Source organism: Neovison vison, chromosome 8 (genome assembly GCF_020171115.1).
Source record: "Neovison vison isolate M4711 chromosome 8, ASM_NN_V1, whole genome shotgun sequence".
In the NCBI taxonomy this organism is placed as follows: Eukaryota; Metazoa; Chordata; class Mammalia; order Carnivora; family Mustelidae; genus Neogale; species Neogale vison.
Genome location: NC_058098.1, coordinates 5,283,539 through 5,353,033, shown reverse-complemented (window position 1 = coordinate 5,353,033; position 69,495 = coordinate 5,283,539). Strand labels below are relative to the sequence as shown.

General features: G+C 49.9%; 3 protein-coding genes across 4 annotated transcripts in view; all 3 read left to right on the top strand.

Moving 5' to 3' along the window:
- Positions 1 to 11,095: 11,095 nt before the first annotated feature.
- Positions 11,096 to 23,206, top strand: SPO11 (SPO11 initiator of meiotic double stranded breaks). Of its 2 annotated transcripts, XM_044262287.1 has the most exons (13): positions 11,096 to 11,226; positions 13,207 to 13,320; positions 14,581 to 14,669; positions 15,087 to 15,153; positions 15,369 to 15,477; positions 15,966 to 16,052; positions 16,721 to 16,757; positions 17,078 to 17,187; positions 18,552 to 18,651; positions 18,949 to 18,986; positions 19,916 to 19,992; positions 22,477 to 22,588; positions 23,087 to 23,206. In XM_044262287.1, the coding sequence occupies exons 1-13, from the start codon at positions 11,096 to 11,098 to the stop codon at positions 23,204 to 23,206; spliced, it is 1,191 nt and encodes a 396-aa protein (XP_044118222.1). The 2 variants fall into 2 exon arrangements, with proteins under 2 accessions (XP_044118222.1, XP_044118223.1); XM_044262288.1 differs by lacking the exon at positions 13,207 to 13,320.
- A 6,952-nt stretch (positions 23,207 to 30,158) lies between these two features.
- On the top strand, positions 30,159 to 50,085 carry RAE1 (ribonucleic acid export 1). The gene is made up of 12 exons (XM_044262778.1): positions 30,159 to 30,351; positions 32,887 to 32,983; positions 33,543 to 33,647; positions 35,924 to 36,016; positions 40,609 to 40,695; positions 41,597 to 41,683; positions 41,807 to 41,878; positions 42,719 to 42,826; positions 45,889 to 45,995; positions 46,078 to 46,153; positions 46,693 to 46,887; positions 49,631 to 50,085. The coding sequence occupies exons 2-12, from the start codon at positions 32,894 to 32,896 to the stop codon at positions 49,715 to 49,717; spliced, it is 1,107 nt and encodes a 368-aa protein (XP_044118713.1). The 5' UTR covers positions 30,159 to 30,351; positions 32,887 to 32,893; the 3' UTR covers positions 49,718 to 50,085.
- A 12,537-nt stretch (positions 50,086 to 62,622) lies between these two features.
- The window catches only part of RBM38 (RNA binding motif protein 38), a 15,208-nt gene continuing 8,335 nt past the window's right edge, over positions 62,623 to 69,495 (top strand). The window contains exons 1-3 of the mRNA XM_044262777.1: positions 62,623 to 63,001; positions 63,808 to 63,931; positions 64,422 to 64,476. Of these exons, the coding sequence (XP_044118712.1) occupies positions 62,765 to 63,001; positions 63,808 to 63,931; positions 64,422 to 64,476 (416 nt within the window). The 5' untranslated portion in view covers positions 62,623 to 62,764. The remainder of the gene's footprint in view (positions 63,002 to 63,807; positions 63,932 to 64,421; positions 64,477 to 69,495) is intronic.

Below are 69,495 nucleotides of genomic sequence, written 5' to 3'. Positions count from 1 at the left end.
TAGGTACCAGATCTGAGTGCAAGTGCAGAATCACTGTGTGCCTTGCCATGGTCCCTTCCCACTGCCACTGGGACCGAGAAAATCCAAGGAGAGGATCCTGCCTGGGTCCGCCTGGGCCTCTGAGCAGCCATCAGAACCCCCCAGACCATGCCATGACATGCCATGACATGGCAATGCAGTGAGTGTGAGAGTGGAACCTTCCTGGTGCCGAGATACAGAGAGTTTAGGGTTGCTGATTGCAGCATCACGAAGCCTGATCCAAAGTCCCATGTCTTAAGGGGGCAGAAGCTTAAAGAGAGGGAGGCAGCAAGCCACAGGGCACTATGTGGGAAGAGTGTTGTGGGGGGGGGCAGCAGGTGCAAGGGCCCTGAGGCAAAAGATTGCACCGGTGCCTTCCAGGTACAGCAAGGAGGCCTTGAGGCTGAAGTAGCTCCAGCAGTAGGACGGAGCTAGAGGGGCAGAGGGGAACCCATTGCATCCTTGTGGGCCAATGTAAGGCCAAGCACAAGGCTTACTGGTGTCTGGGGAGGGGAGGGTCTCCAAACCAACCAGCACATCTGTCCTCCTGAGCTGTTTCCAACACCACATTTAAAAAGTAACAGGGAGAAAATGCCGCTGTTGGTGCCCCCCAACACACACACACACGCATGTGCACACGCACGCACACACACACAGGCGGTGGGCTGGGGCATCCCGCTGGGCCGGCCCCACCCCAGGGCTCCCCTCCAGCTGGGACCTTCCAGCCGGCCTCACACTTGGCTGCAGGCCCTCATTCGTTTGGGGCTGGCACAGACTTTCCAAGCTGCTCTCTCGGCATCTGTCTATGACGATGACTGTTACAGAGCCTCCCAGGGTTGCTCCAGGGGTCCAAGCATCTGTTCTGCTAAATTTCTTTATTTCTCCAGTAAACAACCAGGGCAAAGGCAGGGTTGTGTGGTGTTTCCACAGCTCCCGCCGCCTGTGCCAAGCTCTAATAGGATGCAGAGATAACGAGGGGAGGAATGAAGGCCCCACGATGGGAGTTGAACAGGGGGTAAGGCTCTGGGATCTCCATGCAGAAGCTGTATCGCCCATGGTGCCCCTGGCTCTCACGGCACCCACAGCACCCACGACACCCAGAGATGTGGGCAGAGCTGGCTCCTAGTGGATCTGCTGACTTTACCCCCCACAGTATTGCTTCCCTCCTCCGCTGTTCACAGCCTCCCAGTGACCTCCTTAAGGACCCCAAGGGACCAACCCTCCCCTTTTCAGTCTAGGAGGTTTCAAGGTAGGCCTGAAGCCCCCTTGCTCCCCATCCCCTGAGCCCCACATCTAGGAACAGGTCCATGGCTGAGGCCTCCCCCCAGGATTTCTCCTTCCCCGACCCTTTGCGACTGGTTCTGTAGTAGTCACGTGACCCAAGCTGGGATTTTTTTAGGGGAGCCATGTAGGAAGGTGAGGGGGTCTCTCTGATTGGGTTGTGAAGAGGACAGGATGTGACTCACAACTTCTGGTGACCGTCTCAACCACCACGTGGGGGAAGGCCTGCCTGAGAATGAGAGCAAAAGGCAGAAACAAGCAAAGTGGAGGGACGGAAAGACCCAGATTTCTGGAAGTAACACTTGAGCTCCTGGATCCAGCTACTCCTATAGCCCCTGGGTTTGAGGGCTAAGTAATTTGTGTGGTTTCCTGTCACTCACAGTCAACAGGGTCCCAGCCAATTCGCACACACACGTCAGTAGACAGACAGAAGCAGGGTGTGGGGATGGGACAAACGCAGGACAGGATGGGAAGTGAGAAAAGCCAGGACGGTGAGGAGGTCTGAGAGTTACTCAACTGTGGTCGTTTCCTGTGTCCTTGGCACAAAGGCACAGCCTGGCAGAATCTGACCTGTTACTCTTGGGCTTCACCCTCTCTGTCTCCCACTTGCGTCCTCTGTCTAGCTACACCACCCCCACATCCGTCTTCTATGCTACGTCATGAATGACCCCAATTTAGCAGCTTGAAACAACAGCTTTTTATTAGCTCACGGTTGTGTAGGTTGGAAGGACATCACAGCGTCGCGGTTCTCCGCTCAGGCTGCAGTCAAGGTGTTAGCCAGCTGTGCTCTCTCCAGGAGCTGAAGGTTCTCGTCCAAGCTCATTCCTGTAATTGGCAGGATTCCATTCCTCGTGGTTGCAGAACTGTAGCCCCATTTCCATGGTGGCTTTTGGCCCGGGACAGCTCTTAGGTCCCAGAGGGCCACCATGTCCTGTGGTTCCCGACCAGCAATGGCACAGCAGATCCTCTCGGCTTCCAGTCCCTCTGACCTTTCCTGTGCCCCCCCAGCCACACAGGACTCACTTTCCACGCTCCAAGGGCTCCGCCAATGAGGTTCGATGCCCCCGGCTTACCTCAGCATCTTGAGGTCAACGGACTCGGGGCTCTAATCACAATTGCAAAGTCCCTGCCCAGCAGCACGTAGCTTCGAGTCTGGATGAATAAGCAGAGGGTGGGAATCTTGGGGGAGCCAACTTGAGGCTCCTCCAGCTTCCTTGTTCCTCAAACATCCCATCTGTGCTCTCCCTTGAAGCCTGTATGTGCTGTTTGTACCTCCAAAGAGCTCATCTGGAAAGTGCCCACAGGGCTCACCACTCACCTCCTCGTGATTGGGATGGTGATAGAGACGGCACCTCCTTGGGAAGATGCCCCCGCCGTCCCTGCAGAAACATCACCCCTCTCACTCCCCAGCCCCTTAACCTGCTTTGTTCCTCTTCATGGAGTTTATGGGGTATTACAGATGTATTCTGTCTCCCTGCCCCCCTGGACGGCAAGCCCTGGGACAGGGACTTTCACTGTGTGTTTGCAGAACCTGGCACAGAGTAATTGCTCAGTAAGTATATGTTGACTGGAAGGATGGACATGTTTCTTAGATTTTCTTAATGGTCTTAAATAGTCACCATGAGGTCTCTCTTGTGTTTAGCTGCCAGTCCTGGGCTCCGTGGGAGGCACAGTAAAGCCGAGGCAGAGAGCCCAGGGATCAGAGCCAGATGGCCCGTGTTCCAAACATATGGGCCAGCCCTGCACCACAAAGAGCAAGGTTCTTCCTCTGCGACACAACGCAACACTAGCACCTACCTCAAAGCGTGTCCATAGAAGCAAAATAGCCCAGGTGAAGCAGCAGGCACCCAAAGCCAAACCGTAAAGGGATACCATTTCCCACCCTTGGAAAAGCGGGGTTGTCACAGATCGACAAAGATGGGTGTGATGGGCCTTTGAGGGGAAATGTCTCTCGAGGCGGCCACTTCAGAGATTTACTTCGCAAACACTAGCCGACGTGAGGATGTGCACATCCTGTGTCCTGCCCAGAGACAAGCCCCGGAATCTGTCCACACCATCTGCCAAGATACACTGCTTGTATCAGTAAGATCTCACAGGACACATTCAGAGATGCTACCAGCTTCTGCTGAAGGACTGGCAGACACCGGAACAAGTGCTTTCCACAAACAACCTCCCTGCATCTTATTCCCACTTTACAGATTGGAAAATCGAGGCTCAGGGAGGCGTACAGTGCTTGCTCAAGATCATGCAGCTGGGAAGTGGCAAAGTTCTGGCCTGCACCCTGGATGGTGGAGAGAGGAAGGGGTTGGGGGCAGGGGAGGAAAATGGCAGAGTGGACACAATGGCAGCATCAATGTGTCTCAGAGAGCGCCCTCTTCTGCTAAAACGCTGGCCCGGCTGTTTCATTGAGGTCTGGACGCAAGAGCAATGAAAACACACGTCCACACAAAAATCTGTACGAGAACGTTCGTAGCAGCATTTTTCATAAAAGCAGGAACAACCCAAGCACCCATCAACTAATGAATGGGTAAACAAAACTGTGTTCTTCCACCCAGTGGGAGACTGACTTGGCCATACAAAGGAATGAAGCACAGATAAACCTTGAGAACATGCTGATTGAATGAACCAGTCAAAAAGGTCTCATATTGGGAGACCGCGTTTATATGGATTTCCAGAACAGACAAATGTATGAAGACAGAAGGTTGCCAGGGGGCTGCAGGAAGGCAGAATGAGAAGGGACTAAGAGGTACTGGGGGGTTTTTCCAGGGCAGGGAGAGGGAAGAACACAAAAATCTTCTGAAAGTGGATCGCGGTGGCGGTTGCACAGTTCTGCGAATTTACTTGGAAGTAGGACTCTAAAAGAGTGCATTTTGTGATCAGTGAATTATATCTCAGGGTAGCTGTTTTTCAAGTGTGTTCTAAGGACTTCCAGTTTTCTGAGTGTCAATGAGGAAAAGTCATGAAAAAGTAAGTCTGGTAAATGTGGGTTAAACAGGTTCATGAGGTTTTTACGCAGAGCCTTCAATTTGTAGAGACGCCTGCTGACGCCCCACGTGGGCCTTGCTCTAATAAAGGGCAATGTTTGCTGAGTGCCCGCCCCATGCCAGGCATATATGAATTCACGTACATGTATTAGCAGCTTAACTCTCCGCACTGAGCCTGTGAGGTGGGTACTCTTGTTGTCCTTACTTTAGAAATGAAGAAACTGAGGCACAGAGAGATTGCGAGTCTCACCCAAGATCACACAGCTGGCAAGCGGCAAAGCCAAGGTTTGAACCTATCGAGTCTTGCTCTGGGATTCATGCTAGACTGCTGTCTTGATGGAGGATCCAGCATTTCCAAAACACGTGTGACCCTCTCTGACTTTGATACCACGCATCCCCAACCCGTGCCTTTTCTCCTTCCTGGAGGACAGCACCTGGTCCGGGAGCACTGCTCACCTGCGGGGGGCGGGGGAGGGGGCAGCTCTTCTGCCGAGGCTTGCTGCCTTCACCCTCCCTCCCTTGCGCTCCATTCTCTTATTTCAGCTTGTGTCAGTCTCTCACTCTGAACCCTCTGATGACCTCCCCTGCCTTGGGACCAGGCTCTTTCAGCCTTGGCACTATTAACATTTGGTATCGACACATTCTCTTCTGCGAGGATGGCCCTGGGCGCTTGGGAATGTTTAACAGCATCCCTGACCTTGTACTACTATATGCCAGGAGCATCCGCCCCTCCCCTCAACCTCCTGCAAGCTGTGGCAGCCCAAAATATGTCCCCCCACCACCAGATATCCTGTGGAGGCAAAATTGCTCCAGTTAGAATCATTGCCTTCTAGCAAAGTCCCAGTTCCTCCCGCTGGCTGATAGGCCCCTGATGGCCTGGCCATTGCCCACCCTCTTGCCACCACCTTCCCATCCTTCACACCATCCATGAACACGGCTGGCTCTCCAATCCCATCTTGCCTCAGGCCCTTTGTATGTGCCATTCCTTCCAGCCTGTGGCAGGCCCTTCTTCATGATCCCGTTTTTTTCTGGTCGCTTCTTTACTCTTTCCTGTCCTCATACCATGATGTGTGTTCCCAGCAACACAACCTTATTGCATTTATGTTGTAGATTTTTTTGTTGTCTTTATAATCTGTCTTCTCCACTGAAGTACCAGCCATGTGGGTACGGCACTTGGCGATCTCGCTCTTTGTTGAGTCTTGATGCCAAGGAGAGCCCTGGGTGCCAGGCAAGCACTGGTCTCTGCCAGATGATTCATGTCATGATGGAAACCGGGGAGGCCTTCTGGTGTGGACCTGTGCACAGGAGAGAAGGAGAAGTGAAGAGGGAATCACCCGAGGAGCGTGTTATCACCTCGGGTTTGGCCACTAAAGATGCCTTCTGGTCTTTTGTAAAAGGTCTCTTCCTGTCCAAGCCTGTTGCCAGGAAGTCTTTAGAATGGAAGATAAACAAAAAAAAAGACGACAAAGAACTGGCAGAAAAAGAGGACGAGAACTACTTAAAAGTTTTAAAGCCTCCTTTAAATCAAAGCAAGTCGCTGTTTAGTGTCAACTGATTTTCCAAATAAAGCCAAGACTGGCTGTTGGAGCAGGGCTGGAAAACCGGGGTGGTAGGGTGTCTCTAGGCCAGGATTCTGACACACGGGGTGGGTGGAGGGGAGCGATGAGTAGCCCAGCTGGGGTGTGAGGAAGAAATAAAAAGCAGAGGGATGAGTCAGGTTGGGCCATGGCAAGAAGACTCTGCCTACTAGCCAGCCAAGAGGCAGCCAGGTGGAGAAAGCTTCCCCGCAAATCCACAGGCTGGCATCTGCGGCTGAGGGAAGTCGTGGCTCGAAGAGCTCTCCCTGGATTTCCTCCTCTGGGTTGGTCTTCCATGAAGGGATTCAGGATTTTGCTGAGCGTGACTTCACCTCCTGGGGTGAGCTTCTCCTTCTGTTCATGAGAGGCTCAGGCTGGCTCTGAGCTTCTCTACCTGGAAAACCCAGCCACAGAGGTCCTCGAAGGTTCCAGGAGAGATCCTACCCAGTTCAAACCACCTAGGATATATTTTTTGCCAAAGGAAGAAAGGAAGGAAGGGAAGGAGGGTGGATGATCAAAACAGGACCAGTCAAGCCCCTGGATCTAACCTCCTTCCTTACAGGAAATACCAGGGACAGAAAAACATGTCAAGTGACACCACAGGGGTGCAGTCCACAAGCTATTAATTGCAGGAAACTCTCTGGGATAAATGACTCAGTGCCTTCAACAAATAAAGGCAAGGAAGGAAAAGAGGGGAACCTTTGGAGCTAAGGACATTTCAGAGACCTATCAACCAACAGCCATGAATGGATGGACCTTATCTGCAACTTGACAAGAACAACCTATAAAAACGTTTCATGGGATAATGGGGAACATTAAGCAGTGATGGAGTATTGGGGGATATTCAAGGATGATTGTGAATGGAAGTTCTGCTATGAAAATGGAATTGTGGTGGTGGTGTGTTTTTTTTTTTAAAGAGTCCTTGTGTTTTAGGGATACCTGTTTAAATACTTAAGATGAAATAATATGATGCCAGGAATTTGCTTCCAAATAGTCTGGAAGGAAGGTTGGGAAGGGGGTGGATGTAGGTGAAAAAGTTTGGCTGGGCTGGACAGTCATGGAAGCTGGTGTTGTGTCCATGCGACTCTCTCTCTCCCTCTAAAACAAACAACCATGCGTGCCTGGGTGGCTCAGTAAGTTAAGTAAGTTATGCCTTTGGCTCAGGTCATGATCCCAGGGTCCTTGGATCAGGTTCCTTGCACAGTAGGGAGTCTGCTTCTTCCTTGTCTGCTCTGCCTGCCACTCCTCCTGCCTGTGCACGCTTGTTCTCTCTCTCTCTGACAAATAAATAAATAAAATCTTAAGGGGGAAAAAAAAACCCACCATGCCCGCATCAGTAAGATGACCCACATGCTCCCAAATGTTTTGCTGATCTTATTAAAATTTGATTTATCTTCCTTTCACTGATCTACTCCATACCACACATCCTGTTGTATAATCACTGGTTATGAAAAATGGGCAAATTAATTCATCAGTACGAAATTACCTTGACTTTGAGGCAACCTGGTATAGCAGCTGACAGCTGAGATTCTATTCCTGTCAGAGTTTTCTCATATGCCTCTCTAAGAAACCCAGAAGGTTTATTTATACTTCTTTAAGCCTCAACTTTCTCCCTCACACAGTGGGAAGGAGTAAATGAGATTTTGTGTGTGGAGCATTTGGCTCAGTGTCTGACCGTCAGCAAACTGCGGTTATGATTATGACCAGTGGCAGCAATCCCAGAAGAAGGTTGAGTAGCATCTTATTCATATAAAAAGTGATGCTTATTTGGGCATGTGCAGAGAGATGTCGGAGCTGAAATACTACAAGTAGATAATGGACATAATCCCACAAGGGGTCATTCGTTCATTCAACAAACATGACCGAGTGCCTTCTATGTGCCAGGCACTGTGCAACTGTGGGGTACTAAGAGCTCACCCCTGTGGGGGTGACAGGGTAGAGAAATGCAGGTATATTGAGACAAGGGGAAAACAGGGGTCAAGACTTGGGGTGGTCCAGGGGGATGTCCAGCTGAGATCTGAAGGATACAGGAGGATCAGCAAAGCTGGATTTGGGGGGAGGGAGGGCAAGGAGTAGGAGAGAAAAAGGACAAAACATCCCAGACTATTAAAGGATGAGCAAGTGCAAAGGCCCTGGGGCAAAAAGGAGCAATTCCAGTGTTCAGAGGATGACAGAGTCCCAGGAGGACAAATGAAGGTGGTAGGTGAGTAGCTGCAAGGGGAGGGGGGTTCACTCTTACGCTGCACCTTCTGAACTACGTAAATATTTTATGAAAAGCATATATCAGGGACGCCTGGGTGGCTCAGTTGGTTGGACGACTGCCTTCGGCTCAGGGCGTGATCCTGGAGTCCCGGGATCGAGTCCCGCATCAGGCTCCCAGCTCCATGGGGAGTCTGCTTCGCTCTCTGACCTTCTCCTCGCTCGTGCTCTCTCTCACTGTCTCTCTCTCTCAAATAAATAAATAAAATCTTTAAAAAAAAAAAAGAAAAGCATATATCATTCTTACATTTTTTAAAGACCTAAAAAACCCCACAGATACAAAAGATAAACAACTGCTAAAGCCTCCAGACACAAATTATTGTAGCATTTACTTTTTTTTTTTCCTCAAGAATCTATAATATGTTAAAATCCATTCACATTTGCTAAAGACACCACCTTGCTTAAAGGTAACAAGTGTGGCATCATGTCCTGTCTGGTTCGCCAGAAGGGTCTCCCCATCCTTCCCTATGATAATCATGCCTAATTTAAATAACATTCCTTGCCAACCTGCACGGGGGCTCTGATTCCCAGACAAATTTCCGGATGTCAGGTGGGGGTTGGATGAAAGGCCCAGCCCACTAGTGGGGTTTGGGGAAAATGTTTCCATTTTCCCAAAAGCAGCTTGAGCACAGCTTTGAGACCCTTCTCTGTCCCTGTGCCGAGCGTCAGGAGCCAGCAGGAAGAAAGGACCCACTAGGGAGACTACGCTGCAGAGTGGCTTCCCGGTTTCATCTGCAACTTGTGGCTGGAGGCGCGGAATCTGTTTTTCTGGTTTCGGGACCTGGGGCTGGGATGGTGGACTTTGATGTGAAGGTGGCAGCTTACCTGAGTGCAGCTAACGCCTCCTGCTTTGGTCTCCTGCGGCTGGAACACGGCGACGCCTTTCAAGTCAGCCCCTTTTGGTGTCTCCCTGCAAGGATGTCACGTTGATTAGGGGTTGTTCTTTTCTCCGTGTCGATCTCCTCCCTAGGCCCCTGTCCTGCTTAGGACTTTTCATTTGATGTCAAAGATCCCGGGAGGCTGCTGGCTCCCGGCTGAGTGTAGCACTACGTGAGAGGGAACAGCCTGTCCTCAAGAGCGGCAGAGACAACCAGACAGATGGTTCTAGTCCTTGGAGAGAGGCATCTCCCAGCAGACCAGCCCAGTTGGTGTCACTAACTTCCTCTCTCCCTTCAAAGTCCTGTTGTTTGTTCCACATTGAGGATGATAAATGAGAGCCCACCTGTGGCACCACCCTCATCTCATCATGAGGGAAACTGAGACCAGAGGGGTAATTCCACCACCAGAGAAGCCTCTGCAATATTGCTGCCCCTTTCCAAGCCAGGCCCGCCATGGGGCCTCCTATCCCCGTGGTAGCAGCTTGAAGGTGGAGACAAGATTTACATCTCAGCTCTATCACATACCAACGTGCAATCTTGCACAAATTGCTTAACATCTCCAAGCCTCAGTTTCTTCATCTGTGAAATGGGGATAATAATTTTTACCTCCTAGGGTTGCCAATTTAAATGTGCTTCTTGCCCTGCCAGCTTCATGTTTTAAATGTTCGCTTATTTACCCTCTTCTTAGATGGTGAGCAACCAAAGGGCAAGGACTCTGTCTGCCATATTCACAGCAGTGTCCTCAGTTACCAATGCTTCCTAACTCAGGGTAGGCAGAGACAAAGTATTTGTGACAATAATAACCAAGGCCTTTAGCTCAGTGCCTGGCACAGGCAGCCATCATTATGAACGGGGTTGGGGGGGGCCTCATTGTTACTTCTGATGGTAAAGCAGTTTTCATTTCAAAACTATCAAATAACCAGGAAGTGAGACAATAAAATAGTTCTCTGAACGGGGCCTGTTGTCAGGTGGCTCTTCTGAGGCAAAGCCCTTGGCCTCCCATTCCTGTAGGACCAAGCCCCCCACAGGCCCAGGACCTTACCCTGCTTTATAATCTCTCCCCATTTTTCCTCTCTCTCAAGGACGTCATTCCCCAGAGGCAAGAGTCCTTCCCTGAGGCTTCAGAAGTCCTAGCTTCAGCTCAAGGGGGATAGGAGGTGGGGTGGGACACGGTCACAGACATGGACATGGACAGGGACAGCTCACCAAGTCTGCCAGGCAAGGATGTGGTTCAATGTCAGGATTGCTAGATGAAAACTGGATGTCCAGTTCAATTCTAATTTCAGATACACAACAAAACGTTTTCCAGTAACAGTATGTCTCAAAGTTGCATGAGACCTAGTCATCCTTAAAAAAACAACCACCACCAAGTATCTGTTGTTTATCTGAAACTGAAATTTAACTGAGTGTCCTGTATTTTAATTTGCTAAATCTGGAGATCCTTCAAAGTGATCAAACTGGGAGGCTGTTACCCCAGCCTGAATCTGCTGTGGACCTCACTTTCTTCCTCTCCTGCGAAATCACCAGGACCACATCAGCAACCTCCTGGGATGGTTTTGAGACTTAAGAGAGTGGCTACTATAAAAATATCAGTAAGGCAGGAATTTTGTTTGCCTTGATCACAGCTGAACCCAGCGCCTAGGGCTGCGTCAAGCACACGGGGCAGGGAATCACCAGAACTATTTCTTTCCATGAAAAAATCGCTGGTACTATTTTTGCCTCAATACGGCCTCTTATCCCCTTAAAAACAAACAAGGAAACAAATAAAACCACCATAAATCCATTTCAAGGAAAACTGGATCCAATATCCCAAACACGTCATTCCGGTACCCCTTGGGCCCATCACTTTGACCCTCAGGTGGGAGAGGACCTGGTTGAACTCCGTGCGTTGCACCTGCGCACTCCACTCAACGTTATGCGCATGCGGGGGAGGGGGCAAAGTGTGCGCATGCCCAGATAGAAAGTTAGAAAGTGCTGGGAAAAGAGACCAACATCGCCAGAGAGGCTGTCAGGGAGGGTTCGTTGCAGCACCCGGCAGGGCCGTCGTGGTCGCCTGTGGGCCTCCTGCCCTTGGAGCTTTCCGTTGCTGTCAGCCCTCATGGCCTTTGCGCCCATGGGGCCTGAGGCCTCGTTCTTCGAGGTTTTGGACCAGCACAGGGCTTCCCTGCTGGCCGCCCTGAGGAGAGGCGGTGGGGAGCCTGCGGGCAGGAGGACGCGCCTGGCCTCGAGGTAGAAGGGGTCTCTCTGGGACACGGTGCTCAGGAGTTAGAGAGGAGCTGGGTCCCCAGCCGGGATGGGGTGGGGGCTTGAGGCGCTCTGAAGGGACATGGCTGGCGGCCCTTGCCTTCTCCCCAGTCTCCGGCTGAGGCGGCCCCAGGAGCGACCCCCTTGGCTTCGCGGGTCACGCGGGAGCTCTGAGAAAGCCTTTCCTCAGAGCTCCCTCTCTCGTCCGCGCTGAGCTCTCCTTTTGGACTCAAAAAGCCCCGCGGGCAGACCCCGCCCCTCCTGTCTTCTAGAATGTTCCCCTTCTAGAATGTTCCAGGAGCAGCCCCACAGCGAGGCTCGCAGGTCTCCTGAGAGTCACAGAGGTCAGGGAGTTGAGGGCACAGCTTGGCTTTGTGTTTGTTTAAAACAGTGTCTTGTTAGGTTCCATTTGAGCTTAAAAAGCTTTCAGGGGTGGGGTGTGTGTGTGTGTGTGTGTGTGTGTGTGTGTGTGTAGCTGAGTGTTGGGCGTTGTGTGTGTGTGTAGCTCAGTGTTGGGCGTTCTCTCTCCATCGGGTTTTATCAAAATGAACGTGGAAGCGGTTTATAATGAGAGAACGATTTACACACGCTTTAAGTGATTTATTTAAAATCGGTTAAAGCAGTGGGCGGCTGGCGAGGTTGGTCAGAGCCAGGTGCTGAGGAGCCCGGTTACTGCGATTCTCCAGCTGCCCGGCTCGGAATTAGCTACAGAGAATGTATGTTATTGACCATTTTTACTTAAGATGCTGTTTCCCCCCCACACACACACCCCGGATCTGCTATTCTGGTTTATCAGCGAAGTTTTTCAGCCTAAACAAATTATTGTCTTTGAGAAGACTAAGCCAACTACCAAAACAAAACAGAACACACGCACACAAAGTGGAAAACATATAAGCAAACGGATTTTTATAAAAGTATTAGGAAGAGAGCTTGCGAGGATGAGGAAAGGAGGCACTGGAAGTCCCCTGTTTGAATTTCAGATGCAAATTAACCTAATTGTATTTTCAAGGTTGTCACAGTGTTCCTTGCAATTTTTTTTTTTTCTCCAAACTGGAAAAATGAGATCTTTCCTTGAGTTGGTTTTTATCTCTCCCTGTTAGAAAATACTGATTGTTTTAAGATTTGCTTTCTGATAATGTGTATTTTCTCTTTCTCCCTTCCTTCCTTTTTGATGAAGGTGCGTTTTCAAAGCAAGCTCTGAAGTTTCTGGCGGAATTAGAACATTCTACATTGGCGCATTTTCTAGATTTAATTTGATTTCCCTTCTTAGGCAATACACTAATGGTATTTATAACCGAACAACATTTTTTGAAGCTGATGGCTTGTGAAATTAAAAGTCAGCTCATAGAAAACTGGGCTAGGTCTTCTTATTTTGCTGTAAAGTGGGGTAATGGTTGCCAAGTCTTTCCATGGTAGTGATGAAAGTTTTTTCTCTTTGTATCACTAAATTTCAAAGGGCAGATTTAAGGCATGAGATCAATCAGGGTGATGTGTTACAATAAGAAGTTATTTCTTTTGGAATATTTTTTGCATTGCATTTTTGGGAAAGAAATTAAATTCAAAGCCAATATTACATCATTTTTAATTGAAACATTTATCAGTAGTATTTCAAGCCAACAAGTTTGAATTTAAGTAGGTTAATACGAAGAGATTAAAATATATTTATAAATCACTGTCTAGTTATTGATATTGTCTAAAAGGGAAAGATTACTTCAATTGGTAATTGTTAGAGAAGTAAAACTACAAGCAAATGAGATTTCTCTGCAAATAACCACCATAAAGACGGTTTAGTGCAATGCCGATGCCAAAATTTAATAGGAGAGATTTGTATGGAGGTGAATTACCAAGTCTTAAAAAACAACCAATGAAACAAAACCTACTTTTATGTTGATCTGGGGAAATTTACATATTGTAAAAGTCTAATTTAAAATTAAGATTGAATCATAGTGTGTTTATTTTTTTCAGTTCTGAGGTTCTTGGATCTATAGAAAGTGTTATCCAGGGCATCATCACAAGCGTGGCAAGGAATGAGGCACCTGCATTCACCATAGACAACAGATCAAGCTGGGAAAATATAAAGTGGGCATCTTGCATTTTTAATTTTTGAATACAATACCTATGTCATTATTTGAATTTATTTGAGTTTGAGTTCTAATCTGATTTCTTTCTTTTTACTGCTTTTACCCTGCCTACAAGGATTTAAGGAAGTTTACAAAATACATACCTCATAGGCAGGTAACATAAACTAGAAGTGGGTGTGAAAGATAAGGCAAAGGGAAAACAATGCTAGGAACAACAAATGAAACACCCAAAGAGGTTAGAATTCAAAATGCGTATGATAAATTCTTACAGTTCTGCTAAAAACAGGCTTCAAAGTGGGATCTAAGCTTTCTAGCACTCAAAGTGGGGTAATATGACCAGTGGAATTCTGCAGAAATACTGCAAAAGCAAAGTACTTGCTCTGGGGAGCTATAAGCAATCCTGATACTGGGAGGAAAATAAATGTGTGCGGAACACAGGCTCTTTCTCCTGGTAGATTCCCCCTGCTGAGTCATGTGTCCCAAGAAAGTAAAATCAGCAAACAGCTTTGTCAGAGCCCTCCAACCTGCTCATATCTTTTGTGTTTTTTAGATGCTCAGCCTGTAGAGTCTAGATAATGAAAAACACTACAGTAGTCCTCAATAAGTTACAGACACAGAATAAAAGTAATCTTGAGTTTCCAGTCACTAAGTATTCTTTTATGGTCAGTATAATTAATACAAACTAAACTTTTGAATCCTACTTTGCATAATTTTGCAGAATGGATTTCATCAAGCCGATGAGGCCCCTGACATTAGCCTATTTGCCTGGTGCCTTCTGCCACCTTTAGGACAGGCTTGGCAGTTCAATTTAACAACCTTATAACAAATTGCTATTTCATTTAATGTCATTTAGGAAGTAAATCAGAAATATAGTTCAAAACTTGTTAAATTGAGCAAAATTAATGATTAAATATTAAAATGAGCAAAATGCTAATAAACTTGTGAAAATAGTTCGTGTACACTAAATGTCACAGATTATACACTAAATACACACACACGTACACATTACACTCAAAAGTATTTAATTCACTTATTTTAAACTCTTTATTGTAGTGCTTCTGTATGTCACAAAGTAATTAGCTTATTACTACTTGGAATTATCTAAGATTGTAAATGAAGTTGTCCTAAAGCTTCAGTGCCTCTGTTGAGAAGAAATATGGATTTAGATGATGTGCAGAAGAGTGTATTAAGTGTATATTGTTTGCTGTTCAGAAGGTAATTCTTTTTTTTATCTTATTGCCTTTCAACAAAATGACAGGTTTGAAGATTCTGTGGGTCTTCAGATGGCATCTCATTGTACCACAAGAAAAATCAAAAGCGATTCACTAAAATCAGTTAAAAAATTTGGTAAATTAATATTTCTTAGCTTTTAGTAATAAGTAAGTTTGGCTACTTCCTGGGTTTAGTTGTTCCTAGTTGAATAATTTTAGTTGTTCTTTAATAGACCACCCTTATACCTAAAATAAAGTTACAGAATTTTTCATTGTCAGTAACCATGGAAACAGATTATAATTCCAAAATAAATTTTCAAGGTACATGATTCAGTAGAAAAGTTTTCTCTCAATTTTGTTGTTTAGAAAACAATTAATTTTATTTGATCCTTTGGGAAATTATTATCCTGTACTCAGTTCTTCTATTTTGGAAAGATACTTTTTTAAAATGTTATGGAAAGTAACTGGGGGTAGTCGAAATCCTTGATAGTGGTGTGTTTTGAATTAATTAGAGAAATGATGAGTAACTTATTCATTGTATCTTATTTTCCAGCCCTAATTCTTAAAATATTGTCAGTGATTTATAAATTAGTACAGAGCAACACTTATGCGACCAAAAGGTAAATACTTGTTTTGGTAAATCATTCCTTTAAGACCGTTTAGGTTAACTCCCATTATGTTTTGAAGTGGTACATAAGACTAGACTATGGGTAATAAATTACTTTCCTTGTATGTTGTGTTTCATCCAGTTAAAGCCTCCTACAAATAATACTCCAATACTTGTCATAGTTGAAGAGAATATAGCTAATTAAAAATATATATTTAACTTTCATAGAGACATATATTATACTGACAGCCAACTCTTCGGTAACCAGACTGTCGTGGACAATATTATCAATGACATTTCTTGTATGTTAAAAATGCCAAGGATAAGTCTACATATCGTAAGTAGCATTTAATACAAAACATCTTATTTTAAGACGAAAGATTTGTGTGAAATCATAATAGAAAAACAAATGTAACCTGTGCCTTGTTTTTGTAGTATTTGATACTCCATGTCTCTCATTATGAATTTAAGTAATCTGCTCTCAGTATATTCCCTTGGATGAATGGACTACAACAAGTGAATTACTAAGTATTCTTTAATTCCTTAATATCCTTACATATTTTCTCTTTTGCTTCTTAAATTCCGATCTGAGCTAAAATACATGTAGTGCGGCAGGTGAACGTGAGGACTGACTCAGCCATGTAGAATGTTAGTGAGGGGCTCCTAGCTGGCTCAGTCGATGGAGCATGTGGTTCTTGCTCTTGGGGTCATGAGTTCGAGCCCCACATTATGTGTAGAGATTGCTTAAATAAATAAACTTAAATAAATAAACTTTAAAAAATATGTCAGTGAAACAGTGTTCAAAAACAGCTATTATTTTTTCAGTTATCTACATCAAAAGGTTTAATTGCTGGCAACTTAAGGTATCTGGAGGAAGACGGCACCAGAGTGCACTGTACCTGTGGTTCCACAGTAAGCATATTCATGCACCTGCTTTAACTCCCTTTCAGATCCTTTGTTCTTGAAATGTATTTTATTTCCTGCTTTCTTAACGTAGTTTGGAGCGTAAGATGTTCAAATAAAACTAAAGGGTGAGTAAGCGTATGCTTTACGGGGTCGTCTGTTATGCAGTTTTAAAATACCCCAGTTGTCAAATGTCATATTAAAATAAAGATATGCCTTCCTTACAAAAATGTACTGTAGTCTTCAGGTAGAATGGAGCTTGGCTATGTTAGCATGGTTATTTACATAATCTTGATACAGTTTCCTGGTTTGGAAATTGATCTGTTTAATTCTGAGCTATTTGCTGGGCTTTGGCACCTGGAAAGGCCACAGCACTAACCTGAACAGCAGTCTGGAAATGAGCAGGAGACACCTGTGCCCTCTAGGGTAAGGAGGGCTTTAACTCAACCTTTCTGCGACTTAAGCAACGTAGCCACAAAGTTTCCGAGGGACTATCACCTGCCAGGAAGTAGTATGGGTGGCACATCTGTCTTCTTAGTGAGGAGTAAATCTGAGGAGTAAATCTCTGATAACTGGTATATTCAGAGAAAAATGAAATAGGGTTTGGGGATACACTTTAGATGTGGTTAAACTTGCTTTTTATTTAAAATAAAAACTCTCTTGTTTTGTTAACTTAGGCTGTTGCTGTGCCATCTAATATTCAAGGAATTCGAAGTATCCTTTGAGTGGGAAAACTATTTAAGCTTGTAGAATGTGCGTTCATCCATTATTTTGATAAACCAAGCCTTCATAGTGTATAACCATCATGCTAGACCCTATAGTGGTCAAGACGAACACACATGGTTTCTGCTTGAGGGGCTCTCTGTCTAGTAGGTGAGACAGGTATGGAAATATGTGAATAGATGTCTAATATTTGAAGGTAAAAAGGAATATACTATACAGCTGTTTGAAAATTGATTTCTACAGCATCACTATTTAGCTGGTGATTAAATGGAAATATTCTTGGCTTCAAATTATCAGCCTTAACGTCACAGATTTAATTACAGATGCAAAATTTCTATTAATTGTAGAAAAAGATGCGACATTTCAGCGACTCCTGGATGACAGCTTTTGCAACAGAATGTCCCCATGCATCATGGTTACGGTATTATATTGTTGCCCTTTACTACAATCCAAGACTAACATACTATGTTGGTGATTGGCAAGAGGGGTTTATAACATTATGTCTGCAGCTCACACAACATTCTGTTATCCACATGGCACATCCTTTGGGGTGATAGAGTAAGAATTTCCAAGGGGGTTATTTAAAATCCTCAAATCTGATTAAAATCAAAGTGGTGGTTCCAATTCTTTTTTTTTCTTTTTTTAAAGATTTTATTAGGGAGAGAGAAGGGCGCCTGGGTGGCTCAATGGGTTGAGCCTCTGCCTTCGGCTCAGGTCATGATCTCGGAGTCCTGGGATCAAGCCCTGCATCGGGCTCTCTGCTTGACAGGAACCTGCTTCTCCCTCTCTCCGCCTGCCTCTCTGTCTACTTGTGATCTCTCTCTCTGTCAAATATATAAAATCTTAAAAATCAAAAAAAAACCACAAGATTTTATTAGGGAGAGAGAAAGAGACAGGACAGGATCCAGGTGGAGGGGCAAAGGGAGAAGGAGAAGCAGACTCCCCGCTGAGCAGAGAGCCCAGTGCAGGGCTCGATCCCAGGACCCAGAGATCATGACATGAGCCGAAGGCGACTGAGCCACACGAGTGCCCCTGGTGGTTCCAATTCTTAAACAGCCGTGGTTTTCTAATACCACAGTGAGTCTGCACAGGCTCTCAGAGTCACCTACAGGCCATTCCCCCACGGCGGCTTGTCTCAACTGTAATGTGGTAACACTGGAGCTGCTCTGTGTTCTGCCTCCCGCAGGTTTGTACATCAGGTAATTACGTGAATGCCATCAAAGAGAGTCTGCTTTTCTATACATACATGCATACATACATATATACATACACAGAAACAGATACAGATACAGATACATATGTATGTGCCAAGAACGGCAGAGAACCCAGAAGCATACACTGAGATGCCACAGAGGCAGCCACAGGCATTAGTGAGCAAAGGGTAGTAAGCTTCCCGCACTGCGTCGCGAGGGAGGAGTTGATAACCCTGGAGTAATCAGGGACACCTGCTGGACGAGGGCCGAATGACAAATGACATGTGTGATGCTGCCTCTCCATGTCCCTGTTGGTAGATGTGACCGATTTTTATTATTTCTGTTTGTGCTGAAGTGTTTCCTTGGGATCATTTCCCAGGACCGGGGTAGTTGGGTCACAGTGACAGACGGAGGTGGGCGTCTTCACTCTGCTGTGTAGACTGGACATTTTTCACAGTCCACACGAGTCTTCCACCTGAAATTTGAGGTGCTCTAACTTTTCTAACTTTTAAATTGTTGATAAGATAAGGAAAAGGTTTTGTCAGTTGCGTTCTGCTGGAATTAAAATGCGTAATTTCAATTTTGCTTTTAGGGAAAGGGGGTACCTGACCTGAACACAAGACTTTTGGTCAAGAAGCTGTGGGATACATTTCATATTCCTGTTTTCGCTCTTGTCGACGCCGATCCACACGGTGATTTGTCGTTGGACTGTTTGAAGCAGTTGTCCTAACTAAATCCTCTCCATCACACTTATAGATGTACTTTTCTGCTCTTAGAACACTTCCATAAGTTATTTTAAAAGAAGATGGTTATTAGATTAAAATTACTGACTGTAGTCATCTGAGGCAATTTATTGTTATTTTGCCCCAGTGAACCGAACAGTAAGTTTTTTTATTGGTGCTGTCTATGAAAAGAAAAGTTGAGTGTACACACGATCCAACCTGTTACCTGCAAGGAGACGGGCTGTAAAGGTGACTTTCTTTTTACAGGCATAGAAATAATGTGCATCTACAAGTATGGATCTATGGTAAGTACAGAAGAGTATTTTTTCTTTTCCAACGTTGAGGTAGTTCATTTTCATCAGGGTGATTGCTGCATTCATTTACCATGAGGACCCCCAAAGTGTGCCAGGGAGCTACTCTCCTAGTCCACGGCCAGTCTGTGTTAGTGGCTGTGATTCCAGCTTCCAGCGTGACCAGTGTGACCACAGATGACAGAGTGGGATTAGCTGTGGGCAAGAGGCAATATAATCCTCCACTCTCTCAGCCTGCTGAAGTAACTGGGACCTCAGGGTAACAGCAAGGTCTGATTGCCAAATAAACTCTGAAAATTATATATAACCTTGAATTCTGACATTGCCGATTCCCTTTACACCCACTGTAAGGGAAAATGAAAACCTCACCAAATTTCACCACTAGCGTCTGAACTACCATACATCAGTCGTTCTCAGAGTATGGTCCAAGACAACCAGTGCTGGCATTACCGGGGAACTTGCTAGAAATGTACAGCTCCGTCCCCATCCAGGCCTCCTGAACTGGAATCTCTAGGCTTGGACCCCAAGTGACTCAGATGCATGATCAAGTTTGGGCACCACCGGTTTACACCATGGGCGTCCCTGACAGATGCATTTATATGACGTATGTATTGAGGTGTAAGGGATGGTGAAGTGAGATGTTAAAACACAGAATCATGAACAACAATAAATGAAGGTCAGAGAGGTTCATTTTTAGTTTTAACGTCTATAAAAGCAATACAGAAATCCTAGAGCTGTTTTAAAACTTTCCCTGAAAGCCAGGGTTAGCAAAAGTCTTGGTGATTTTTAGTTCTGTGGGTTCAGGGAGTATGTAGTCTTTCGTATTTATCCTTCTTAATACGTGAAACATGGGGCTGCAGAAATAGGTCTGCCGGTTTTCTGCAGATTAGCCTCACCTAATGTGCATTTGCTCTTTATTTTAGGCGATGTCTTTTGAGGCCCATAATCTCACAGTTCCAGCTATTAGATGGCTTGGTCTCCTCCCTTCTGATATTAAACGGTGAGATTAATTTTAGTCTTAGTAAAACTAAGATATTTAAAATGATGACTCATCATAATATGTAACAATGAGCTGAAAAAGTGACTGCACAGGAAAGCTATTAATGTTTTTTATGTTGTCACAATGACACAGGATTATAGAATTATGAATTAAATGCATTGATGTTTGTTTCAATTACAAAAATCCTTGAATGAATTTGGTTAACTGAACTTTCAGCTAGAAAATATTTTTTGTTTTACCTTATGGTTAAAAGATTTTGTAATATTTAATTTTATTTTTTAATTTTTTAAAAAAGATTTTGTAATATTTTTATAGTCATAAAGTATAAGACATTGGCTCTAGTGAAATGGTAATTGTCGACAACATCATTTGCTATATGAGTCAATTTTACTGTAGATTTAAAATTTTAATTTCATTTAAAAAATCTCATTTTAAGATTACTTAACATTTGGGAACCTAAATTTTGGCAAGTTTAGCATATATGTTCATTATAGAAAAAAAATCATTATGTAACAAGATAAAAATCCCCTACTGATGAACACCTTTACCCATGCAAATTATTATTACTCTCTGCCTGTAGCCTTAACTTGTTCACAAAAATGGAATCATGCTTTGTTACTTTGTAGTCTGCTTCTCTCACACAACACAATGAAATCACTTTTCCGTATCCATGACCTCATTCTAGTGTCTTCTGTTACTGAGTTTTAATTCTGGATGTACCAGTGTTTATTCAGCCAGTGCCTAGTAGTCAGACATTTGGGTGGTTTCCAGACCTCTGATAAATAGTGCTTTGATGGGCCCCTCCTGTAACTAAATCTGTGCCTGCATCTTTAATTAGTCCCTTAGTCCCGAAGGCTGAATTCCCAGAATTGTTGGGTCAAAGGGTAGGCACATTTTTAAGATTTTGACTGCCCTCCAGATAGGTTAATTATTTTTTTTCTCCTGGAGAGTGAGAGCCCACCTGTCCCTCAGCACAGGATATGATCCCTTTTATTCATCTCTGCTAATGTGATACTTTAAAATATTTCATTGTTTTAATTGGCCAGTGTGAATGAACTTAAACGTGTTTATTGGATTTCTTTAAGCAATGAGCAAACCTTGCTACCTGGTCCTTGTTGCCTAAATTTGGGAACGTGAACAGGTTTTGGGTGATTGCCACTTCTTACAAAATGAGGGCATAAGAGAAAACATTTAGTTTTTGGTTTTTGAATATTTGCACTCTTTTGGATCGAAGTTTTGTTCCATTTGGTATATGTGTCCTGGTCAAAATCCCTTAGGGGTGATCTGTTTGTATGAAAAGCTTTCCTAACACAAAGTCAGGACAAATGATCTGATAATTATTAAGGTGGAGGGCTTGGAGAAACTCTAGCTGCATCTCACGAATTCTACCAGTGCCCTCGAAGCTGCTCCAAGTAAACAGACAATGAAATTTTTACAGAGTGTGATGGCTCCACAAGCTATGTCTGTGGAAAATCCTCTAGGCCTTACCTTAGGCCTAGGTATGGGAAATCCTCTAGGCCTTACCCCCAATTTTAATCAAATTGTCACACTGTCTGGTAGCTGCCACTGGTAAATTATCATAATTGTGGGGACACATTGAAAAAGACTATTTGAAACTAGAGTTCTCCTGGGAAATCCAGGATTTGTGACTTCAAAAAGTAGTCTGTATCATAAATCCTGGACCTCTGCTGTTCTATTTGTAAAACACACACCAAGAAAAAATTACAATCCACCTTTTTTTTAAAAAAATGTAAAACTAGATAGGGGTGTGTATATTTGTGTGTGTACACACATGCACTTAAGTGAAGTAAATTAGTAATAGACTAACTTCCTTGACCCAGAAAGTTCTCATGAACTACAAAGAATGAAGTGCTCCATGGAGCCTGCGATCCCCCCGTGACTCTCACTGCTGGCCACGCATTTTCTCTAGGCCACTGCTTCGAGGCTGAGAGCACGGGGTGTCCACTCACTTGGTGGCAGTGCCGTTGGCTTTGTGTTTATCACCAGTGTCTGTGGTGTTCTTGTCATTGTCCTGTGCGTCTGGAAGGAAAACAAAAATTTACAATGGTTGTCCACTATGAATTTGAATCCTTGCTGGTCTAGGACATGTCAGGTCCCCCACATTCTGGCTTTTTTTTTTTTTTAAAGATTTTATTTACTTATTTGTCAGACAGAGATCAGAAGTAGGCAGAGAAGCAGGCAGAGAGAGAGAGAGGAGGAAGGAAGCTCCCCGCTGAGCAGAGAGCCCGATGTGGGGCTTGATCCCAGGACCCTGGGATCATGACCTGAGCTGAAGGCAGAGGCTTTAACCCACTGAGCCACCCAGGCGCCCCCAAATTCTGGCTTTTAAAGGAAGGACCTGTAATAATTTGCTTATCTGTTATGTCTGAGTTTCTTGAAATGGTATAATAAATTAAAATACATATATGACCTTTAAGTTATAAGAACACTGTTTTTACCGATTTTTTAAAATTCTTTTTCTAGGTTAAATATACCTAGAGATACTTTAATTCCGCTGACAAAACAGGACCAGATGAAACTTGAAAGTGTCCTGAAAAGACCTTATGTTACTTGCCAACCATTTTGGAGAAAAGAAGTATGTTTCTTTCTAAAATTCAAATGTCATATGTTTTATTGCCTTTAACTTTCATAGTGGTTATTCACATAATATTTTGAAAGTATCCTCTCTGAAATTTTATATAACCAACAACTAATGTGAGTGGTGTTTGGCAGTAAATGGTTGTTGAAAGACTGAAATGCCAATGCTAACAGATAAGATCAGATAGACAGAGCTGACCTATTTTTATCCTCATCATAGTTCTATACCCATCGTCTATGGCTGTATCATAGTTTATGCGGGGAGGAAAGAAAAGAGAGAAATCACATAAAGACACCAGAGCATTCCTAGTTATCAAGACATCCATACTGGGTATTCTTCTGACATTTTTTTCTAGAACACCTCTGGAATGTTCTGGCCAAGCTAAAACCTATTGCCCATGGCTTTGGGAATGGGGCAAGTCTAGATTTCCTAGTTTGAGTCGATGGAGCTGCGGCGCAGTACTTGGTCACAGCTGTGCTTTACTTCTATTGACAGATGGAGATAATGGCAGACTCTAAACTGAAGGCAGAAATTCAAGTTTTGACCTTCCTATCATCAGATTATCTCTCCAGAGTGTACCTACCCAACAAATTAAAATTTGGAGGATGGATATAAAAATATATCAGAAAATGAAAGAAGATGGAATTGGGAGGGAGACAAACTATAAAAGACTCAATCTCAAAAAACAGACTGAGGATTGCTGGGGGGGGGGACGGGAGAGGGTGGTGGGCTTATGGACATTGGGGAGAGTATGTGCTATGGTGAGTGCTGTGAAATGTGCAAACCTGGTGATTCACAGACCTGTACCCCTGGGGATAAAAATACATTATATGTTTATTAAAATAAATAAATAAATAATTTTTTAAAAAAATTACCAGAAAAATATATCAGAATATATCTTGTGATTGTAGGAGGTTTTTCATTAGTTTTATTTTTGGTAGTAGATACCATCTTGGAAAGAATATATATTCTTAATCCTGTAGAGGTAAAATAATTTTCCACTAGTTATATTTTTTGTCAAAACAATTTTATTTGGAAGACTTTATCCTTCTCTGTAGAACCTGAGTTCTATCCTGTACTCTAAAGTAACTTATAAAAGAGTACATATTATTTTGACTTCTAAATTTTATTTGAAAAAATACTGTACAAATACCATCACAGTCTACAGAAATATTTAATTCCTGCAATATAATTAATGTTAAGGCATGAAGCATCTTTTTAGTACCAAAACTAATAATAACCTAAATTTGAGAAGTTGAAAATGAATTTAGAGTATCTAACATTTCTTTTTTTGCCTTCATGGTGTAGGAGTCACCCCCCATTCGTCCACTCATGAAAGTAGTAAAATTTATCATGAATAAATATTTGGGTGGATGCAGTCTGAAGCGCTAAATTTTGTTTCTGAGTATGCTTTTTATTTTTACTAATTTATCTGAAAATTTCCCCAGGGTTTTATCCATTCTCACGCCAAATCAAGTCCCTTGACTTCCCCTCTAGTCCATGTTTATAAAACATGTTCAAGATTTACAGAAGCCTCAACTTTTAATAAGGTCCTTCTGTAAGAGTAAGGAATTGATCAACTCCCCTCAAAACCCTATCTGAATGTTTCCAGAGTTAAAAATAAAGTTTAATGACTTTATTCTATACTTTCAGCAAACGTTTAACTGCATTGAGGTTACCTGTAATTGTAAGCAAGAATATGTATTTAGAGGAGAACAGAATTGTTGGTGAGTTATTTTAGTAAGATAGATGCTACGAATAGTGGGTCCCATTTCTAAGAACTTACCTGTGCTAGTCACGGCTTACACACTCTCTTAACTTTCACAAGGGCCCTGGCAGGTCTGTAACTACATCTGTAGTTTACAGGTGAGAACACAGACGATGTTGCATGTCCAAAGCCGCGTAGCAGGAACGGGGCAGAGTGTGGACAGTAACGGAGCGGGACCAGCTACTGAATATGTGGGGCCAGGGCAAAATGTAAGTGTAGGGTCCTCCTTCAAAAGTTATTAAGAATCTCAAGACATGAGCAGAGAAGTAAAGCACACACTGGGGGCTCTTCTTAACATGAGGCCTGGCGTGACTGCATCCATGAAGCTGGCCCTACTCCAGAGGTTCTGGGAAACATTAAATAAGGTCATATAATAAAAAAAGAAAATACTTGTAGAACACATATTACATGCCATGTATTTTTCTGGGTGCTTTTGATTATCAACTAGTTTCATCTTAACAGAAACTCCGTGAGCTAGGTACCTTTCTTATCATCCCCACGTCACAGATACGACAACAAAGGTACAGAGCTGCTCAGAAACTTTCCCCAAGGTCACATAAGTACTAGGCAGTGGAGCTGGGACTCACCCCCAGAGCCTGGCTCCATGCCTTGTGCTTTAGCCACGACACTGGTACTTGAGAAGTGTGTTACATGTGGCCAAGGCAGCACACTGCTCCAGAAAGGTCTACAGATCTTACTGTTGGCTAGCAGTCAAATCAGGTCCTCCAGATGCCAAGCCTGCAACGTCAACAGTGCTGGTACTTCCTCTGGTCACGTCAAAACCAAGTATTTCATTTTGAGAATATTCTGTGAGACTCTCAAATTGACTTGTGAGACTATCCCAAATTGTAAAGACATTTTTATACATCACAAGTGTTTCTTTTTTTTTTTTTAAAGATTTTATTTATTTATTTGACAGAGAGAGATCACAAGTAGGCAGAGAGGCAGGCAGAGAGAGAGAGGAGGAAGCAGGCTCCCTGCTGAGCAGAGAGCCCGATGTGGGACTCGATCCTAGGACCCTGAGATCATGACCTGAGCCGAAGGCAGCGGCTTAACCCACTGAGCCACCCAGGCGCCCCACAAGTGTTTCTTTTTTTTTAAATTTTTTAAAAAGATTTTTATTTATTTATTTATTTGACAGAGATCACAAGTAGGCAGAGAGGCAGGCAGAGAGAGAGGAGGAAGCAGGCTCCCTGCTGAGCAGAGAGCCTGATGCTGGGCTTGATCCCAGGACCCTGGGATCATGACCTGAGCCAAAGACAGAGGCTTAACCCACTAAGCCACCCAGGTGCCCCCCACAAGTGTTTCTTTAAATTTATACCTTCCTTCCTTAACATCTAATATCACTAAACTTTGACAAGTGAAGGAAAATATCACTAACCCAGAAATACATGGCCCAGCTGCAAGGTGTCTGGATGAGGACATCCTGTCAAAATGGAAAGCAATGAAAAATCTACAGTAGTCACTAAGTTTTGAAAATAAATCAAAAATTTTTTGAAAGAAAATTTGAAAGGGGCTTGCAGATACATTCAATTTAGATAATTACATTCATTTCAAGTTTATGATGGAAACTTCCTTAAAATGATTTTCATTTATTTGGGAAAAAAATCAGAGAGCAAAATGTACTGTGTTTTGGCCTTGCTGCCTATCTTTGATGCAGATGAAAACCTAACATTAGTAGCTATTGGGAACCATATAGAATTCTAATTCTCAAGAGTTCTTTCTAAAAAGGATTACTGTAAAATAGATGGCCATTTAACATGGTAACTGACAACAGATAGCCCCTCTGCCATCATCTACTGTGTTTATTTTTCATATTTTCAATTAAGCAAGAACATTGGTATTGGAATTTGGAATTTTATAATGAAAGTGAATAAAAACTAGTACAACAAAAAGATGGTCAGAGAATCTTATTTTTTCCTTAAGAGCTCGTTATCACCCTCATAAAAGAAAGGCTCTTGTAGTATCCCCAGGTTTCTGTCATCACTGATGGTGCTAAGTGACTTGAGACGTCATCATTTCATGGGGGGAAAAAAAAACATTGCAGTTTCTACAAAAAAAGGCAAAAACATCCCAGGCTCGCCATCTATGACTTCTTTAACTGGAGCATCTCGGTTGAACTGTTTGACGGAGGTACCTGTTTATTGATACTCAAAAGAATGGATGGATGCTAAGATAGACTCTGTCAAAGCTAAACCACACGCACATGTGCACGAAAAAATATTGGCAGCAGAGTGTTTTTGTAGCAAAGTGTTGAGAAGCATTACTTCTGTTTGGACTTGGGTTTACCCTTATAAAAGTCTATAACCCAAGGAAACAAATCTTGTAAACGCGAGCCAAAGGCGCCCTCTGCTGGCAAAAGCTCTATTGGTCTCCCACATCTTCCCACTATTGGGCAGGATTTCTCTCTCTCTCTCTCTCTCTCTCTCTCAAGATTTATTTATTTATTTATTTATTTACATATTTATTTGTAGGGCAGGGGTAGGGGCAGAAGGAGAGAGGGAGCCCTGAAGCAGACTCCCTGCTGAGCGTGGAGCTGGACTCCCTGCTCTTGATCCCAGAGCCCCCAGGTCACGACCTGAGCAGAAATCAAGAGTCGGACACTTAACTGATTGAGCCACCAAGGTCCCTGGGTGGATAGTTCTTTAAAATATTTTCAAGTCATTTATTTTAGGAATGGGGTAGAAGAGTCTGAGATACAGAAAAAGTAGTTGGGTAAAACCATGAGGATTCCTGCGTGGGGCTGAGTATTACTTCTGGACAAAAATCCATTCCGTATCATCAGCTTTGGATTCACCCAAGCCCTCATAAAGCTGCACTTCGTGTATGCTTCTTGGCAACCAAGCTCTTTACAAAACCTTAACATATTAGGACTTTTTAATTAAAACTTCAAAATTAAAAATCACTTTAAATGAAGTGATGTATACTAAGCTTACAAGCGTATTTAGTTTCTATTCACCTAGAAATGGAATATAAATATTGCAGAAGTGTTTGCCAATGTGAATGATAGACATATCCGAATTTTAGTTATTTTTTATTTTATATTTTTTAAGATTTTATTTGAGAGAGCACAAGCAAGAGACCAGAAGCAGAAGGAGAGGGAGAAGCAGGCTCCCCCCTAAGCAGGGAGCTGGATGCAGGGATCGATCCCAGGATCCTGACCCAGGCTAAAGGCAGTGGCTCGACAGACTGAGCCCTAATTATTTTTTATTTTTGATAATTTTTTGCCTATACTTTTATGGCTTGATAATTCTACCCATGCATACAGATGATTTTGATTCCGCCTTCTTGTTTCTAGAGGGAAGAAGTGGGGAGACTTGCTGCAGCCTGCCATCTGTGGGTGTGGAGTCAGATTGCGGGGGGCGGGCTGCATGCATCGAGTTCCCCTCTACTCACTGACTCTGTGACTGGGACAAGTTACGACCTGGCCTTGGTTTTGTCCACTGTAAGATGGAAATAACAATAATAATGCCCCCATAGTGTCATTGTGAGGATTAGATGAGATAATCCATGGAAGTGTTTGACTAACTCTGTTCAAGAAAAGTCAAGGAGTGTTAGTTTTTGTTATACATGGCTGCCCATGCTGCTGCTCTCCTTCCCCTGATGGTAAATGCAAAAGGAGCTTGTCCGTTACATGTCCCTCGACAGCAGAAAGATTATTCTAAAGTATGCTGGATAACCAGTATTATATGAGAATCTGTATCATAATAGAGGTTTCTGGAATATTCCTCAGGCATGGAAAATATAATTCAACAAATACTGATCTAACAGCATATATGTGTAAGAGACACTGTGCTTGGTGCTGCAAAGGGTATGCATAGGAGTAAGGCATAATGTCTAGGAAGCTAGACAAGGCAAATACTTGCACCGTTTTATGAGACGGAATATGATAAGCACTGAGGGGGCTTTGAGAGGTTAAAGAAGAGATCATATGAGATCGTCCATCTGGGAAAGAATGAGGAAAGGTGTCCGTGAGGAGGGAGTACTTGTCGGAGAGGATTCCAAGATTATGCTGGTGGAGATAGGTACCAGATGGACTTCTCTGGCTCTGTGATTTAACAATTAACAGCTAAATCTGTGATTTAACTGACAGGTATGTTATCTGCAATTTAACTGACAGGTATGTTATCTCTCTCCACTGTGTTTTCCTTCCTATAAAATGGAGATGACAGGGGTGCCTGAGTGGCTCAGTTGGTTAAGCCTCTGCCTTCATCTTAGGTCATGATCTGGGGGTCCTGGGATCGAATCCCGCATCGGGCTCTCTGCTGGGTGGGGCGCCTGCTTCCTCTCTCTCACTCTCTCTCTCTCTCTGCCTGCCTCTCTGCCTATTTGTGATCTCTCTCTGTCAAATAAAGAATTGGCCAGCTTCATAAAATAATTTTTTTAAAAAATGGAGATGACAGTACCTACTTGATAGGGCTGCCCTGGCTATGACAGGAGATGGAACATCTAGTGCTCAAGAGAGCTAATATGGGGTGCCTGGGTGGCTCAGTGGGTTAAAGCCTCTGCCTTCAGCTCAGGTCATGATCCTGGCGTCCTGGGATCGAGACCCCGAGTGGAGCTCTCTGCTCAGCGCCCTCTCTGCCTGCTTCTGTGCCTACTTGTGATCTCTGTCAAATAAATAAATAAATAAAATCTTTTTAAAAAAATGGGAGAGAGAGCCATTATTACTATCACGACCTGGACTAGAGGTTCTCAGTCTCGTCTACATCTTAGGAGCACTTGGGGGAGCTTATCAAAAACGACTCATTCCCTATGTTCTTCCCCAAGACCGACCAGATCAGAAATCTCCCTGATCCCAGGCAGCAGGGCTTTAAGGAAGTTCCCCCAAATTGTTCCAAATACCTCTAGATTCTTGGGTGTTCAGCTGCCGGGCATGGCGAAGCAAACTCAGTTGGGAATCTGCTAGAAATGTGGATTCTCGGCCCCTTCCCCGACCTTCTGAATCTGCATTTTTTTTAATTTTTCAATTTTATTTATTTGACAGAGATCACAAGTAGGCAGAGAGGGACGCGGGGTCGGGGGGTGGGGGGGTAAGCAGGATCTCAATCCGAGGACCCTGGGATCATGACCTGAGCCACCCACGTGCCCCTGAATCTGCATTTTATAACAAGGTCCTGGGGGTCTGAAATCTCCCTGCGGATGCCAAGACTCCTGGTTCGCAGACCACACCGACTCGCCAAGAAGATTTAGCGGACCCCTGCCTCTTTTTTTCCTTCAGAAATCCAGCCACCAGCTGAAATATTTTGGAGTGGGCACGTGTTTCTGTGTCTGAACAGCCCCTTCACAGTCTTACGGACTTGGACTTCGCGAAAAGTCTTTCGCGTATGTGGCTTCACTTGAACCTAACTAAGAAGTCCCCTCGAAGTCAGGCACCATGATGCCAATTTCACGGAGGGACACGGGGCCCAGGGAGCCCCGGACGGCTTAGGACGCCTCAATCTGCAAACACGAGGTCGGGGTGGGGGCCGGGACCCAGGCTGGCCCTTCTCCGCCGACCGAGGCAGCATTCCTTCGGCTTCTCCGAGGATGGTTTCGGACTTAGGTTGGCGGGAATCAGAAATACGCTAGACTTTTCATTCTCAAGAGAAAATACTAACGACCCTCCCTCAGCTGTCTGCGAATGTATCAAAACGGTTGATTGGCAACAAGGAGGCGGCCCCACCAACTTTCGACCAATCGGCAAATTGCTGGCTCGGGGACTCCTTCTCGGCGTCACTGGCGCTTCTGCGCATGTGCTGTCGCCTCGTGGGCGGGGGAAGCAGCGTTTTTACCTGCCTTCCGGGCGACACAGGAAGTGGCTCCGAGGCGCCTGCGCGGTGCTTCCGCGGTAATTGGGGGAGTTTCCTCCACCGGCGTGAGGGTATTTCAGCCCTTCGGGTTTCTGTGCCCAGCACCTCGCCTTCTCCTCCTCGGTTCTCGAGCGGTTTCGCAGGCTCCCGAGTCCTCCCCGCTGCCCGCCACCGGCTCTCCACCGCGGCGTGACTCCCAGGTAGGCCCCGCGCCGCCTTCCTCGCTCCCCGCAGCCATGGCGCTTCCAGCGCCGCCCGCCCCCCCTCGGGGGAGTGGGCCCCGCGGCGAGGCACCTGGGCGCGAGCCGGCCGGTTAGCGAGCTTCCTTACTGGCCCCTGGGAGGGGCTCTGGGGTCACCCCGGGTCTAACCCCCTCGTCCTTCTCTTGGGGAAACTGAGGCACCGGGAGGGTCACAGTTGATGGCAGCGTCTGTCGTCTCCGCTCTTCCCCGTTAACACGTCTGTCTTATCAGACGCATGCTCCCACCTCCTCGGAGAAGCCTCCCTTGACCGTTCTTGCAGAAAGGCGTCCGTCCCCTTCGGTGTCCCGCGCTAATCTTCGTTGCACTTTCCTCTGAAACCGGTCTATTGCTTTGTTTCTGCCCTCCTCCGCCAAGCACTGCCCCCACGCCACCTCCGTCAGGTGTCTGTTAAATACCAGCCGCCTTGGCCCAGGCGCCTGCCGAGGGCCGGGCGTATCTTAGGAGTCCAGACCGCCCTCTGTTCCTGGAGCTGACGTTTTCCCGGGGAAGAGGTTGATGGCACACAATCCAGGTCGTGACCGGCGCTACGAAGAAAACAGGGTGGTGGTATGGCAGGGTGGGTATTTTAAATCAGGAAGGCAGGGGAGCCTCTGAGCAGGTGACCTTTTTGAAAAAGGTAGGTCTAACCGCTTTATTCACGTACAGCTTACCTGCTGTCACCCACTTAAAACTGGGCCTTTTGATGCGTTTGGGAAGTTGAATACAGTTATGTGAACATCACCCCCAGAGTTTGAGAACATCTCCATCCCCGCCCCCATCCCCCCAGCGTTCCCAGGAGACAACTTTTTTTTTTAAAGATTTTACTCATTTGACAGACAGAGATCACAAGTAGGCAGAGAGGCAGGCAGAGAGAGGGGGGAAAGCAGGCTCCCTGCTGAGCAGAGAGCCCGATGCGGGCTCGATCCCAGGACTCTGGAACGATGACCTGAGCCGAAGGCAGAGGCTTAACCACTGAGCCACCCAGGCGCCCCAGGAGACAACTTTTGAATTGGGATCTGAAGATTCCAACTGAGGCAGCTGGAGGTTTGGGGGAGGGCAAATCATCCCACGTCGTAGGAACAGATAGTAGGAATGCTGCAGGGCAGGGCTGAGTTTGCTGTGGTCACAGGCTGAAAGGGTGCCCCCAGAGCAGTAGGGCTGGAATGCAGCAAGCGGGGCAGGCGAGGAGATTGCTTGGAGATGTCCTCTGAACTTCTTGAGGGTTCCCCATGCCCTGTATAGTGTGTGCTCCACATAGGCTGACTAATACTTGAATGACCCTTGCTCTTTCCCTAAATTCATCCCCAAAAGGGACAGAAGAAAGAATTTTCAGGCACCAGGTGTGCGACTGATCTCACTTGGTTTTCATGATTCCTTGAAACGGATGCCAGTGACTTTTTTTGTGGATGAGAAAATCAAGGCTAAGTAACCTTCCCAAAGCCACATAGCTAGTTCCTAGACTCTGACTGCCCAAGCCCTGTTATTTCTCTGTTCACTCATGCAGTTAACTAGTGCTTCAAGTGCAAGTTCACATTTGAGGCACAAGTAGCTGGCCTCTCACAGAGTTGCTTTCCAAGATACTAACACGCTCAGAGCTGTTGCTTTGGCCAGGATATCGGCACTCATTTTGTTCCTGAAGTTGGGAATCCCAAGTGCGTTTCCAAAATCCCTAGCAATTTCCTCATTCTGTGTTGCCCAGAACATAATACCAGACCTTTTGGTACCCAGTCACACCAGAGTGGATTACTTCTTAAAACTCCTCCTACAGAGAAATCACTGAATCTTTGCCAGGACCGATTACTTTTCTTAGTAACATCATGCAGAGATACTGGCCTAAGCCAGAGTATAGAAATTATTAAGAAGAACGTGAACTCTCACTGAGCAGAGACCTGGAGGAGTGGGGCCTTCTGTGGTTTATTGTTACATTCCTGGTGCAAAGCTCAGTGTCTCAAATGATGTAAGAAAGGGGTGAATTTATCTTCTAGCTGGTGATTGAAAAGTACTTTGCTGTAATGTATTGGTTTACTAATGGTGACAAATGTAAAAAGAAAATAAGGAAACGATATGGGGGTGTATGGGAACTCTATCTGTACAATTTTCTATATGTCAAAAACTCTTCTAAAATAGTACGTATTTAAAAAGCACTTTCTGCATTTCTTTTAAAGATTTTATTTATTTATTTGACGTAGAGAGAGATGGCATAAGTACACAGCTGCAGGGAAAGGGAGAAGCAAGCTCCCCACTGAGCAGAGAGCCTCATGTGGGATTCGCTCCCAGGGTCCTGACCTGAGCTGAAGGCGGATGTTTAACCGACTGAGCCACCCAGGTGCTCTGGTGATCATTATTTAGATCACTTTGGAAGAGAAAAACCTGACATCAAGTCATTTAAAGTCTTTTTTTCCCTTCTGTGACCTAATTGGCTTTATATTAGCTCTCAGTGAAATTGATTATGGAAGAAAAGACCTATCCTTAACATTTTCTATTATTTTTTAGGGCCAAAATGAGTCTGTTTGGGACAACCTCGGGTTTTGGAACTAGTGGGACCAGCATGTTTGGCAGCACCAGCACAGATAACCACAACCCTATGAAGGTACTGCATGACGCTTCATGGGACTTGTATGAAATTACAGGCCAGGGTTTCCCACAATGAGAGAGATCCAGATAGCTTGGGAGCCTTCTTTGGGGCAAAAGCTCTGAATCTTTGTCTAGCCCACTTTCTCAAACTTGGAGCACAGAAACAGTGTCTCTTGTGCTAGTGTCCTGTCCCCCCGACTTTCTTCACCACTTAAGTTAGCAGGGTGCTTATTAAAATTGTGGATTCCCAGGGCCCGGCCCACAACTGTTCAATGAGAATTTCCTCTGGGGTGGGGTCAGGCCATGACTCTGATTGAGCACTTTAGGGCCAGAGTGAACCAGTGGGCCAGCACGTGGAAATCATCCTGGCCATTCATTGAGAGTGCGGCTTCCGGTCTCAGCAGTGCTAGCCCTTCCACTAGCTTCTTTATTACTCCTATTCTGGATCAAAGCAAGAGAGGTCTAACTCAGTTCTTAGCACAAGGAAAATCCACCATGAGTGTTCAGTGAGAAGGAAAAGAATTTTGAATGAAATCGATGATGCATACATTGTAACGTTGACTTTTCCCCCCCAGGATATTGAAGTAACATCCTCTCCTGATGACAGCATTGGTTGTCTGTCTTTTAGCCCACCAACCTTGCCTGGGAACTTCCTTATCGCAGGATCATGGGCTAACGATGTAAGTCTTCCTTACACGCATGTTCTAGAAGACTTATTTCTTTGTATGGTTGAGGTTAGCTTTCCATTTGGCTCCATTCTTTCCCAAGTGAATGAAGCAAAGGTAAAACTTATTCACGGCCATTCTAAAGAAATCAGTTAGAGGGAGTGGCCCTTCTGAGCAGGCGACGTTGCCTGTCACACTGACATCTGTTATGAAAGCGTGGTCATATGGTCATAGGCCTCACTCAGAACTCCTGCCCTAGTTCAGTGACTTGGCATGGATTTCCAAGTCACCTGTAGTGGCATTGAGAATGACTGTTCTTCATGGTGCTATACATAAACTTCGAGGTATCCTAAAAATGTTCTTAAGGCAAATATTAAACTTTTCCAACTTTGGATATGGCACAAATCCTGCAAAGACGTTACACTTAACCTATTGTGTACAAAAAAGGACAAGAAATCACAGTGCACAAAAGGAAAGAGAAAAACTCTGGTAGGGAGGAAAAAAAAACCTCTGGTGGAAAAGTCAGCAGACATGAAGAGGCACTTCACAGGAGTGCAGGTGGCCTGCTAGCGTGAACTTGAACCATTCAGCCACACTCATAAGCAGGTAAACTCAGACTTCTGTGATGGACTCTACCAAGTTAACGAAATGAAAATTTAAAAAGAATAACACTTGGTCCCAGCAAAGAAAAGCTGAGACCTTCCATGTACCGCTGGTAGGTATGGAAATTGGCACAGCCGTTCCTAAGGTCAGTTGGCAGTATCGATCAGAAATCCTTAAGTTTATACCCTGCCTCTCAGTGCTTCTCCTCTGAGGCAGTATTGTACCGCTCTGGGGTAAAGTATTGTACTTCACGTGCATAACTGAATTAATCTCTTGACAGCGAAAGCACTGTGATCCTGTTGTTCTCTCTTCTGATGTGGAATGTGGAGCTTAGGGTTGTGGAGTAGCGGTCCCAGCTTCCGCATCTGAGGGACTGGCCGTCAGGCTGCTAACCTGGCAATGGGGGCCCGGATCTGTATTCCTAGCCACTGTCTGCTACTGCTTCATTGTATTGCTTTGTCTTTCTATTTTATTTAAAAGATTTTGTTTATTTGTCAGCGCACACAAGCAAGGGCAGCGGCAGGCCGAGGGAGAAGCAGGCTTCCTGCCCCCACTGAGCAAGAGCACAATGCGGGACTTGATTCCAAGACTCTGGGGTCATGACCCGAGCTGAAGGCTGATGCTTTACTGACTGAGCCACCTGGGTGTCCCAACCTCATTTTAAAAAGCCTTCATGCTAGTGGAAGTTTTGAAAGTTATAATACCAAATAATGTACGTTATGGTATGTTTGTGTGCTAGACTAGCATTTTTAAAAGTTTTGGGAAAGATTTTTCTGCAACAGAGGGGCAGCGAGGGGATTGGGGAAAGAACAGCAAGAGGAGGAAGGTAGTCATGGTTGAGCAGGTTTGGCTTCTACATGTGGTTTCTGGAAAGACTCCACGTGATTTATTGCTGAAAAACATGAATTGTTTATTGGCAATTCATAATGCAACGGAGGAAAGTTTCAGTTAAAAGAGTGAAGGTACTCTATAATCTAGGTTTTTGAAGAAAATATGTGTGCATAGAAACATTGAAAGCGCAACAAACTATTAACTATAGTCTGGTGGGATTAAGGTGATTTTTTTAATTTTCTTGTCATATTTACAAAATCTCTTAAGTAAAATGCGTTATGTTTATAATCAGGAAAAACTGTAAAAAACCAGTGTATTCAGAGAAGAAAGGTAAGTTTCCCCTTTGGTCTTGATTCTCTGAATGGTAATGGATGACATTCTCCTTTAGAAAACAAATACATCTCATAAATGTGATAAATTTATCTGCAGTTTTAGGTGTAAGCAAAAGAATTTATATATTTTGATGGCTTGGAAATACAGGAAAATAGCCTCTTGAGTAGACTGTTCAGTTGCTTCATTATTATTATTTTTTTAAGTTTATTTACTTTAGAGAGGGAGCCTGAGCAGGAGGGGCAGAGGGAGGGAGTCTCAAGCAGACTCCGAGATGACCGCAGAGCCCAGCGCAGGGCTGGGTCCCACGATCCTGAGATCGTGACCTGAGCCGAAACCATGAGGCGGACGCTTGACTGACTGTGCCACTCAGGCGGCCCTCAGTAGCTTTATTCTTCAAGTTAGATAATTAGGTTGATACGAGAAGTTTGTGTATATTTAAGTCGCACCTATTAGTTATTAGGTGTTCTGTGCATATAAGATGCCACGAGGTGCTGTGTTTGCATTAATTTTTCATGTCACTCTAGGTTCGCTGCTGGGAAGTTCAAGATAGTGGACAGACTATTCCAAAAGCCCAGCAGATGCACACAGGGCCTGTCTTAGATGTCTGCTGGAGCGATGTAAGTGTCATCCCATTTTTCATATTTTCTACAACATAAAATCACATGTTATCTGGGAGTATGTATGTATTTCTACTTTAATATAACCTGAACCACGAATTTTGTGTATTTATACACATTGTTGGAATTCTAAGTTTCTGATTTTCAGTATAATAATGTATTGATACTCGTGATACAGTCAGTTAATGTTAGCATTGGTTTTTTTGAAAGTTCTTCTTGCATAAAAAGTTCATTATTTTATTGACACATTATCTTAAGCGAATAATTGAATAATTTCTGGAAGCCATTCCTGCCTTTTTGCCATGAATTTATGTCATTTTAAAATGAAAAGTTTAGCATCCCCAAAAATAAATCCCAGAGGAAAAAAGAATCATTTTCTGTTAATAGGCATTTGAAGTCTTTTGGGTTTTGGGGATTCTCTTTTTCCTCCCAAATCCTGAGCATCAGTAATGTAAACGAATATGTTCAAGTTTATCTGGCTCTGAGCTTTTGTTGATTGGGGAGACTGTAATGAAGGGACCATTCACAAGGGGGCAGCAGCAGGGAAGGTAAGTGGGAGCCACAGCAGGAGGCTGTGATGGGGCCTATCGCCTTCCTAAAGGAGGAGGCAGCATGGTGACAGCCCAGCCTTCCTCCCGCCTGCCACTGCTGCCCAGTGGCTGACCCCAGCAGAGGCAAGAAAACGGGCAGACAGATGTACGTTCGTGCTGAGGAAGCTAAGCCTCCGGGTCCCTGTCAGGCCTTCGGTGTAATTTTAGTCAGGTTCATTAGATAAGAATTGCAGACAATAAAATTGAACCTTTTTAGTGCATAATTCTGTCATTTTGAAGAAACGCAGAGAGTTGTCACAATACAGCACACCAGCCGTGGATTCCTTCCTTCCCTTCTGTCACATGCTCCTCAGTTCTAGCCGCTGGAAACCACCAATGTGTTTTCTGTCCCTGTGGTTCTGCCTGTCCCAGAGTGTCACGTGAACAGTCCTCTACCGCGTCCCCTTGGCGTCTGGCTTCTTTTGCTCTGCACAGCACGCCTGGGACTCACGCAGGTCGTTCTGCGAGTTAGTAGTTTGTCCTTCATGCTGAGCGGTGGCCCGTTGTATGGCTGTGTCACCGTTTGTTCGCCCAGTCACCAGGAGAAGGACATTTGGACTGATTCCCATTTTGGTCATTACGAATAACACCGTTATAAACCGTTGTGTGCTGGGTTTTCTGTGAACAAAAGTTTTCATTTCTCTTGGGTGAATATCTCCTAGAGGGATTGCTGTGTCCGATGTCGATTATATGTATAACTTTGTGAGAAATTGCCAGACTCCTCTTAGTTTATGTTGTCATTTTCAAATGACACCATTCATTTATGTGATCTTATTTAATTTATAATTAAGAAATTATTTTCCTGTTTATGTTTTGAGGTGGTTTAGGAGCCAGAATTGGCTCCTGTTTTTTTGTTTTGTTTAGAATTTATTTGACAGACAGAGCTCACAAGTTGGTAGAGAGGCAGGCAGAGGGGGGAAGCAGGCTCCCTGCCGAGCAGAGAGCCGGAAGGGGGGCTTGATCCCAGGATCCTGAGATCACGACCCGAGTTGAAGGCAGACGCTTAACCCACTGAGCCACCCAGGCGCCCCTCGAATTGGCTCCTGTTTTCATCATGAGCTGTGATAGCCTTCTCCGAGCATTTTTGTCATCTGAAAAGTGTTTGCTTGACCTATCGGATTGGGTTATTATGAGACTAATAATAGATCTGTGAAAACAATTTGAAAAGTGATGCATTTATTGCAGATACAACTTGAGCTCCTGGGTGGCTCAGTGGGTTAAAGCCTCTGCCTTTGGCTCAGGTCATGATCCCAGGGTTCTGGGATCAAGCCCACATCAGGCTCCCTGCTCAGCGGGGAGCCTGCTTCCTCCTCTCTCTGCCTGCCTCTCTGCCTACTTGGGATCTCTGTCTGTAAAATAAATAAATAAAAATCTTAAAAAAAGAAGAAGAAGAAGAAGGCCGTGTGCCTATAACTCTTCGGGCTTTGTGTCATCCAGCCCACGCCCACGTTCAGATTGGGGCTCCAGCTTCCTGGCATTTTGACTTTGTCGGGTTACTTAATCTCCCTGTATTTGTTTCCTCCTTTGTAAATGAAGGTAATAATAATTACAGCAGATGGTATTTAATTACGGAAATAATTATCAGGCTCTTCTAGGGCGCTAAAGCCCTGGGGGTATAGTGAAAAGGGAAGTTGGCAAGGTGGGCATATACCACAGTCATGGAACTCCTGGTCTGTCAGGACAGACAGACAGAACTGCACATGGCAGAACTCTGTGGCAGCGAGACTGCCTCTACATAAAGTGACTGGCACAGGCTTAGCTGACAGACTTGTCGGAGGGAGCGTGGGGAGTGGCTGAGTCTAGGCCCAGACCCAGACCTTCCTGGCTCCGAGCCCAGGTGCTGGACCGCCTCCCTCAGAGGCTTCCAGGAAAGGGAGTGGCTGGCGTGGGAGGTGGGAAGAGCGGTCGGGAGAGGAAGCTGCACCTGTGACAATAGCACAGAAGCACAGAAGAGCCAGATACCTTTGAGGCATAAAACCCAAACTTGCTGGAGATGATTTCTTGGGCGCTGTAGGGACATGGCTTGCTGTGTAGCCATAGCCAAGGGGCGGGGAGCAGCTGGCTGGAGAGCGCTTGCAAATACCGTTTCTCTGCCCTGGCCTTTTGACAGATGAGCCTCGGTGTCTGCACGGCCGCGGGTCAGGCACGCTGCTGCTCCGTAGTGCCGACTGCGGCTGGTGGGATGGGCATCTTACAATGACATCGAGAGCCAGTGTGTCGCTCAGTCTCAGGGTAGCCCACGACGTACATGGGTATCCTAAGCATTTATGGAGTCAACCCTTACAAGTCCCCTGATCAAAAAGCAGATTTTGGGCGCCTGGGTGGCTCAGTGGGTTAAGCCGCTGCCTTCGGCTCAGGTCATGACCTCAGGGTCCTGGGATCGAGTCCCACATCGGGCTCTCTGCTCAGTAAGGAGCCTGCTTCCCTCTCTCTCTCTCTCTCTGGCTGCCTCTCTGTCTACTTGTGATCTCTGTCTGTCAAATAAACAAATAAAATCTTAAAAAAAAAAAAAACAGATTTTAGCTTTTCTTTTAGTTGGAGAACTGGTGAGTTTTATGGGAAGGCATTTTTGCTAAGGAAGAATGGCAGTAAATCTTTAAATTTTGAAACCAGAGATGAGATAATTTAGGTCACTGGTCAGCAGACTATGGCCCATGGGCCAGATATGGCCCATTGTGTATTTTTGTAAATCAAATTTTATTGGCACACAGCCACGCTCCTTCATGTAAGTAACGTATGTGGCTGCTTTCAAGCTATTATGATAGTTATGGAGTTGCAGCAGAGACCTGTAAAGACTAAATACTCAATAGATGTGTCCTTTCCGAAGAAATTTGCTAACCACTGCCCTAGACTTCATTTAGTTTTTTCTCTTTCTAAAAATGTATGACCAGTTTATGAGTTTCATATTTAAATATTTTTAAGACCACTACACAATGATTGCTAATTTGTTAAGCTGTTCTATAGTTTCCGTAGGACCAGTGACTATTGAAAATTAGTGTAGTTTTATGGTGTGCACTTCAGAAAGCTATTAGAGACCTAGCCAGACAAGCGCGTGCTGATAGCAGATGCACGTGCGTGTGCAGAGAGCCCGACACACTAACTGTGGCAGAGTGTTCACCACCGATGATTCTGGGTGCAGGGTTTATAGCTGGTCATTGTTTCATTCTTGCAACTTATGGTCAAACAAAGGCTTGAAATTGGGGTGCCTGGGTGACTCGGTTAAGCTTCTTCCTTTGGCTTGGGTCATGGCACCAAGCATCAGGTTGGGCTTTCTTCTGGGCGGAGGGCCGGCCTCTCCCTTTTCCTCCGCCTGCTGCTTTGCCTGCTGGTGTGCTTGTTCCTCCTCTGTTGAGTAAGGAAAAATCTTTAAAAAAAAAAAAAAAAAAGGCTTGGGACGCCTGGGTGGCTCAGTTGGTTAGGCAGCTGCCTTCAAGTAGGGTCGTGATCCCGGCGTCCTGGGATGGAGTCCCATATTGGACTCCTTGCTCAGCAGGGAGCCTGCTTCTCCCTCTGTCTCTGCCTGCCACTCTGTCTGCCTGTGCTCTCTCTCTCTCTCTCTGACAAATAAGTAAATAAAATCTTTTTTAAAAGGGGGGGGCTTGGAATTAATGAGAACAAGAAAAAATTGTGTAGGTGGCCCCCGGTACTATATGTGATGCAGGATTTGCAAAAACTACTCTTGGAAGGAAGTCAGTGGCCCTTGAGAACGGAATGGGTCGGGGACAGGAGTCTTCATTTTCCCTCTATAACTTCCCATGCTGTTTGATTTTTTTCTTTATCCTGTTAATTTGGTATCTCTTAGAAAAATTAATCAGTAATAAAGAAATAGGGCGAAAAATGTGTTTGTATATGACAGTGGAGTTTATAATACACCGGTCCCCAAATAACTAGAAAAATAAAAATTGCAAAACAAAGCCTGCCTCAAGATGATCAACCTAACAGACAAATAGAAATTGTATTTTTTTTTTCTTGAATGACAGATTTTCTTGATTTTTCTTTTAGGATGGGAGCAAAGTATTTACAGCATCATGTGATAAAACTGCCAAAATGTGGGACCTCAACAGCAATCAGGCAATACAGATTGCACAGGTAATAAACACTGAGTCCAGAAAGGCTGGTGCCTGGGGTGGTGATGAATTTTAAATTTTAATTCTCTAGTATGGAAAACTGCAGTTGACTCTACCAAATCACTTAGACTTAAGCTTTCCAGAAACCTCTTCAGCATCAGAGTAACACAAAGGTAATAACCATTCTTACTCCTGCTGGCATTTCACAGGCGGTCTGTCATGGATCTTCCATATGTGTGTAGGTGAGGGGGGCGTCCTAAGGAGTTAGTGCCGTCAACGCCTGTAAAAGATAGATATTACAGATGGGCCTCAACATTCCTGTGTTTGACGGTCTGACAGCCATGTGTGGCTTGCCTTTTACCAGCTGCATTTGGACACTGGTCCACTGGACGAGTATCGAACGCCTGCTCCGTGCCAGGCACTGCCAGTAGGGGTGCACGCCCCCGGAGCAGCGGGCGCGAAGGACAGAAGTAATGAAGCTCAGAGAAGCAAGACCCAGAGGGTCCGCCCTGGTTGGGAAGGGCCTCTTGACCCAAAACCATTTTCAGAAAGACCTTGCTTACTCTGGGCTCCCAGTAAGTGTGACTGTGTGCCAGAAGCATCTCTTTGACCTCTTCATTCGCGCCACCTGAGTCAATAGATAAAACTGTACTAGTTATTTCTGAATATTTCCCTGGGGAGGGACTTACTTTGACTCTCATTATAGGTAAAATAAAATTAACGTTTGTCAGGATGGAACGTAGCTATACGTTCTTAGGTGAAATTGAGTGTCAGCGGTCTTTAGGAAGGGCTTGGATGTCCTTTGGTGTTTGGTAGGACCTCAGTATTTCAGTTTGTGCCTTCTCTTTGAGTTTCTAGAACTAAAGGTGCTTAGCACGTAGTTACATTTATCTTGACCTGTTTTGATTTTGTCTTCTTGCAAGCACGATGCCCCTGTGAAGACCGTACACTGGATCAAAGCGCCCAACTACAGCTGTGTGATGACCGGGAGTTGGGATAAGACTCTGAAGGTTTGATACACCAGTGAGGGGGGCTGCATGGCCTGGCCAGGAGCGACGTGAATTCTTCCACTATTGGGATGATAGCTCTGAAATGGTCACTTACTGGGTGTTTTTTTTTTTCCTAAATTTTAGTTTTGGGATACACGATCATCAAATCCTATGATGGTTTTGCAGCTCCCTGAAAGATGTTACTGTGCCGATGTGGTAAGGAATTTCTAACTTCATATCTATCCTCTTAAGAGAAATACAGATTTCTTACCTTGTGACATCTTGCAGTTAGCGGGTGATCTAAAAATCCCTCTAACTTGAATAATGAACACACAGAGGATGTAGTTCCAATTTCCTCAGTTACCTGAAATTGGGAGATTTTTGTGCTGCATTTGTCCCCAAATACTAAATACTGATTGTCAAGTTTTTTTGTCATTTGTTATTTGAAGATGTTTGGGAGCTGCGTACCATACGTGTATATATATAACAGTTACTTTACGTAGGAAAGTGGGTACCGACTGTGTGGTGTGGTGTTGGATCTTTGGGGACTGAGTGGAAGAGAAACTGAAGAACTTTTTCTCTCCATTTGATTATGTCTTTTATTTTTTTTTTAAAGATTTTATTTATTTATTTAAGAGTCAGAGATCACAAGTAGGCAGAGAGGCGGGCAGAAAGAGAGGAGGAAGCAGGCTCCCTGCTGAGCGGAGAGCCCGATGCGGGGCTCAATCCCAGGACCCTAGAATCATGATCTGAGCTGAAGGCAGAGGCTTAATCCACTGAGCCAGCCAGGCACCCCATATTCCTCCATGTTTTTTTAAAATAATCCTGTGTTTTATAGTTTAAAAAATTATGCTTTTAAAAATGCATGTTCTACTTTGAAATAATTATTGCCGTAGGTTTTCATGAAGAGTATTGTGGTATCATTGGATTTTTAAACTTAAGAAAATTCAGGCTTATTTTTCTGAGTCTAAAAACAAGGATCTGATATTTTGGTATTAAAAGAAAATAACACTTTCCTTCATTTTAAACGTGTCTTTGCTTTCCTCTGTTCCCTAGATCTACCCTATGGCTGTGGTAGCCACTGCAGAGAGAGGACTGATTGTCTACCAGTTAGAGAACCAACCATCCGAGTTCAGGAGGATAGAGTCTCCACTGAAGCATCAGGCGAGTCACCTGTCCGGTTAGGAAGCACGTGCTTACTGGGTGTCGTACGCAGTTCAGGGCCCATGTGGGTAGTACTGATGTGCTTTCAGACACCGAGAAGTGTTTTCGAAGGGGTCAGTTTAAGGGTACAAGTGCAGGTATTTTGTGAGCGGACACCGGCCAACCCTGGAGGAGCCTGACTTCTCTGTCCTCTTGCTGCTGTGTACAGCTGTGGGCTCCGCGCTGGGCTCTGTCGGGTCCTAGCGCCCAGCCTCAGCTCTGCCTTTGCGGGGTCCACACACCACCAGGCTTCTCCCTGCAGTCTCCCGGCTGCCACAGACTCTTCGATTTTCTTCACTCTCTTCTCACTCCTAGGCTCTCCTTCCTCTAGCCTTTGTCTCAGCAGATCGGCTCAGCTCCTACTCAGAGAACCCCGTGGTGGGGAGGGGGGAGCTGCTTATCTTCTTCCTGGGGAGTCCAGGAGTCTGCCTGCACCTGTGTCTTTCCCTGCCTTACTCCTGCCGGTTAGGTGAGGTCTGTGCTCTGTGAAGGCCCGTGTTGTGGTGGGGCTCTGTGGTTGACCTCCCCTCCCCCCACCCCCCGGTGTCTGGACACTTGCCGCACCCCTCAGCCCTACTAGCACGGACTCGTGCTCCGGTCTCATTCTCGAAAACAGACTCTTGCCCTACATCCTCCGATGCCACCTGGACCCTTTTCCTTTGCAGTGAAGCATCTCACGTGAGCTTTCTTGGTTTCCTTACCTCCCACTCATTTCTCACCCGATTCCGTTGAGGCTTCTGCCCCATGACTCCACTGACACTGTTTTTGCCTTGGCCACCGATGGCTTCCTCATCCATAATTCCAGTGGACACTGAGCAGCCCTCATCGTAGCTTAGCAGAGCAGCATCCATGACTGTTCTTATCTCTTAAACACCCTGTTCCTGGCCTCTGTACTGCCCACCTCTTACCCCCTGCCTCTCCAGTGGCTGCTTTGTCTTCCTTGCCTGTTCTCGCTGCACGTTGGGGTTCCCCAGGCCTCTGCCCTTGCCTGCCGCCTTCTTTACTGAAGCAGAATCTCATCCCTGTCCTCGCCGTCATGTAGACATACCTTGTGGGCGGGAGACCCAGATCCGCAAAAGACCTCGCCTCTGGGATCCCTAGAGGGACACCCACAGTCTGACGGCTCCTTTGCATGTCTCCCAGCATCTCAGCCCAGCAGTATCTCACACCAAACCTGGGACCACTTCCTGCAGGGCTTGAGATGTTACCTCTCGTCAGGCTTCTCCCTGGTTGCTTTCCCCAAGACTGGGGGTGGGGCGGGGTATGTGTGTGTGTGTGTCTGTGTGTGTCTCTGTGTGTGTGTGTCTTAACAGAGCTATGCATACATGTTTTACATATCCTGTCTCGTGTTGCCCGCTAGAATGTAAATCCAGGGGAGGCAGAGATTTCTGTTTGTTGCCTCCTTATCCCTAGCACCTGGGACCAGATCTGATGCATGGAAGTTTTCTGCAAATGTTTGCTGAGTGAACAAACAGCCTTAACCTGCTCCTGCCTGCCGCCCTCAGTAGCCTCTTCTCCATGTGCTCTGCATCTCAGGAGACAGGATCCCCACCTGCTCTTGTCTGAGCTGGAAATCTGGAAGTCATCCTTGACCTGCTCCCCTCCTTTTCTCCTGTCTTACTGGTCTCCAGGTTCCCTTCTGCTCTGCAGGTGTTTTGGAATCTGTTCATTTCCCTCCTTCCCTCCTGCCTCATCTAATCCGAGTCCCTGGTATGACTAAGAGCTTAGGTCTTGGCCCTCCTTTGGTCTGCTCCTCATGCGTGGGTCAGGGAGCTCTTACAATGGCAAATCAGACCTTCCCACAGCTGTGCTTAAAAACCCAGCACGGACTCCTCATTTCCCTTTGGGTAAATCCCAGATTCCTTGACGAAACCTAGTGACTGCCTTCACTTCCCGCTATCTGTGCCAGGCATCCTGGCCTTTCATTTGCCGAGGCAGGGCCTCAGCATTTGCATAGGGCCACTGTGTGATTGTGTTCTTGGAAACGGTACCCCCAGGGGAGTGCAGGTCCCTGGTCTCTGTGCTGAGCATGGGAGGCACAGTCATGGTTCCTGGTGACTTACAGGCTTTTGCCTATTTTCATTAATGTTTTTTCCACTCAACAAAAGTAATGGGCTTGTTGTTCAAAAAAAGGCAAATGGTATAGAAATAGAGCTAGCATGTATTTTTCCATTTCCTTAGGAAATTTGTGAGCTTTAGCAAGCGTCACAATACCAGAAACTGCTCTGTATCTCCATCTTCTGTGGCTTCGTCCCTAGGCTCTGACCTTGCCCCCATGCTTCCTGAACTCCTCACAGAAGATAAAACCTCAGTTTGGGGAGGGTGGGTGGTCCTCTGGAGGAAGCCAGGTCGTCACACTGGAAGGTGGGAGTGAGCACCCAGGCCCTGGCCTCTGTCCCGGCAGCTGGGTCACGGGCTCTTTTGTGGGACCCTCTGTAGAGTTCAGGAGAACCCTCGTTTGGGTCCCGAGACTCAGTGTTAGGTCAGGTGCAGCGTGTTGCTTCTGCATAGTGTGGTCCCAGTTTAGAAGGTCCTGGCCACGTCCACTTCCCATGTGACCTTTGTTAACCTGTGATCACTGGGCAGATGCTGTTCCTTTCTCCGTGAGGGGAAGCAGAGGCCCAGAAACATCGGGGCGAGTTGCTGCAGGGTGTCCATCTGGTTAGTGGTGGGCTGTGAATTGGGCCAGCGCCGGAATAGGACCTGGCGGGGTTCCGGGGGGCATGTGCACATCTCAGGGGACAGCAGGGCCCTTGCGGGGACAAAGGCCAAGCAGGGACAGACACAGCGCATGCTCTGGATTTTGTTCGTAAAGTCTCGGGACTGAATACAGGTAGTTTCTCAAAAGGTAGAAAATATTGCTTCATAGGGAACTAGAAATAATGTGTCGCGTTTGTATAATGTGTTTCTGGTTCTTCTGAAACCCAAAAATGAGGTGGTTATGTACCTTCGCTTGGTTATGAAGTCTTGTATCTTACTTTGTGATAACATACTGTGTTGTTTTTTTTTCTTTTAAATCATAGCATCGATGTGTGGCTATTTTTAAAGACAAACAGAACAAGCCGACTGGTTTCGCCCTGGGAAGCATCGAGGGGAGGGTTGCTATTCACTACATCAACCCCCCAAATCCGTAAGTGGGCTCGGTTCACTTGGCGAATTTTCGCTTGAGACTTTTTCAGAATGGAAAACTCATCTGAGCCTTTGCTTTTCAGCGCCAAAGATAACTTCACCTTCAAATGTCACCGCTCGAACGGAACCAATACCTCAGCTCCTCAGGACATCTATGCGGTATGTTTTTAGAAACTTCAAGTTTGAGATTTAGAAACTAGACTTGGAGGTGGGTGGCTGAGTCATTACGGGCCAGGAAAGCTCCCTGTCATCGTGCATGTTCACGGGCAGAGGCCGGGGGCTTACACTGTAGATGCTGGTTTTCTGTTCTTGTGACACATTGGCCGTCTTTGCTGTCTGTGGGCTGCTGCTGAGTGCCAGCGCACGGCTCCCTCAGGAGGGCCTTCCCTCTCCTCCTGAGCGCGGCCCGGCCGCTCAGACGCTTAGCTGAAACGGAGAAAGAAACGGCGCTTTCCTGAGGTCCCTGCTTGGCGTCCTGGCTGGCTGCGTACTTGTTAAATTCTGCTGCCTTGTGTTCGTAACAAGGGACGCGATTCGGTTCTGGGCTGCCAGGGGATTTCGGGAGCACGGCTGGTTCCTCCGCGCTCCGCGGGCAGCCGGCCCATTCCGTTTCCGGAGTGGGGCAGGAGGCGTGTCGGCACAAACCTGGTTTCTCCTCCCTCCTGCACCGCTCATCGTGCGCGTGTGAATCCTTGCAGGTAAATGGGATCGCATTCCATCCTGTCCACGGCACACTTGCCACGGTGGGGTCGGATGGCAGATTCAGCTTTTGGGACAAAGATGCCAGAACGAAACTAAAAACTTCCGAACAGCTGGACCAGCCGATAGCGGCTTGCTGCTTCAATCACAACGGAAACATATTCGCCTACGCCTCCAGCTACGACTGGTCAAAGGTGAGCGTCCCTGGGCCTGCCGGGCGCACTAAGGCAGCGGCGCCGGCTCTGCAGTCGGAAGGCCTGGGCTTGAGTTGTGACTCTTCTCTGGACCTGCCAAGGTCTCCGTCCCATCCCTGCAACGGGACATAGCCGGCCTTCCTCACAAGGTGTGGGGACTCAGTCATACCTGTGGAGCCTTTTCCCTGGGAACTGCCCCTGGGAAGGGTCTGGTCATTGCAAGGCCAGAAGCAGAGAGACTCCAGGGGGCTCCGAGTCCGTCAGGGAAGCTCAGGGCGGCGGTCAGAGAGTGAGGGGGCCCGGTGGGGCCAGGTGTTGAGGCTTTCGCTGGAGAAATTGCTTCTTTTTTTATTATCTGGGAGAGGGGGTTAGGGGCTCACAGGGTCGTGGCTGCATTTTGGGGGCCTCCCAGCGTGGTGGTAAGGGGAGCAGACTTGGGCCTGGGGCTCCAGGCCGCTGGCCGACAGCCCCGTGTTAGCTTCTCAGCATCTGCGTCTCCTGGATCGTTTGTTCATTTTTCTCGTGCTACCACCAGCCCCTCTCTGCAGCAGCCTTCCAGACTTTTCCCTGCTCTGCCCTTGCTGTCCAGGTTCCTGACTGGTGAGGTCGCCGGCCTCACCCAGAAAGGCTTTGCCCTCCTCAGTGTCTCCCTTTCATCTGCCCGCGTGCCCATCCGCCCTGCCATCTCCTTCTGCCCGCCTCCCTCCCCAGCCTCCCCGGCACCCCTCCCTTTTCTCCTCCTGCGAGCACCTTCTCTGCCTGCCCACCGGCTCCTCACCTGTCTGTAAGACACACCCGACGCCTGCGGCCGTGCCAGGGCTGTAGCTGAGAACCCTTGTTGTCCGCGACCGGCAACCACGGCAGCGGGCTTGGCATCTGCTCGCTTCTGTTCCTTTGGCTGCCTCCTGGGGGCCGCCCTTCCCCGTCAGCTCTGAGCTGACTGGTTCGTCTTGGGGTTCTCCCAACGCAAACCAGTGACCCTTCGTTATCTGACTTGGTTCCTGAGCTCGTCCTCCACTCCCCTCCCAGCATCCCCGCCTCGGCTGTGTGAACGCGTGGCCTGCCCGGAGCGCCTTCCCTTGGGAGGTGGAAGGCCGGTGACTCCGCCCGCGCGTGCTCTAGCTCCGGGCTTGCTGCCTCTCCTGGGTCCGCTCGCTGGGGGTCTCGGCGTCACCTTTGGTTCTTTCTCAGAAGCACAGGGCAGCCGGCCCTGTCTGGTGGCTTTAGCGGCAGTATCCCGGCCTGCCCGGCCTCCGCACCCGAGCCCCCTCCCGCCGGGGCCGAGCGGATGTGGGCCGGGCAGCGGAGCGGTGTCTCTGGAAGCCGCTTTGCCGAGATGCCCCGGGGGAGCAGTGCTCGTGGCCGGTGGGTGCGTTCAGTGTCTGTCTGTACCCAGCAGACTGTCGCCACAGCCCAGATAACCTTGTTGTTTAAGATCACAGCTTCAGCTCCCCCAGAAGTTTCCATGCGTGTTGCCGCCATCCTGCCCCCGACACACACGCGACCCTCAACCTGCTTCCTGTCATTGTAGACAAGCTTGCGTCTTTCAGAACTCTGTGTCCAAGGAGTCCTGCACCACGTGCTGTGTGTGGCGTGGCTGCTTTCAGCCTGTGTAAGGATTGTGGCGGCCGCCCCGCGTTGAGCGGCCCCGCTGCCGGGCGGTCCGTGGGGCCGGTGCGCCACGTGTGTGGCAGCCGCAGGTGCAAGTTTTGCAAAGGACGCCTGGTCCGGTCCTGCCGAGCTGGGGCCAGAGCAGGCTGTGGCCGGGACCTTGGCTCTCCCCACGGGGCCTGCCCTAGTCCACGTGCCCAGGCCCCGGCTGCCTGGGGCTGCACCGCCCACCCCTTCCCTGCCTCCCGTCCGGCGCCGCTCGGGGCACTGCGTGGTGTGGGCGCTGGCGAACTGGATGGGCCGGGAGAGGGGAGAAGGCGCATTGCTGTGAGCGCCGCTCAGGACGAAGCTGTCCGACCCGTTAACGTCCGCTTACACTTGGAGTTACTCGGAGTTACTTACATTGTGATGTTTTTCATTTAAAAAGAGTTGCTTTGCGAATTTCACACTGTTCCTGGTTTAAGGACAGTTCTCTTGGGCATAAAATCGCGATCACAGGGGATGAAAGGTATGAGGTTGCTGCGACAGCCCTCCGACACCTGAGGTGCCCGCTGCTCTGCCGTGCCAACCGCCCCCTCTGCTCTCCTGTCCCTGTGGATGCCCCTTAGAGCCGCTGAGGCCGCTGTTGCTCTTCCCTGGGGGATGATGTTTGAAGGCCTCAGTTCGCCCTTCATGGTCCTCCTTAGTCCATCCTGGTCCCGATTTCCAGGCTCCCCGAGACTCGCACGGCTCCCCTCCCTCCTCCCCGCGGAGGGCAGTCCCACTGACCACCCACTGACCCACTGCACTTCTCTCTGGGTCCGTGTGGGCCGGCTTGCTCCTGCGGCGATCATGTTGGCATTGAAGTGAGGGGTTAACGAGGCCTTAGCTCTGAAAAATATGTAAAAGATCATGCCTCTGAGTGGGTCACCGAAGACAGATTTCCACCAAGTCCTTAACCTTTCCTCTGAAACCAAAGTTTAAATTTGTTTAAGATTTTGGCTTTTCTGTCCTTCCATAAACCTGTTTTGTTCTCCCAGATATGTTATTTTGTGTACGTAGCACAGGACTTGGCATATACAAAGTGCCCATAAAATGCTGATTTTTACACTTTAATGATAAGATTGTTGTGTGTGTTTTTCTTGCCCCTTAGGGACACGAATTTTATAATCCACAAAAGAAAAATTACATTTTCCTGCGTAATGCAGCCGAAGAGCTAAAACCCAGGAATAAGAAGTAGTGGCCGGAGACTTCTGGGTTGTCCAGAGTTGTTTCCTCTCCACTCTGCCTCGTCTTTTTACGGATTCGGGTCCCAGTGTTTGGTAGGTTGTCACCCCTGGATGTGGACTCAAGCCCTGGAGAAAATGTCCTCGATCAGCAGTCAGGAGCCCCGCCGGCCACGATGACCGTCTGTCTCTCCATTCCACTGCCTGTTACAGATTTCTTCTGTAACTCCACGGGGACTGAAATGATTCTAGAAGTTAGATTCCTGTGGGCGACTGCCACGTATTTTGCCGTGCTTCATTCAGCCGTGTATGTGTTCGAGAACATTGGGAAACATCCTATGAGCGCTGTACTGTATTTTGTAATAAAATATTTTGAAGATTCCCTGCTAAGCTCCCTTTCTGTGTGTCTCCCACGACCTGCCCCCTAAGCTCTGAAGTGGTCATCCTGTCCCACAGCGTCCTGGGTTTTGATTTGTGATTGGAGCCGCGCTTGGGGACATGCAGTAGCCGTGCCCCCTTTGAGAGGGCATCCTGAGCTGTGCCTCCCGCATGGAGCGCCTAGTGGTAGCGGCGAGCACAGGCCGGCAGAGGCTGGATGTGTTTCTCTTGCTTCTGTCGTGCCATCTTTAGCCTCCCCAGTGGTGTTCGGCTCTGCTGGGCAGAGGTCCCCGTGGCCGGAGTGGGGCCTGCCCCATGTGCTGAGGGGCAGGCCTTTGTGCACAGGCCCGAGTGGGTGATGTTTGTGTGGCCTCCAGGTTAGGACCTGAGCCCCCTGTCCCCGGTGCTGTTCAGTCGTGCCCCAGTACTGGTAGCTATTTTTATTCCGTGTCATTGAGAATTCTTGATTGGTAAGTATCCGAAGTGAAATTCAGCTTAACCTTTGACTTTGGAGTCTGTTGTGTTTTTACCCCATGATCCCAAATGCTGCTTAACGCTTTACTGTTCGGGGCTGGTACGGAAACGTAACTTGCTGAGCTTGGAAGTCTGCCCTTGACCCTGTTGTAAGTTGTGTTTGCCTTCTCATGAAAAGCAATGAAAATAAAATTTTCTACTGGAAGAGATTGCCTGCACTGAATGGTTTAAATTCTTTGGTAGTCCGGTCACAAGTAAAATCAGATTCATTAACTCTTCCATTCTGTCTTTTTGGATGAAAGTGTATTTTTTGAGAGAGAAAGGCGAGTGCACTGGAGAAAAAAAAAAAAAAAAAGCCTGAATTTTCAAGTTACTTACTTAGACTTCACTTCATGAATCAGCCCTGTGCTTGTGGGGAAGTAGGGGCAAGCGGGACCACTGTTCTGCGAGTCGGGCGCAGGTACCCCAGTAGCCGGTTTTGCTGGAACGGAGGCAGCGTCTGTGAGCACTGGTTTAGCGGTGGTTTCGTAATGCTCTTTACAAGCTAGTGATGTGATGCTCAAAAGGAGACCTCGAAATCACGAGTCTAAACCAGGAGCTTTGCAGTGTTCTTTTCCAAGACTGGGCCTCCACATCACCAAGGTGATAGGTAGTTTGTGCCATTGGCTAATTTAAAACATTTGCCAGAGTCCATTTACCAAAGTTACCCGTGTTGGGGTACCGGAAGCTAGGAATGAGGGAGCTCCTTGGTGCCCACAGGGATGTGAACCCTGATAGATGCGGCCAAGGCTCATTTCTCCAGCTGTCCAGAACCTAGAGCATAAAAGCCTGCTACGGGTTTACTCGCAATGAACCAGGAAATATTTGTTGAAATTGCGGAACTTCTTAAGATAATTATTTTCGTGTTTTCTAAAATGTGAAGTCTGAGGAGCTCTCCATCTTAAAGATCACCCCTGCAGGAACCCATACTACACGCTGCTTGTGGATTTGCCAGCATCTTCTGGTTCAGAAAGATACAAGTGTAATATTGACGGCCTTAATAAAAGAGAAGTCACTGTGCCATTAAAGATGGACACCCAGGGGCGCCTGGGTGGCTCGGTGGGTTAAGCTGCTGCCTTCGGCTCAGGTCATGATCTCGGGGTCCTGGGATCGAGCCCCACATCGGGCTCTCTGCTCAGCAGGGAGCCTGCTTCCCTCTCTCTTTCTCTGCCTGCCTCTCTGCCTACTTGTGATTTCTCTCTGTCAAATAAATAAATAAAGTCTTTAAAAAAAAAAAAGATGGACACCCATGGAGCGCCTGCGTGGCTCAGTTGGTTAAGGGTCTGCCTTGGGTTCAGGTCGTGATGTCCGGGTCCTGGGACCTAGTACCATATTGGCTCCTCTGCTCACGGGAAGTCTGCTTCTCCCTTTCACTCTCCCTCTATGCACGTGCTCCCTCGCTCGCTCATTCACTCTCTCAAATAAAAGCTTAAAAAAGATTTACACCCGGTTAAAACCAGAGGTCCCACTCTCCTGGAAAAAGGGTACATAAGCTTCGTGGAGAAGACAGGCTGTCTTGTTCACTTAGATTTTCCAACATTTTATCACGAAAATTACCGAACGTGTCGGGGAGTGTCCCCAGCTTCACAGTGAACACGTACCCACCAGCCAGATTCTGAAGTTAACAGGTTGCTTTCGCGTCATGCCTCCCCTTGGTTTTCCTAGGCCTTTGCTCTGCTCCGCTCGCGACGCCACACTTGGCGGTAACCGTGGACACAGCCTGGCAGCGAGAACTCGCAAGAAAGGAGGCAGAGCTCAGAGGCGGGGCCGAGCAGGTGGGAGCCGTGGGCGGCAAGGCCCACCTCTGTTCCTGCCGTGTTTGGTCTCACCGTGTGTTCTGGGAGACAGACCCCCAAATGGCCTGGGAACGTGGTGCTCTGTGTGTGGGTCTGCGAGCTTCTCCAGCGTCCCCTGCCATCAGAGGGGCCTCCCGAACCCGGCCTGGCCGACCCATGGGAGGGGCGGCTTGGTCTATCCTGGGCCTGGATGCCAGGCTGCCACGGGTGGGACCTGGTAGAACAGGGTGAGCGGCCAGCTCGTGCCCTGGCTCTTCCTCCCGAGGGGCGGGATTCTGTCCCTGGAGGAGCTGCTCAGGCGCCTGCTGGGGTGTTTCAGGGTCGGTTCCCATGCAGCTCCCCAAGCATTCATTCGGTCACCATTTTCATCGTTATTTCCTCATTTTTCTTTAAGTCAATCCACTTTTTCTTTTTTTAAGATTTTATTTATTTACTTGACAGAGGTCACAGGCAGAGAGGCAGGCAGAGAGAGAGAGGAGGAAGCAGGCTTCCTGCTGAGCAGAGAGCCCGATGTGGGGCTCGATCCCAGGACCCTGGGATCATGACCTGAGCCAAAGGTGGAGGCTTTAACCCACTGAGCCACCCAGGCGCCCCAAGTCAATGCACTCTTTTTTTTTTTTTTTTTTCATTCAACTGAAATGTGATTTTCCTTTGAAGGAGGGGCTCTATGAGAAATTACCAAACACATTAGGAACCCAGAAGTCAGCATTTTCCGGACTAATTTATGATCATGGTTGTGAAATGACTGTAGTTGTTGCTACTAGCGCTTTTTTTTTTTTTAAAGATTTTATTTATTTATTTGACAGAGAAAGATCACAAGTAAGCAGAAGGGCAGGCAGAGAAAGAGAGAGGAAGCAGACTCCCTGCTGAGCAGAGAGCCCGATGTGAGACTTGATCCCAGGACCCTGAGATCATGACCCGAGCCGAAGGCAGCGGCCCAACCCACTGAGCCACCCAGGCGCCCCGCTACTAGCGTTTTTTTAATGGAGCTGCAGGACTGCATTAAAATATACACGTTTCCCCACCTCACACAGTGATGGTAAGCATCACCGTGCTCAACGGGCTACCATTCTGTGTGTCTGTATGGGTCTACACGTGTATGTGTTACAGACGTTAATCATGTCCTGGACTGAGGCTTTCCCCTGTCACGTCTTACGTGGCTGAGGACAGGTAACACTGCCACGTGTAAGGGTCATGACTGCTTCCTTGCACTTCCCCCCAGATGGGAGAAGGACTGTCTGTGGACTGTAATAGGACCTTTGAAATACCCGTATAGCATTGTACGTAGTTAGGACGTGGACTGCCTGCCTTGCAGTCCTGCCCCGGGACCGTGAGCATGTGATTTCTACTTCTCTGAGCCCCAGGGACCTCATCTGTAGGACGGGAGACATTAAATACATTCGCAAAAGGTTGGTGAGAGTGTTCAGGGTTCAAACCTGCAAAGTGCTTCTGTAGCCGGTCCATAGTAAGAGCTCAAATTCTAGCTGCTACTGCTGTCACTTCCAGGTGGGGTGACGTCCACGGAAGTTCCTCTCCCAAAGGACCAAATGATCCCAAAATGTCTGCAATGTCCTCCGGGAGGAGGCCTCGGGCAGCCCCAGGCCCTGTTTCCAGGCCGCCGGCAGATGGCGCCCACGACCCCAGGGCCGGGCTGCAGGGAGCGTTGGCGGATTCTCCTGCGGGGACTTGGGCTTGTTGGAAGAAGTGAGTGCGGGCTCCCCACGTGGTGGTGTTACCAAGCTTGTAAGATAGTTGGGAAGTGGGGTTGAGGGATTATTTATCCTGTTAGAAAAATATCCTTTAAAATTATACACTTTTACCTTTACAAGGATTGATGGCCTCCTTAGAAAATACGAAATTCGGTAATTTTTCAGAGGTCAGATTCCTGATTTTCCTACTTAAGATTTAATGCCCCCCCACCACTGCCCCGTTTCCTTGTGGAACACGGAAGTTCTGTTGCCTGTGGTGTGGACGACTCTGTCCCCACTCACCCTTTGGTATTATCCCATCCTGCTTTGGGACAGAAAGAGAAGGAAATGCCAGCCTCATCCCGGATGGGTGCTGGTGGCCAACAGGGCCATTTTGTGGCAAATTTTAGTAACTCTGAATGCTCTAGACGCACATGTGCTGGTCGGGGGACATCCGTCCGGGTTGCAGGAGCATCCCACTCTTGTGACAGGGGCTGGGCTGGCGCCCGCAGACGACCAGCATTTCCCAGCTCAGCGGCGGGATTGCCTGCGAGGTGCGGTGCCCTGATTTCAGAGCTCCAGCTGCACGGGCCGGGAGGAGGCAGGAGAACCGCGTGGCTGCCGTGCTAAGAGGTGTGTGTGTGTGTGTGTGTGTGTGTGTGTCACAACAGGTGTGTGTCACCGCAGAAGCAGACGAAACCATCGGCTAGCCCGCTGTGAGTCTGTTGTGAATTTGCATCGATACACGGAGAAATACGGAGGTGAGGGCTGTTGCCAAAGCAAATAAAAGCCTGTTGCAAACTTGCTGAAAACGTGAGGCAGGCCCTAGAGAGACCCGGCGGGCGAGCTCATCCTTGGAGTCTCCTCCTGGGCAGGGGCGGGCAGGGACAGGGTGGACGAAAGGGCTAGAAGCAGCTCAACCACCAGCACCGGGGGTGCCCTAGCCCACGCTGGCCCCCGGGCCGCTGGGGCACCGGCCATGCTGCCTCCTGCTCCCGATTCTTCTCCAAGAGGGGGACGGCTCGGAAGCATGAGGCCCTTCCTCTGCTTTGGAGCCGTGACACTGGTAGCGCGAAGGGCAGTGTCACCGTGACTCCAGGGGCTGGAAGGGCTGCCTTTGACTCTCTGTGCTCCGGGGCCTTCCTCAGCAGGCTGAGAGCCCCCTCCTGACCTTGGGCCTGAGGCACCACGTAAATCTGCATTTCTGCTCCACATCTTTCTGACTCTGGGCTTGACCTTTATTTATTTTTTAAGATTTTATTTATTTGAGAGAGAGAGAGAGAGAATAGCAGACCCCTGCTGAGCAGGGAGCCGGATGTGGGACTCAATCCCAGGAGTCTGTGAATCGGCCTGAACGGCCCAAGACAGACACTTAACCAACTGAGCCACCCAGGAGTCCTGGGCTTGACCTTTAAAGCAAAAAGTGCAACGGAGGCTGAGTTTTGCTGAGGGAATTCTTTAAGGCATGGGGTTTCCCACTGTCTTTAGGTGTGTGGCATGTGTCCTGGTGCCAGGGGCCTCTTCCTCTCTTGAGACCTCCTGTAACATGACCCCAGTCCTTGGCTGCCTCACTGGGACTTTGCAGGAGGGGCCCCGTGGTGACCCACATGGGAGGCCCGAAGCACAATTCTGTCATTTGTCTGCCAAAGCAGAGTAAGTAGATGTTATGGAATAAACTGTGTCCCCCCAGAATCCCTGTGGTTAGTCCCAACCCCCAGTGCGCCAGAATGTGACAACATTGAGGGACAGGGTCTTTCCAGACGTGATTAAATTACACGAGGTCATCAGAATGGGCCCTAACCCAGTGTAGCTGGTGTCCTTCTAGGAAGAGATTAGGACACAGACACACAGGAGAGACCATGTGAGGACACGGGGAGAGAGTCGGCTGCAAGCCAAGGACAGGGGCTTCACAAAGAACCAACCCTGCCAACACCTCGATCGTGGTCTTCTGCCTCCAAAACTGTGCGGAAATAAACTTCTGTCGTTTAAGCGACCCCCCACCGCCCAAGTCTGTGGTCTTTTGCCACAGCAGCCTGAGCTCCCTAGGACAGCGTTCCCAGGAGCTATTCCTCTTTCAACCGTGTACCATCGTGCCCCTTGCCCCCACCGTGGGGCCAGAACAGACCCATGTCCACGAGGTACCTGCAGGCACCGTCACCAACACACTCCTGGGCTCCCGGGGGAAGTGTCTCTTGCACCTGCTGGGGCAGGCTCCCAGCCCGGCCGACCCCAGAAGCAGGCCAGCTCCCTCATTCCCACTGCGGGGACAGGCTCAGCCTCTCTCCAGCCTCGGCCCTCACAGAGGTCTCGAAGCTCAGGGATGAGCCACACACCACACCCGCTCACCTGTAGAGTGGCAGAAGGTGTGCAGCCTTCAGAGTGGGAACTGTCGTGCTTATAATCCATGTTTTTCAATCAGCACTGGCCACTTTCCTAAGGGTGACCGAGGCAGTGGCCCACGCTGCCCGCTGACGAAACACCCCCACTAGCCCCGAGATGGCCCCTGCTTTCCATGCTACCTCATATGGCAAAGGGACTTCGCGGATGTGACTGAGGCTCTGGACCTTGAGACGGGGAGATGATCCTTATTATGGGGAGATCATCTTTCAGGTAGCGGTGGGAGTAGAGGCAGAGGGAGAGTGTCCCCTTCCTGCTGCGTGGGACAGACCACCGAGCAGCAGCGGGCTCTGAGGGCGGGGGCTGCAGGCCAAGGAACCCAGTAGCTGAGAAAGGGCAAGGGAACCGATTGCCCCCCAGAGTCTCCCGAGGGAACCAGCCCTGCCTACACCTTGACTTTGGTCCAGGGAGACCCCTGCGGGGCTCTGACCTCCAGAACAAGGAGGAAGAGAGAGATCTGCTTCGCTTTAAGCGGTAAAGGGTGGATCGCTGGAGCAGTCATGCAAAGGAGTTCTTAGCAGGGCCGCAGACCCACCCAGCCCAGGGGCGGAATGCAGGGTCGTGAACTTGATGGGGAAAGACTCTTCTTCACAGAGGTGGACAGAGGCAACGGGCGCTCTCGCAGCCGCTGTGACCCTGAACCCTGGGGCTCCGTGGCACACAGGGGACGGTGCTGCCGGACATTTTGCTCCTCGCTCCTTCACAAGCACCGTTAAAACCACCACTCGCTCTTGTGACTGAACGCGTCAGCAAAAGGGCACACACATGCCTGTATCACACACTTATATAAAAAAAAAATTTTTTAAGATTTTTGAAAAAAAGTCTTTATTTGACAGAGATCACAAGGAGGCAGAAAGGCAGGCAGAGAGAGGAGGAAGCAGGCTCCCCACCGAGCAGAGAGCCCGATGTGGGGCTCGATCCCAGGACCCCGAGATCATGACCTGAGCTGAAGGCAGGGGCTTTAACCCACTGAGCCACCCAGGTGCCCCTTAAAAAATGTTCTAATAGCTGTATTTTAAGGTGATTCTTCTCTTTCGCACGGCTAACCATCTTACCGTTCGAAACCATCCGTCTGAGGAAGGGAGTAAGGTCTCGGCAGACTGCCGGGGATCCCAGGCCCACAAAGAGTTGGGGGCCGCTGAGAGGGCACATTGCTGGGGCAGGCTGGGCCTTTCCACACCGGCTGGGAGTTGGGAAAGCATCTCCAACAGAGGGGTTCGGGACTCTGCCCCACAAGCCGTGGGAACCCCTGAAGGAGCCTGTGTGGGAGGGCTGGCGATGTCCCCACCTCCCCACCGGGCCACAGGTGGCTGTGTAGGCTGCAGACAGAGGCGTGTTGGTAAAACAAAACCCCAAAATCGCAGGAGGTGGCATTTACCAAGCTCCCAGCACAGGGATGACCTCAGCACTTTCTGTTTTCCTCCTGCGGCTCACAAGGGCACCTATGAGGAAGCCGCTACCATGATGCCCATTTCAGAGCTGAGGAAACTGAGGCCCAGGGGGCTTGTCGCTGGCCGATGTGTGATGCATACAGAACAGGAGCATGGTGCTGTCTGGGCTCCGCCTGCCCTCTGCTCCCCACCCCCCACCAGTGCCCACAAAGAGAGCTGAGTGGCTTTCACCACCCGCGGAGGGGGAGCAGGGAGGGGCCCCGCCAAGCCTTTTGCTGGCCAGTCAGACCCAGCCGGCCCAAGACAGTCTGCAAGCCTGAAGTCTCCTGCGCTTCCTCCTTTGTTTGTCGCCCTCATGTTTTATTTCAAGGTTCCCTGAGCTTCCAGTTCGGGGGGGCAGGAAGGGGGGAGGAGGGCGCAGGGGGTCTGCACGCTGCCCTCCCAACCCCCAGCCTGGCTTTGAGGTGAATCCAGCCCGAAGCCACAGAAACCCTGAGTTCTTTGGGGCTCCACGAAGATCCCTGCACACCCCCACTCCCAGTCTTCTGGAATGGGCTCCTATGTGTGCTCGTTCCCTCACTCAGTACACACGGAGAGTGCTTTCCCTGTGCCAGGCCCTGGGGTCACAGCAGCCTGTCCTCTTGGAGCTGGCCTCTGGCAGGGAGACGGCCAGTCCCTAGAGAAGCAAATGGAGGTGGAGGGGGTGCTGGGCAGGGACACTAGCTTTTGAGGGATGTTAGAGACCAGACAGTGCCTCTGAGATGCAGGTAGGGATGGTGGGGTCCTAGCCTGGCTGCTCGAAGAGGGGAAGAGACCAGGATCTGGGGACCGCCAGGAGGGGCGCAGGGAAGTCAGGTGCTGGTTCTGTTCCTGGTGGGGCTTGGGTGGGGAGGAGGAGGTTGGTGTAAGTGGAAGAACCCTTACTTGGATCCCCCCATCCCGGCTGAGCAGCTGAAGCCCAGAGCAGTACAGGACTGCCACCCATGCCTGGGTCCGGGAATGACACCCGGGAGTGCCAGGACCCTCGGTGGGCTCTGAAGGCTGTTCCCAGACCCAAGAGGGACAGGCTGTGGCTGTGGGATTTCATCTACTCAGAGCTCTGTCCTCAGGACCTCCAACTGCGTGAGTCTCCTAGGGCTGCTGCAGCCGACGACAACAGAGTGGGTGGCTTAAAATGACAGAAATGTATTCGCACATGGTTCTGGAGGCCTGAAGTCCATAGTCAAGGTGTCAGGAGGGCTACACTCCCTCTGAACGCATGAAGGAGGGAGAGTCTGTTCCATGCGTGCCTTTCAGCTTCCGGTGCCACCAGCAAGCATGGTCGGCTTGTAGATGTCTCTCTTCAGCCTCTGCTCTGTTGTCGCGTGTGTGCCCATCTTCTCATGGGCTTCTTGTAAGGACCACAGTTATTGTATTAAGCCCCATATTAATCCAATATGACCTTCTTTTAAATTGATTATATTATTAAATAACCCTACCTCCAAATAAGGTCACATTCACGGGTCCCAGGGGTTAGGACCCGAACATATTCTGGGGGGAGACGCAATTCAACCCACACGTGGCCACACCCGGGCACGGTCTCACGCAAGGACCCACGTTTCCAGACCAGGGTCGTGAGTCTGGGCTTTACCCCCAAGACTTCTGCTTCACTTAACCTCTCTATGGTCCCACCCTCAAAGTGGGGAGACAAGTCTTCCTTAAAAGCTATGGGGAGGGGTGCCTGGGTGGCTCAGTCCTTAAGTGTCTACCTTTGGCTCAGATCATGATCCCCCAGGGCCTGGAATCAGCCCCACATGGGGCTCCCTGTTCTGTGGGAAGCCTGTTGTCCCTCTCCCATTCCCCCCTGCTTGTGTTCCCTCCCTCGCTGTGTTTCTGTCAAATTTAAAAAAAAGCTATGGGGAGAATAAATGAGACCATGGATTGGCCATCATTTACAGCCCTCCGTGGCCTTGGGGAAGTCCCCTGGAGCCTCGGTGGCCTCCTCGGTGGCTGTTTTGAGTTAGATCATCTAATATACGTCAGGTCACCTAGTCAAGGAGCTGGCCCCAAACAAACAATGAACTTTATCATTATTAGTGGTGTGTGCGAGGATTGACCACGTAAAAGTGCCCAGCACTCAAAAATTGTTGGATCGACGTTGGTGGCCCTGAGCCTTTGCATTCTGTTCTCGCTGCTGTTCCCTGTCCTTCAGTGTGGCTCTGGCTCTCCCCGGTTCCCACAGGCCTTCTGACTCTGAAGAACACCTATTGCTGTCTTCTCACCGCCCTAGACCCCTAGACGTTAACAGTCGCCATTCATTCATGTTTCTCCACTCCTGAAATGTAAGCCCTCGGGGTGGTGGCGGCCGTGGAGGCTTGTTTCCTACCAGCAGCGTCCCGGGGCCTGACCTGATGGACCATTCCTAAGGATCCGATGGGGGAAGAGCGGATTCCCAAGTGGAGATGGGGGCACGTGGGGAAGCGGCGCCACCCGACCGGAGAGGTCAGGAATGCAGAAACTCAGGGGGCCACAGTGAACGAGTGAAGGAACCCCTACCCAAGCACTGGCGCGTGAGGGCACACACGGCCCCCCGCCCAGGGGAGGAGAAGGGGTCCCCTTCCTGGGGCCAAGGAGCGCGAGGTGCACGCAGCCAGCCCGCCGTGGACAAACGCCCCGCCCGAGCCCCGCGCTTTCCGCTTTCCCGAGCCTGTGTCCCCGCCCTGGGCGGCCACCCCTGGCTGGGGAACCCCAGAACCCCGCGGCGCCAGCACGTGCTCCGCAGACGCCAGCCGCCCGCGTGCAGCCGCGCTCCACGCCGGCGCTCCTCCCCGGCGCTCCTCCCGCGCCAGGTTTTCGCCGGGAGGGGCTCGGGGCTCGGGGCGGGCGGGGCCGCCGCGGGGTGGGCGGGGCCGGGCGCAGGGGGCTCTGGGACTTGTAGGCGGAGAGCCTCGGCTGCCGGCGCCCGCCGCAAAAGCGCCGCCCAACCAGCTCAAGTGCGTCCTGGCCAGCGCTGGGGCAGCCTCCGAGAGGCCCCGTCTGCGACGGAAGGGGAAATTGAGGCCCGGCCGAAGGGACTCAGCTTACCCAAGATCACGCGGCCGAGTGACGGCCGCCTTCCCAGGCCTCTAGGAAACTCGTTTAGGCCACACTTTAATCAAAGTTTCCAAAGGGCGCTCTGAGGGCCCCTTGTGTGGGGGGGAGCTCTCCTCATCTCCGTTTCATCGTGCATTCACTCAACAAACATTTGCCGAGGGCCCTCTGCATGCCAGGCCTTCGGCTTGAGCAAGACCGAGATCTCACCTAGCATAAGAGGGAGAGCCGCACACGCACAGGTGGGAGGGGTCTGGAAACCCAAGGACTTAGAAGGAAATAATGCAGCAGGATAAAGGAGGCAGGAGTGTGGCTGGGGTGTTGGAGGGACATGAGCCATAGGACTGAGGGAGGAATGAGGTGGGACAGAGGACTGTGTCCTAAGAGGACTGATAAAGATTGGGGGCTCCCCTCCCCGAGTCGGGGGGAGGCTCAGGCACAGGTTTGAGGAAGGGAGGGCGAGCAGGGCCAGGGAACCTCGGACTTGAGACAGTCTCGGTCTGGAGTCGAACACAGCCTGGACAGAGAAGGTGCGGGATGAACACCTGAAACACCAGGGCACAAGGCAGGCCGTGCCACTCCCAGTCCGACAGACCCCGGCCTGTGTCCCACTGTCCCCGAGGCGGCAGGCTCCGCCCAAAGTGACCTCACTTAGAGCTGCAGTTCTCAGCGGCGCTCGTGTGTGCACAGCTGCCCCTGGCCATGCGGAGGGTTGGAGGCCCGGGGCAGCCCCCTGCTCTGCCCGAAGTTGTGACCCGCCAGCGGGGGGCGCTGATGCCGGGGCCATCTTCAACGCCCCGAACTCAGCATCGGTTTAATGCTCTGCTGTTCGATGTGAAATTGCTAATGAGTTTGAACGAGTTCTGTAGCCAGTCCTGCCCGGTGTGGAGCTCACAGAGGCCCTGGCGTGGCCTGTTTCTGTGGCTGGGACAGGGACAGAGGGACCGGACCACCCTGAGTTTGCGTTTCCCCCAGGGTCGCACATATAGAGGGAGGAATCCGTGATATCAGCTGCGGATGGGCTTTTGACGAGGCCAGAACAACTCTCCCTGCCTAGACACCCTCCTGGGGTCTCTGCAATCACTCTAGACCCTCCTGGATGGCAGATGCCAGGTTTCTGTCCCTCCCGCTTGTATACTGTATTTTTGACGTTGACCTGCCTTATTTATAGAACTCCGTGGGGCTAGAGTGTATGTTCCATGCACCCATGCGGCCCCATCCTGGCGTGCCTGTTGCATGAGGGGCCCTGAAAAGGATTCGTCGAATGAATCATATTTGCATATAAACACAAATCATTTCACCTTCTAATACATGTTGCCGTATCTTACCTCGCCCTCAGATAAATGTTGGCTCAATAAACATGTTGCTCATCATCGCTCCCCTCTAGTTCACTGCTCGAGGGCAGTGGCGGGAATCCGGGGGGTATGCGGACCGCCCCTCTTGCGGAGGGACAGTGGAGTTGGCCCGCCGCTCCCCAGCCCCGCCCCGCCCCAGGGTTTCCCGGGCCCGCGGGGCGGGGCGGGGCCGGGACTACGCTTCCCGGCGGCCCCTGCGCGCCCGGGGCGGGGCGGGGCCGCGGTTTGGGGGGCGGGGCCGCGGCTGGCTGGGGGCGGGGCCGCTTACAAAGCCCGGGGGCGGGCGCCGGGGCGCAGAGTACCCGCAGCGCCGGCCAGAGCGCAGCGCAGCGAGGCGCACACGGCGCGAGCGGCCCGCGAGTGGACGGGCCCGGCGGCTGGACCGGCGCCGGTGCTGCCCTGCTCGCTCCCCGCCGCCGCCCATGAGCCCAGCGCCTCGCGGCCCGGGTCTGTAGGCGGCGGGGCGCCCCCCCCATGCTGCTGCAGCCCGCGCCGTGCGCTCCGAGCGCGGGCTTCCCGCGGCCCCCGGCCGCCCCCGGCGCCATGCACGGCTCGCAGAAGGACACCACGTTCACCAAGATCTTCGTGGGCGGCCTGCCCTACCACACCACCGACTCCTCGCTCAGGAAGTACTTCGAGGGCTTCGGGGACATCGAGGAGGCCGTGGTCATCACCGACCGTCAGACGGGCAAGTCCCGCGGCTACGGCTTCGTAAGTGGCCCCGCGGCCGGGCGCGCACCCCGTCCCGCACTTATCGCGCCGGGGGGCGCTGAGTCAACCGGCGGGCGCACGCCCAGCCGCCCCGGCACCTGCCGCCCCCTCCTGGGCTCGGGGGCGGAGGTTCACGCTCCAGCCGGTCGCGCCGCCGCTACCTGGCCCCGGCTCCCTCCCCCACCCCGCTCCCGGTTTAAAAGGCAGAACCGCTGTGTTCAGTTAGCACTTCTGAGTTTGCGGAGAGGTTTTGGGGACAGTTGGCTGCTGCCAGGACCTCCTGGAGCAACAAGCAAGCAGGAGCCGAGGCTTCTCCTCAAGGCGCTTTGGAGGCCTTTAGTACCCCCTCTCCAGTATTTTACAAAAGCTCCCTTAACCACCCCAAGGAAACATCAGTTTAAGTAAAAAACGGCCTGAAGAATTGTCTCCTCCTTCCCTTCTAAGTAGCGTCCCCCAACCTCTCCCATGAGGACGCTCGCACCCCCCACGGGCAAGCGGCCGAAAGGGCTGGGGCAGCTGCCTTCCCTGGGGCGGGGGAGGGTGCCTTGTTTCCCCTGGGCATCCTTTCTGTCCTTGAAGGCTGGGTTTCCCAGCGCGTGAACTTGGAGGGAGGAGCTGGAATCCAGGGGCGCCTCTGTGGGAGGGCCCCAGGGTGGGAGGCCAGTGGAGATGGGGCCAGAGGTTCTGGGTCACTGTCCCCCACCCCCACCCCCACAGAGGGGGAAGTGAGGGCCTCTTTCGGGAGCAGAACCCTCTGCTCCTCCCACCCAGTAAGGGAAGCCCCTGAACCGTCTGTGCTCCTCCAGGTGACCATGGCCGACCGGGCAGCAGCTGAGCGAGCTTGCAAAGACCCTAATCCCAACATTGACGGCCGCAAGGCCAACGTGAACCTGGCCTATCTGGGTGCCAAGCCGAGGAGCCTCCAGACGGGTGAGAGAACCTGTGTTTTCCTTCCCCGGGCTCGCCTTGATTGCTATATTCAGTGTTGGTATCTGTGGGGTGGAAACGGCCCCCCCTCCGTGGCCCTGCCCCAGGAGTGGCTGTCTGCTATCATGTGCTTGCAGAACCATCACGAGGCCGTCCTCCCCCAGCTTGGGAGCTGGACACCTTGGTCTAGGGGCATGGGAGGCACCCTACGCGTGGGGCAGGGTGAGGAGGGCACGTCACCCAGTCCTCAGCTGTCTTGGAGGACAGGAGGAAGTTGGTTCCCGGGGCTGGAGAGTGGGAGGACCCACCGCCAGAGACTGCTGCCACCCTGTCTGGCTTGGGCAGGGCGCTTTGGGCTTGGTGGGATGGTGGCCTGGGAGTGTAGAGGAAGCCCATTATGGGTCCCTTTTGTTGGGGATGGGGGCAGGGGGTACAGCTGTGTGCTCCTGCTCCCTGGGCTGAGGCCGAGCCCCTGACTGCTGTCTCATTTTAGGCTTTGCCATTGGCGTACAGCAGCTTCACCCCACCTTGATCCAGCGGACTTACGGGTGAGTGGATGTGGCTGCTGGGGGCTGGGTTGGCGGTGGGGTGGCAGACCACCCGGAGCAGGCCACGGGCGCCCCTCGGTCCAAAGGTGTTTTTTTCTCCCCAGGGCTGCTGGCCCCACAGCGTGGGTTGTGCTGTTCGCCTCCACACTTGCTCTGATTCCCAGAAACGGGATTGTGTTCTGAGGGCGGGCAGGGCGTGGTAGGCTGGGAGAACTAAGAGAAGGCAGAGAGTGCTTCTCCACTCCCCGACAGAGGCCACAGTGCGTGGGCACAGGAGCCTGCCAGCCTAGTCTCCAGTCCTGGCTTCCCCCTTGCTAGGTGTGTGGCCTCTAGTGGCTTACGCAGCCATCTGTGCCTCAGTTTCCTCCCTGGGAAACAGGGACGGTAGCGGCATCTCTGAGCCCTGTGGGTGGAGAGCTTCCGACTGGGCCCGGCGGGGGCCCAGGAACACTCTGGAAACATGGCCCACGTTCTGTGGGGCTGGCGGCTGGGCTCTCCTCAGGGGGCCTGGTGACTTGCTCTGGTGACTGACAGATGGTGGCAGCAGGTCTCTGCCTCCCAGGGTCTGGTGCCTAGGCGAGCTGCAGCAGGTGAGACAGGCCCCAGGCCAGATGTCCAGCCCAAGGGGGCCCGGCCTATGGACCTTTTGTCCGCCGTGCTTTGGTGTGGCCCATCCCACTCTGTCCTCATTTTTTTTTTTTTTTTTTGGAAACTTCTACTGTGTCTCGGCAGCTGCTTGCGGAAGGGCACACACACTTCGGGGCCACAAAGGAGCCTGCCCTGCGGTGTGACTTCCCAGCCCCATGATTGATGTCGGCCGTGTGCCCCAGGGCCAGGAGCAGGTTGATGAGGGTGGCGAGGGCCGTTACCAGACAGTTGGCCCATTGTAGGATGTCAGCACTTTCTAAGCTCTCAGAGACCAGATCCCGGCCTTGGGTTTTGTGCTGCACGTTGTGTGAGTGTGTGTCTGTGTCTGCGTCTGCCCTAGGAAGGCCAAGCTCAGGGGTGGCCTGGCTCCCGGGCAAGGGTGGTATCTGGGCTCCGGTGGACTGCGCAGATCAGACAGATGGCCGAGGACTTGCTCTTGTCACCTCCCTTCGGGGGCGACTTGGGGGTGCTTGCCCAGACAGGCAGCATCTGTGTCTGCGTGGTGGCCTTGACGTGGATTGGCGTGTGTGGGAGCTCAGCTCTTGGTCTGTTCTCTGGGAGGGAGCCCGGGGGCGGCCGGGAGCAGGTGGTTCTGGGTTTCCTTCTTGCCCTGGGATCTGCTTCATCAGCGCCTGGAGCCGTCTTGGAAGGTATCTAGGGACACCTGCCATCACCCTAGTCCTTCCTCTTTGGGATTCAGGTCACATGGGGAGGGCGTTCTTCAATTTCCATAGCCTTGGCTCTGTTCCCCAGGTCCATCCCACGCGGCTGGGACTGGAGCCGGAGGGGGCCGCCGGGTGCACGAAGCTCAGGGCACAGGCCGGGAACACCTGTGGCTCCGTCCTGCTTCAGATGAAGCAGTGCCTTCCCCTCCCAAGTTCAAGCTCTTTTCTGATCCATTACAGCTGCTCTAAGCCTCCAATAACCATCAAGACTCAGCCTCTGGAGCCTACAGAGTTCCAGTCCCGGCTCCGGCACGGTCCAGCCGGGCCACTCGGCTGGTGATGGTGCCTCATCTGTTGTTTCCCGGATGGAAATGATAAGGCCTCCCCGCAGTGCCAGCCCCTGGGGCTGGGTGCTCCGTGCCCCGGCCCCCACTCCCTCCTGTCCTCACGACAGCCCTCTGAGGTCGGAACCGATGTTATCCTCACTTCCTCCATGAGGAAACTGAGGCAGAGGTTCATGGTCTGCCAGGGGGACCTGAGTGACACGGTCTGAAACCAGGCTGGCTGGCTCCGAGCCCACAGTCTGCTCTGCCACTCTCTGGGGCGGGCGGCTGGGAAGGGTGCCCCAACCTTTCCCCTCAGGGCCCCTTGCATGCCATGCACACAAGGGTCGTGGGGGTTAGCACGGATCTTACCGCTGTGCGTCCCTGACTTCAGGTGACAGTGTTTGGTAACTGAATCTCTGGCTGGCATCTGACACCCGTGACAATGAGGAGGCCGCCAGCTCTATTTGCCGGTTGCCAGGGGGCGGAGACCCAAACAGGGACAAGGGGTCAGAGGGACCGTCCAGCTCTTCGTTTCCAGCGGCCGGTGGACCGAAGCCTCTCAGGGTCACGCCGCCCTCCCACCAGGCTCTGGGGTGGTGGGAGGGGCCCCTAGGGGTGCTGTCCCCAGAGAGGTGGGGTGGGGCTGCCCGGGGTCAGCCGTCCCCCCTACCCCCCACAGTGCCCCTCTGTCCGGAGAGTTGGGCCGTCAGCGTCCCTTTTGTCTTTTGTCTTTGCGAACGAGAACAATCGGGCGGGAGCGCGGCCGGCCTGACTCAGCAGTGGGCGCCGGACGCTGGGGCTGGCAGGGAGGCCTGGCCTGCCGCTGGCCGAGGGCGCGGTGGGAGCCGGAGCCGGGCAGCTCGGGCTTTTGAAAGCAGTTAACCCCTCTCCTGCCTGGCCGAACTTCCCGCAGGCTTCCTGACTTCGATCCTGCGGCGTAGACAGTTACAGAGATTCCACAGCCCTGCTTTCGGGCAAGGCTGCGGCACGAGCCTTTTGGCCTGTTGGGTCCTAAACGTCAGCTCCAAAGATCGCCCCAAGAACTTCTTACATGTTAAGCTTTTTCCCCTGCCCTGTGTTTTTTAAAGCGGATTGGGGTCTTTCAGGACCTTCCCGGCACTCCGTGTCTTGTAACTGAGGGTTCAGGGCCTGAGGTTGGGAGGGTCTTTCCTTGGCAGGTGACAAGTGACTTCATCACGGGAGGACACGACTGAGGCCACAGGCTCTCTTCGCTGCCTGGGTGGGACAGTCCGCAGCCCATAGGCAGGAAAGTTCAGAGCCGTTTGAAGAGGGCACATCTCGGGCGCAGTTTTGGGTTTGCCCTGGAAGGGACCTCCTGGTGTCAAAGTGTGTGTGTCCAGGCTTGGGCCCGAGGCCTGCCAGGATCTGAGATTTGTCCCGGGCCTGGCTGCACTTGGAGCCTCTTTTTGGGCTATGTTTGAAGAGCCAGCTGCTTCTCTGGGCACAGCCCCCGCCCCTGTTGTTAAGGGGGCCTTGCTGTGGCCTTCGTGCCCCTTCACCACAAGCCCCGCTCCGTGCCAGGGGATTGTGGGGGCGGCCAGGCCCCGGGTCCCAGATAGCTGGGTCGCTGTGTGCTGGAGCAGGGATCCCAGGGTGTGCTCGAGCTCATACTGGGGCCCACGTTGCAGGTACCACGCAGTAAGATTTGGGATTTTTCAGGGACCCATCTCGCGGCAGCGCCCTGACAAGGCCTGCTGACCTAGCTGCCTGTGGAGGCTCTGGGTGAGCTGGGCGGGGAGAAACTTGCCTGAGCTCCGCTGTGTGCGGCTGGGAGGCTCTAGCACCCTCCTTCCTTCCATGAGGCCCCTACGCCTCCGTCTGGGCAGTTCTTGGACAAACCAGAACCAGACACCCCAGGACTGGCGACCGTCACGGAATCCTCTTCAGACAGTGTGTGCCCTGACTTGGACAGCGTCCAGTCCCCCTGTGAGGCCCCCACTGCCCTCGCCGTCACTAGGCCACAGGCGTGTGTGCGCTGAGGGGTCTGTGCCCAGTCCCCAGGTCACCAGGGTGGGAGGGGGCCTGGGGATGGACAGGAAAATGGCCATGTCCTCAGAAGCGTGGCGCACACAGGGCTCAGAGTCCGTCCGTCCTTCGTCAGGCCTTCAGTGTGCTGGACGCCAGGCCCTGGGCCCGGGATACTTGACAGAAGACAGACACAGTCGGTTCCCCGCCTCAGGGTCCTTGCCATCCTGCGGGGACGCCAGACCATTAAGGACTCTTCTGTGCCCGTGAGGGTCCGGCAGTGGTGTTGGGGGGAGCGACCCTGGGTTGGGGGGAGGTCCTTATGGGGGGTGGTTCTGCCTGGTGCTTGTCACGGTGGGCGGGCCATCTGGGCTGGTGACGGAGTGTCCCGGACAAACATGCCAAAAAGGGCTGACATCTGACCAGGGCCTCCAGCTTAGCTAAGAGCCGCCAGCCGGCATCAGGCTCCTGGTGTTGGTAACATGCTGGGTGGTGGGAGATGTCACCCCTGGGGGACACTGGAGGAGGGCCCACAGGACCTCCCTGACCGTTGTTGCAGCTTCTTGGGGTTCTACCATTGTTTCACAAGCCTAAGTAAATAAAGGCGCGTCGGGTGGTGTGGGAGTGAGTGGCAGAGCCTTGCAGGGGGTGGGGGGGTCGGTCACCATCTTGGGGGCACAGCAGGATGTGAGGTCAGAGCCGGAGGCCGTGGGGCCTGGGAGGAAGTTGGTGCCTGCTGTGGCGTCACCCGGCTTGTTTTTACTTTCAGGGTGCCTGGGGTGGCCCTGCTCCCCACACTGTAAGCTTCCTGTTTGGCACCCACTGGAGCGAGGCGTGGGCCGGCGTGTGGCCCTCCCCTGTGGGCCGCCCGTGCACACCTGTTGTTTGTCCCCGGCGGCGGCGGCTGTAACAGAAACCAGCCTCCGGGCGGCCCTGGGCTTCCTCGGGAGGAGGAGCTCCTGGCTCTGGCCCACTGCCCCAGCAGGGAAGGCCTTCTGCCGGCCACTGCGTGGGTGTGCCCTGGGGCGGGTGAGGGGGGACCGGGCAGTGTTCCCAGGCTCCCTGCTGCGGAGACCTGAGCCCCAGCCGAGGAGGCTGGAGGCCCTTTCACCACTGCTGTGTGCCTCACCTTGGGCCATGACTTTTCCTCAGCTTCCCCATCTCCATGTGGGCAGGATGAGGCCTCGGCGGGGTCGTGGGGGGAAGTCTGCCATCAGGCTCCCACTGCCACCTGTGTCGGGGGAAGGAGGAGGCTGGAGGGCTCTCACCAGCCGGGTCGGTCCGCAGGTGCCTGCTTCCTTTGCTGCAGGCCAGGGCTGGGGACGAGGGGGAGCCATGCCCCGTGAGGGGTGCAGAGGGGCGTGCGCAGGGAGCCCAGGTGGCAGGAGGCACCG

Coding starts and splice junctions, on each gene's coding strand:
- SPO11 (XM_044262287.1), top strand. CDS start 11,096: ATGGCCTTTGCGCCCATGGGGCCTGAGGCCTCGTTCTTCGAGGTTTTG. Junction 11,227..13,206: donor AGGACGCGCCTGGCCTCGAG/GTAGAAGGGGTC, acceptor TATTTTTTTCAG/TTCTGAGGTTCTTGGATCTA. Junction 14,670..15,086: donor AAAATCAGTTAAAAAATTTG/GTAAATTAATAT, acceptor CTTATTTTCCAG/CCCTAATTCTTAAAATATTG.
- RAE1 (XM_044262778.1), top strand. CDS start 32,894: ATGAGTCTGTTTGGGACAACCTCGGGTTTTGGAACTAGTGGGACCAGC. Junction 40,696..41,596: donor AGGCAATACAGATTGCACAG/GTAATAAACACT, acceptor TCTTCTTGCAAG/CACGATGCCCCTGTGAAGAC. Junction 41,684..41,806: donor GTTGGGATAAGACTCTGAAG/GTTTGATACACC, acceptor CCTAAATTTTAG/TTTTGGGATACACGATCATC.